Source organism: Lactuca serriola, chromosome 3, assembly GCF_051521515.1.
Source record: "Lactuca serriola cultivar US96UC23 chromosome 3, Lser_US96UC23_V15, whole genome shotgun sequence".
NCBI lineage: Eukaryota > Viridiplantae > Streptophyta > Magnoliopsida > Asterales > Asteraceae > Lactuca > Lactuca serriola.
The window spans coordinates 122,618,481-122,690,569 of NC_136410.1; positions in this window are offsets into that span (position 1 = coordinate 122,618,481).

Genomic DNA, 72,089 nt, shown 5'->3' on the forward strand with positions numbered 1-72,089 from the left:
TGTGATCTTCGATGAAATGGAGGAATTGAACTCAATATAGTCATTTTGAAGACCAGTGCGAACTACTTCAAGTTTTGCCTCTTCGGTTCTGACAGTTGAGCCCAGACTAGAAATAACCTCATTAGCCTTCGCGGTGTTGGACTCAAAGGAGCTCTAGAATTTCCCCATAAACAAATGCGCATCTACAACTAGCTTATCAAATCTTTCGGTCGTTTAGTTGCACACAGAAACAGATGTGTCAACCGCCTTGTTCGTCTTCTCAAGGTTCGCAAAATGCTCTTTCGTAAGGTTCTCAAGGAACGATTTGTTTGTCGCTTGCGAATAATATCCAGTAGATGAAGCCTTGGATAATTGAAGAAACGAATCGAGTTTTTCATTTATCTCCTTGAGTTGCTCTCTTGTGATAGGAGCTTCGTCATCACTTTCAACCCTAATGTTAAATGGACTGTAAGTGAATCCTACGAAGTCGTCGTCATCACCACCAAAGATTGTGTCTGGATCTGTGACTTCCCGAAATTTATTCCGTCACAGTATTCCATTTCCGTTAATAAAATTTATTTTTATTGAAATTTTCCGTTAACTTTTGGATTAAGTTAATTAAATTGGGACTTTTATTTTGACTTAATAAGTGTCAGAACACATTAGAAACACGTTAAAACACCCTAAATATTCATTTGGAAAAGCTTTAGTAACAACTAAGTTGGTTTACGGCTAATTAATCGGGTTAAATTTTAAATCCCGTTTAACGTCGGTATTGGGTGGATTCCCACTTAGCCACAAACTCAAGCCTTATATAAAGGATGAGTGACTCCATTTGAGCTTTTTCCCACCACCTTGAAACTTTCTCTCACTACCCTCTCTCTAAAACTTGATTTTTGATCCAAAAACGCCTCATTCAAGCTCTAAAATCATAAGTAATCATCCTTAGCTTGTTGTTTAACTTATTTAGCATGCAAATATGTGTTTTAATCATCTAAAACACTCAAGAACTTGTGTTTACAGTTTGGGAACATCTCCCAAAACCGTAAACTCCCTTAAAGGGGTTTTGAAGCCCCAAAACCCTTCCAAATCCTTCCTAGTGTTTAGATATGACTTAGGGACTTGCATGTACGAGCTTAGAACCTCAAAATCATGTCATTTGGGTAGTAAACATGAGTTTACGGCCCAAGAACATTCTTGGACCGTAAACACACCTTCATAGGCCATAAACACCTTTTAAGTTGTTAATTTTCCCTTTAAACACCTCCAAAAGCTTCCATGAGTACCTAGAACCTTGTATTCCTTCATATGATGCACAAAACCATGCACAAATGAGCAACACTTGAGTTTACGGTTTGGGAAGGTCTCCAAAAACCGTAAACACCTCCAAATGGTGTTTAAGTGCCCCATGAGTTTACGGTAGTAAACTCACCAAGAACACATTCATAAACCGTAAAATCAATCCAAGGGTCTTTCTAAGCTCCAAACACTTCCATAGCCCTTGAATCAACCCTAGGACCCTCATATGTGAAGCATAAGACCATTTAGCACCCCAAAACACCCCACCCATGAGTTTACGGCCGTAAACTCATGGGGATATGGTCTTTGGGCCGTAAACACCCCTAAGAGTTTACTATTGAAGAGTAAACTCCTTATCGAGGCCCTACACTCCTTAGATGCAACCCATATCACTTCCAACACTTGAAATAAAGTGTTTTCGCGCTTCAGAGTGTATTATCTTACTTATTTAGTGGTTTAAACTCTAATTAGATACAATTATGTATCTCCTTATATTACATAGGAACCTCACGCGTGTTCAAGCCTTAAACTGACACTTAGCATCCTAGTCGGCACATTTCTCGTCTGGTGAGTTCATACCCCTACACCCTTTTCCGTGTTTTTCATGTTTTCAGGGGGAATACAAGCAAAAGTACAAGGAAATCTTGTACTCAAACTTATTATTTCGTATGAAAGGTTTCATATTCCGTATGCTTTTAACACTGAAAACCGTATTAATCGACCATTTAACTTGCAAAGTTAGTTTTCAAACTAATTGTGAAACTCATTATGAAATGTTATATTTTATATTTCACAAATGATTGTTCACATCATTACTATTAAAATCATAGAACTTTTGATACGTCCTTGATAACACTCCCCCTAGATACGAGAGTGAAGGACCAATAACATTAATCTTATAACTTTAAATACGTCCTTGAGAACACTCCCCCTAGATACGAGAGTGAAGGACTGATAAATTATAATTTTCTGTATTATTACTCTTAAATTTATTAATCTTAAGATTAGAGACACGTCCTTTGTAACACTCCCCTAGATACGAGAGTGGAGGACTACCCCTGTAACCAGAATCTCCAGGAGGGAGAACGTGACTTGAGTGTACAGATCTATACGGGATTGACTACCCCGCACCTGGCTGCTAGCTACTGTGGGACTAACTGGTCCACAGGTGAAAAAAGTCATAAAATGATATTGGCCCCGTTACGAGCCTTATCTAGTTTATTGTATGGTTATGGAACTCGCAACTTAGATTATGGAAATTTACTTAGTAATTAATTTACTACCTACTTATTAGTTTTATATACGTGTTAAAACTTATGTACTTTTCAAGGATAACCAGGCTATCAGGAAACTTCACTTAAACGCTACAAGTATGGTAGATACTTGTACACTTCATTCTGGATCGATAACCAACTTTTAAGGAAAATAAAGGTTTTTCCTGGGATAACTGAACTTTTCTTAACCAGGCTGTTTAACAAATGGATAACTAAACTTCTCTTATAAGAAAATATGAGATTTTCTTGGATATCAACTTTTTCAGAAAATCAAAGGAAACTTGTTCTTTTACCAGAAACAAACCGCTTATGAACTCACCAGCTTTATGCTGATATTTTTAAAACTGCTTGTATTCTCAGGTTCTCGTTAGACAGGTATCCCGTGTTCTTTCGGAGAAGACGGAGCGTATATATAAACATGTATTACTTTGCTTTCAAACAAATGTAATTATTTCTATGTAATGCGATGGTTGTGTTACTGTGCTTGCTATGTACATTGGTGGTGATACTTTACATGACGTCCTCCGCCCCGGAACGTTTCCGCCATCGGTTTCGGGGTGTGACAGGATCATCCTTGCAGAAAGGAGAGATAGGTAGAGTGGTATGACCGACTATGAATCCCAAAGCAGTTGCTCCACATGAAATGCATTAACAGTTACTGGAGGATCAACAGTGAAGGTAGTGGTGGTGGTAATGGAATCGGTGAAGAGTGGAGGTTGGGATTGCGAAACACCCAACGAAACCGGTGGGCATGGGGCAATCATAATGGGTGTTAAAATAATGGCAGTAGAGAAGGGACAAAAAAACTCTGTAAAAATTCTTCATGAATGGGAGCTGAAGTTGGAATTGTAGTTGTTACCTCAGGAATCATAGTTGCAGGCTCTGAAACCTTTGGTTGAGAAGAAACATCTTCGTCGTTGCGAACCTCCATTTGTATAGGAACCTCAGAAACCATTTGAGATTGAAAATCCTCATGATCACTTGGAGTTGGAGTTTGTGGTCGATGAGCCATCTACTTGACTCTCTTTCTCTTAGGAGCTTTTGTTGGTGCTGAAGGTTCAGCCTCAAACTTTCGTCTTCCACTCTTCTTTGGAGATGGGGCAGATTCAGACGTACCAACCTTTGTGCCTTTCCTCTTCCCTCCCTTATTGGGTTTATCTGCCTCTTCAAGGACCTTTCACATTTCATCTGTCAAGGGGCGAAAGCCTGATAGGGGCAAACTGCAATAAGCTTATAGAGTATTGCTTCATGCCAGAATATCACGAAGAATTGCTTCAAGAATACAACCAATAAAGTTGAATTTGTAGTCTCCAGCGAGAGTATTGTTGGTTGTGTGGAAGATCTGGATAGAAGCCAAAGACGAACCTTCCAGATAAGGGATGTCAAACTTGTTTATTACCCTTTGAATAACTATGGACCAGAAGCAAGCACATGATATTTCACTATGTTGAGTGGTTGAGAGTGTGCTTTACACGAACTATACCCAGAGAAGATATCTGTAGTCCAAATGGATGCCATAATAGATGTTATACGTCAGGGTCATGAAGAGCTTCTCGAACAATCTGAGCCTATAACCGGTTCAGAGAAGCTCTTGAAGAGCAGTGTAAATAATTCGTTCCATATCGGTGGCAAGTTGGGCTTTTTAAACTTGGAAACAACACTGAAAAAAATTCCTTGTAGCCCATCTAGAAGAACATCTCCAGAATCGCTGAATTTGAGATGCTTATAAGGGAAATTAGGTCACTACCCAGAGGAAGTTTGAGGAGTTGACAAAATCTTGATTTTGTAATATGAGTTTTGTGGTCTCGGATTTCGAAAGTGACTAACTCTTCCCCTTTTTGATAGCTACCAGTGGAGAAGGATTTGAAAAGATGCATTAGAGGAACACTCTCAGATTTATTAAGAGCTATGACAAGAGGAGAATAGCTGAGGTACTCAACGATTGATTGGAGAAACCCATCGTATTTCATCAGATCAAGATCAAGAATTAGGTTTTGATTTGCCTTCAGGGTGAGGAGTGATGACTGGGCCACATTTTCTGCGAGTGAGGGTGTCTCTGATGAAGCTGCCATTAAAACTTGATTAAGAAGACGATGAATAGTAGAGTATAATCTCCGAAGGATTTTTTTGATTTTTTGAGAGTAGTAATTAAGGAATAAAGCGTCGAAATCCTTTTATACGAAGTACTAGGTGAGAGAAACCGATCGATTTTTTGCATTGGTTACTGAAAAGGCACCTAAAAAGGCGTGATTGACAACTATTGCGTCAGGCACGTGTGTCAGGCGGTGGAAAAGTAGCCGTTGTTTCAAATTTCACGCGCCCATCTAAATTATTATCCATGAGAAATTTCCATGATAGCTTCACCCTTTCGCAACTGATTCAGTTCCCCTCTTTCACAGTTAATCTTGATAAGCCCTTTCGCATTATTGTCATCAAATGTTCTGCGATCTTGAAAACAGTCATTAGTACCACGAACCAGACTTTGGAAAATCACAAGGATCTTCATGCGAGAGTGTGCCAAAGATAAAGAAATAAATCAAAATTTTGTGGGATATTTTGTGATGTCTTATAAAGACAAAAAGCAGTGGATCTCGGGCAAAGATCTCTTCCTTCAAAGTCAAGAGAGACTAAGAAGTGTCTGTGTTGTTTCCCGTAGAACTAAGATCAACTGTTTATTAAGAAACAGTGAGAGGCGTCTTTTATAAAGCTTGTAGGTTGGCTTTGCATTCAACCAAACTCCGAAACTTGATATAAGTACGAACGTTCAGATGAAGTACTATTTTGACCGGTGTAGTCAATTGAACAAGTGGCTTTAGAATTATTTGAAGTGACTCGGATAAATATAGAAATCTCAAGAAAAATAGAACTGGATCTATTGAGAAGAAATGTCTAAGGATAAGAACATTTCATTAAGATCTTGCAAATGAAAAAGAGATTTCTTGGTACATACCACAAAGGTGGACTTTCGTTGATTCCTTGGTGAAAAATCCAGAACGTTTTGGTGATAATGAATTTAAGATCATAAACATAGAAGATGTATAACCATAAACCTTAGTGGTAATTTCTGAGAGTCTCGAGGGTTACATTGTTGAATTTGAAAGTGATGTAGAAATAGTAGGAGGTAATTCCAAAGAAAATAGTGTACCTTTACTATGCAAAAGTGCAAAGCAGCAAACTCTTAACTCATAATCAGAAGAGTAAGGTAGCTTGTGACTTATATGAATTAACAGCCTAATTGGGAAGAGTCGATTGTTTAACATGAATAACAAATATTCATAAATGTAAATTTTTTGAATTAATGCCACTTGTACAAAAACAGGATTCCGTTACACGACAAATGACTGATTCTATGCGTACTGCCACATATTTGTTTTCCCTACATTTGTGACCGAAGGTCGAGAGACATAAAGTACATACGGTCACATTAACGATTTAATGGTTGTATCCATTTAAAAAGAGTGGCGAAAGCCATAAAATGAGAGACCAATTGGTTTAAAAGTTCATGAAAAAAGTATTTTGAGCAACCTTAGTCCATCTAATTGCCACATGAATATGATGTTTGTCTAGCCTCATGTATATTTGGTGTCACAACCATTGTTTTTTTTAGGAATTTTGACACTTAAAATTAAGCAATGAGTGGCCTAAGGTGTTAAAAAGAGTGGCGAAATGTTGTAATAATCTTGAAAATGTATATTTTGAGTGAGTTAGTCCATCTAATTTCCACATGAATATGATGTTTTTGTAGCCTTTTGTATATTTGGTGAAACAAATGGTCTTTTAGGGAACTTCGTCACTTACAATTAAGAAATGATTGGCCTCAAGTGTTAAAAAGACTAGCCAAATGTATTAATAATGTTGAAAATGTGTATTTTGAGTGACGTTAGTCCCTCTAATAGCCACATGTATTTGATGTATGTGTACCCTTATGTATATTTGGTGACACAACCATTATTTTTTTTGGGGATTTCACCACATAAAATTAAGCAATGAGTGGCTTTAGGTGTTAAAAATTGTGGCCAAATGTGTTATAATCTTGAAAAAGTGTATTTTTCAGTGAAGTTAGTCCATCCGATCGCCACATGAATAAGATGTTAGTGTAGCATTTTTTATTTTTGGTGAACAACCATTGGTTTTTTGAGGGATTTTATCACTTACTATTAAGTAATGAGTGGCCTCAAGTGTTAAAAAGAATGACTATATGTTGTTTAAAGTCAAGTAAATGTGCAACCTTTTGTATATTTGGTGATACAATGATTATGTGGCGTTTGGTATACATAGTTACTCTAAAAAATCCATTATTTGTGTGACAAATACGATTATATATATATATATATATATATATATATATATATATATATATATATATATATATATATATAATCATATTTGTCACACAAATAATGGCTTTTTTAGAGTAACTATATATATATATATATATATATATATATATATATATATATATATATATATATATATATATATATATATATATATCCTCAGAGTGGGCCAAGAACAAGAGAAACCGCAACAATGAATCTCCAGTGGAACCCCCAACTGCTAGGCGCCCTAGTAGGATGGCCGCATGGAAGGCCCATTCCCACCAAGGGTTGCCTTCCAATACAGTCTAAAAACAACGGCTCCATGCGACAAGAAGCACATCCATAGCATTATCATCTGGTGTGACAACACGAAATTTCTAACTTTTACATCCTACATCTTATGAAATTTAGCCTCGTTTTGCTATTTTACAATGTAGTTTTGGGTCTAGATAAGTGTATTAGTCTTAGTATAATCAAGATAGGAGTCTTTGGAAGGGTTAGAATGTGTGTAACATCGCAAAAACGGGCCGAACACACCATGAAAGCTGTGTGCGGCCGCACACCCGAGTGTGCGGCCAGCCAGCCGCACACAACCGACCGCACACCCCTCTAGCCACACACTCCTACCTATATAAGTCAGCTGTAGTCATATTTGAACCCTTTTCCCACTCCTTGAAAGCTGGAACATGTTTTCTCTCAAGTATCATCCACATCTTCATCTTGTTCTTCTTAAAAATTAAGTAATACTTCCTTTGATTTGTTGATACTTGAACTTAACTAGCTTTCTTTCCTACTTCGATCCATGAAATCACGTTTTTGGTGTTAAATCTTCAAGAACACCAAGAACATCAAGAACACACACTAAGTTTTGGACCCTAAATCACCCTTTTCTAGCCTCTATAACATGTATATACTTGTTATAACTAGTTATATTCTAAGAACACTTGAAATTATTCATGAAAAACATCATTTTGTATGATCTACAAGTGTGTGCGACCGCACACACCCTTTTTAGGTCCCAAAATGGCAACAAACTTCATTTAAGGCTAAGGCATGAATAATGAAACCTTCCTAGATGTCCCTTATAGCTTAAAATCACGTTTTGACACATTCCATAAGGAGTGTGCGGCTGCACACACCTCCTGGCCGCACACCTTGGCTGCAGACACACATTTGTTGTGCATTTTGACCATACACTCCCTTGTATAGTCATATACCACTCATATACAATCTTATATGGTTGTAACACTCCATAATAAGTGTTTACTAGCCCCTAAGGTGGTTCCAAATCAATAATTAGTTATTTCATACACTGATTGTATACATATATATGTCATTACATGGTTAATAGGATTCGTTTGTACTCAAGTCTTCAATTGACACTCAACTTCCTATATCGATCTTACATTCGACTTATTCACAGACAGGTGAGCTCATACCCCTTAATTAACCTTTGAAATGATTTGAAATGTTTTTAAATGCTTTATGGGGGGATACAAGTTGAATCTTGTTAGTTATTAGGTCAATCACATATGATTAATAACTAGCATACAAATGGATTTATCATACTTTAAACTGTTTTACCGAACAAATGACTTCAAACTGTTTATCAAACTATTTTACGTATCAAACTCTTTATCAAATTCACTTTTGTATACTAAACCTTTCTTTTACAGTTTTCGAACTTATGTATTGTTAAAACCATGTCTACTACATATATAGTTATATAAATAAGGTTTAAAGGACTTAGGAGAGATAACCCACTTTACTTCGTGTCCTTGTTTGGTTGTGGTCTTAAAGTACCCAGTTGTTTGTCCGAGTTTCGTTGAATCCTTAGTTATATATTATGTATATATGTATAGATATAAAGACTTTTGGCTCAGTTCAGCACATTCAGTCATACAAACAAGTCTCTTAATAAACTATAATAGGTGTAGTTTAGGGTTATACTACTTACTACTTCTATTCCAATGAAGCATACAAGAGTCAATTCATTCATGAGTCATTACTTATTACTATGAGAACATATACAACTATACTAGGATGAGAACATATACAACTATACTATGATGAGAACATATACAACGATACTATGATGAGAAACAACACATTACATATACAAGTATACTTTAACATAAATGTGATCCACTATATCGGAGCATGCCTTCATTATCATGGCCCGATTTGTAACCAGAATCTCCTGGAGGGAGAGCGTGAGTTTGCGTATAGATCTATACTGGATTGACTATCCTACACCTTGTTGCTAGCTACAACGGGACCTATAGGTCTTCGGGTGCCAAATGTCATACCTTTTGACAACTTACATTGTCGTGTTTTCCAGTCGATAGTATGGTACAATTAATCATAATACCTTGATATAAATCCAGTTTAAGGTAGTTAGTACAACAGTAGTTCCTATAATACAACACTACAATACTAAATTTTAACATACATGTTTTGAAATCGTGTTTTGTAATGAATAAAACTGTGAAATATTATGTGAAATTGAGTGTTGAGTTCTAACAAATAGTTTTTACTAGATATGAAGTAAAACTATGTTCAGAATCACTCAGAAAATGTTGGAAGTCTTATGAGATTCCAATTAAAAGTCAAATAGTAAAATTTTACGAAAATATAAAAATTTGAAATAATTAAAATTTTATTATTGAAAGTTGTAGATAATCTCGTCAGAAACATTTAGGAGATAACCTCATCGAAATCCGAGTTATAGACGAAGTTATGACCAATCGAAGATCCGCGATAAAACCGGCATGACGCCGAATGACGTAAAAAGTGAGTTTTTGATAAAATAATTTTAGCCTTATTAATCTAAATGAAAGTCGTAATATTCGTTAAACCGAGAAGTTCGATAAAAAGAACGCCAAAATCTGACTTCATATGAGGAAGTTATGATTTTTACAAGTTTCAGCTTAGCAATTGACAGCTAAAAACTCAAATTTTAGATCAAGTGGTTTTTAGCCGACACAACCTAAATGAGAATTGAAGATCTCGCCATTAGTAGTACAGCGGTAAAAAGTCTGACGAAAACAGATGTCGGATGAAGAAGTTATGAATTTTTAACGGATTTTCCTGTCCCAGTCTGTTAAAAATAATAATATTAAATTAAATTGAAAATTAGCCGACGAAGTCTAAACTAAAGTTGTAGAGCATAATTTTAGCTACGCATGCATATAAAGAACGTCAAAAAAGGAGCCCGTATGCGAAAGTTATGGATTTTAGAATATTTGGGCTCATTTTCCGAGGAATCTCGCAAGGATAAGGCTGATTTCGGTGAGTCAGCAGCCATGTGTCGCGTTCTTCCCGGGTCTGAGCTTCGTCCAATAGGCGTCCGACGCGTGTCGCGGTGACTCCTCGCTTCCGAATCCGTGGCGCGTCCGAGGAGCGACCTATGTGCAACCTCGTCCGAGCCTGGCTCTCCCTACCGCGTGTCCGACTTTCGCACCATCTGTCCTCCTTACCTCTCGCTTTGGATCCGAGGCTCGCTGCTATATAAGGCTGCGAGACCTCCCGTGTATTTGGAGAATTTTAGCACATTGTCACCCTTAATCAATATTTTTAGTATTTCCACTTTCCCCGAAGCCCCGGTATCAATTTTAGCACCTGAAACACGTCCCGAAGCTCCCGAGAAGCCCGAAAAATTTATCTTTCGGTTTTGAAGCCCTACCTTCGCAGATCCTAGTTTTCTATTAAGCTCCCGGTTTTCAACATAAAAAGTCATATTTAAATCCGAAGCACTGTCCAAATTACTATTTTGACCCCCGATTAATTCAAGGTGAGTTCAATATATAGGAACAATTATATTTTATATTTTATATGTGCTATGTGCTTTTCAGTGTTATTATACCGAGTTATTTTCCTGTGTTATTTTATTCGCTTTTTTATAGCATAAGTAATACCTTTGACCATGTGATCAGTGAAAGGACTTTGATTCACATTGGTACTGGTACGTAGCCTCTTGCCATGTAAAGCATGTCTCCATAAGAGAATGACTTCTATTCTATGGCATTGGCAAATGGTTAGACAGGGCTATAAGCTTGAAATCTACCAAGATGTTAATCATAAATCTTATGTCTTGTTTGCCATTTGGGCCGAAGCTTTATTGATGTATATCAAGTATGGAAATTGTTATGTCTCATTGATTGTAGACCTTTGAATCAAGTCATTGTTTGATATGGAAAGCTTAACACATGATTCACATATTCCTTTGTTGCTCCTTGATTCTCTTTGCTTCTGCCATATTGAAGTATATATATGTGACAACCCGAAATTTATTTCGTCGTTGTAACCCAGTTCCACTAATAAAATAACATTTATTGTTATTATTTCAGTTAATATTTGGGTTATAAATATAAATTAATGTTTTTATTTTATTGAAATGAAATAAAAACACACATAACACCTCGAATTTATTTGAGAAAATTTTTGTTTACGACTAAGCAGTGTTACGACCATTTAATCGGGTAGAACTTTAAACCCCGTTTAATGTTAGTATCGGGTAGATTCCCACCTGGCCACAAACCCAACCCCTATATAAGGGTGAGTAGACATCATTTGGACCTTGTTCCACCCTAGCCTCTCTCTCTCTCTACTCTCTCTCTACTCTCTCTCCTCAAGGCCCGATCCATCCAAAAACCACAAGTTTCCGCTTCGAAACTGTAAGTTCGCTCACCCTAGATTGTTCTAAAACTCATTACATGTTGATATAGCTTGAAAATCGTCCAAGAAGGCCAAGAATAAGGAGTTTACGAACCAACAACACACTTAGGCCGTAAACCCCTAAAACTGTGCCAAAATGCCCCAAATCTCTTCCTTAGGCTTAGAAACTAGCTTAGAACTTAACCTTGAAGTGTTCTAGACATTAATCACCAAGTTTGGAGGCTTGACAGAGGGTTTATGGCCCAAGAAGATTCTTAGGCCGTAAACTCCCTCAAACTATGCAAATCAAGCGCTAAAACCCCTATTTAGCCTTGGACCTTCACTGAGAAACTGTTAGGAGTGAAATAAGGACCATAAAATCAAAGATTATGGGGTGTTCAAGAGCTTACGGTCGTAAACCATGGGGTTCACCACCGTAAACTCCCAAGGAGTGGTCCTAGGACCGCAAACTCCAAGAGAGTGCCTCTTTTGAACCCTAAACACCCCTTAAGCCTTGGAAACCTTCCTAGTGATACAAGAGACTTGAAAGCACACAAATACACTCCTCCCATGAGTTTACCGCCATAAAATCATGGGGGAAGTGGTCCCTCAGCCGTAAACTCACCTAGGGTGAGTATTAGAAGAGTAAACTCCATGGAAAGGCCTTATACTCTTCCAATGCAACCTAATAGCCTCCTAGCACTTGACCAAAGGGTTTTTCTTCGCATTAGGATGTCTATATGTGTTTAATTAGTGTCTTAATCACTAATTACTTGTAAACATATGTCTTCATATGTTACTAGGGCCATATAGTGTGTTCAAGTCTTTACTTGACACCAAACGCTCATTCGACACTTCCACCTGATCTACTCGCTACAGGTGAGTTCATGCCCCTTAATTAACCTTTTTAAATGTTTTTACATGTTTTAGGGGGGCACAAGTTAAATGCAACAAGATTTAGTATCAAATCATATGTGATTTGTATCTTACAACCAAAAAGGATTTTCTATACTTTTAGCTACTTGTCAATAAAATTGTTTTAGATAACCATCAAACGCATTTTCTATGTTAAATTGTAATCAAATTATTTTCAAACTGCTTTTAAATTACTTTTCTTTTAAACTATATCTACACCAATATATTTATATAAGTAAGACTTCAGTGTTCTTGTTTGATTGTGGTCTTAGGGTATACGGTTATCCGTCCGACTGTCGTTGAATTCTTAGTTATATATCATATATATTTGTGTTAGATATGAAAGTCTTCATCTTATTCGATACCTTTGTGAATCAAAGGCTTGCAATCCTACACACTATTTAACTATAATAGGTATAGTTAAGACTACTGCTCGTTACCTATATTACTATGATACCCACTATAAATACTACTACTACAAGTTAATGCACGTTAAAGAGAACACTCTATACACTATACTAAAGTTACTATACTATAATAGCAAAGAATACACTAAATCAGAGCATAACACACTATTCCTCTATACGACACACTACTGCACGAATATCATGTAACCAGAGCTTCCCGGAAGGAAAGCAACACTACGTGTATAGATCTATACAGGACGGACGCTATTACATCCCGACTGTTAACTACAGTCCGAGCCGACTAGGCCCAGGGATGGCACTACATCGCTAAACTACGTATGACTAGGAAGGTCATCGGACCCTCTATTATCATTCAGTTGGGTTACATGAGAGATCACATCCATATCCAAATTAACACACTAAGACTTAACGTCTAAGCTAACCTCCCGAAGTAAATAAACATATATTAATAATTGAAGTCTGCAACACTACCACAGCCAACCGGCAATTATTTTCCTTATTTACGTTACTTGTATGAAATTTATTACCTTATTTTTATAACTGAAGGTTTCAATGGAAATACTTTTACACACTCGAAGGATTTAACTTACAAATGCTAAATTTTGGAAAATATAGGATTTTCTAGGGATTTCTACTATTTTTAAACATTAATTACAACTTTCATATTACATGATAGTAAACACTTTTATAGAAGAAACAACACTAAATTCTTATGAACTCACCAGCTTTATGCTGATACTCGTTTCCAAAATAACTTGTATCCTCAGGTCAAAGATAGATAGGTACTGGTGTCGCTTTTGAGAAGATGGAGCGTATACAAGAATCATCTTTTATTTTGTTATACTTTTGGTGTCTATCAAAACTATACAAAACACGCTTGTAATTAAATTTACTATATTAATACAATGGTTGTTGTCGCTTGTTTTTACTATTATGCAATTGTTATGATACTGTACATGATGTCCTCCACCCCAGAACGTATTCCGCCGTTCTCGATTTTGGGGTGTGACAGATTGGTATCAGAGCATTGTTTATAGTGAATCAAGTATATCAACCCATAAAAGATATACGAACTATAAACACTTCGGGACTAAAACACTCTGACCACAAATATATACTTTCAAATACTAAAATATTTAACAAATTATATATACACCTCTACAAAATACAAAGAGTCGGTACCGTACTAGAATAGAACAAAAGTATTAAGATTGTTGAACATCACAATTGGGCTTAGAGACATATAGTCAAATTTGGGTGAATGTAGCCTGATCAACTACATTTTTCCAGGAGTGACTAGCATGTGCGTAAGAGTGATTGTGGTGTTGCAACAAGTCTAAAACATACCAACACTACCACAAGAACATTAGAATAAGAATACTATAGGAGTATTCTGTATTCTACTAGCTACATATGAGATAACAAAAAGGGTCGTTACTAGTAGGGCAATAGTTGCTAAGTGGATACACCACGGTTACATGTGACTAGGGCGCTATAGACTTAGAATCTGTGACCTTTGCTTCATTTCCTATTCTTGTTTGATTGGGGATCTGGAGTTAGGGTCGCTTATTCGAAGGACTATCTTGCTTCGGTTACATGCGATTGGTATGCACTATGCAAGTATTGGGTCGACTAATAACGATCATCTTATAAGTATTTTAGATTAGTACGTCTATTAAACTCCCCTTCCCCATTCTCGCATAGATAGCATGGATGGCTTCCACCTTCCCGGCGATCCGTATTATCCGAACCAAGGCAATGGAGGATGGCTCGATGAGCAATCAGAAGATAATCACCCGATCCCATTGGATGATCACCGTGCGGAAGGGTTTTCGGATAGCTCCGACTCCGAGCCAGATGTCAACAACCTGCCCCCAGTTGCTCCAAACCCTATCCCCCGTCCGACATTTCAAGGTCCCACTCCCATGTGGGCAATAACCTTGAACCAATGGAGTGATGAGCAGGGTCAGCCTTTACATTTCAATAGAGACCGAAGCTTCTACAACATAAGCGAGGGAGGTTCAGCGGACCGAGTCTTGCCCATCATGGTCCGAAGGATTGCCAGGAACGTCGAGAAAGGTCAAGCAGCTATTGGCCAAGTTGTGGAAGTTGATGCTGTTGGATTAATGTCTAAGTCCATAACTATAATTGGTAAGACTTGACCCGACCCGGCATGGTCCATTTGGGTTGCATGGCATCATGCACTTGGATTGACTAAAATGAGAGAAATAACACTTAAGGTTTATTAATATATTATAAGTTCTAATATATTAATAGAGATTATTTAACTAGTATTGATCAAGAATTAATCTAGAATTAATTAAGTGATCAAAAGAAGACTAATTAAATATATGGGTTGATTGTGTAAATCATCCATAACTTATATAGTGGGCTAATGCTCCATGGATTATCAAGTTGGGCTAAAACCCATAGGATGCTCCATGGTGTATTTGAACCCATGGATCCAAGGAAATGGAAAGCCATGACAATTAGGGTTTACCCTAATTGTAACAACTATATAAGCATCTTATTGATGTGAGAAATCGGCCACTAGGTATGTGTGGAGGGCAAACTGATTCATGAAGTGTTCTACTTTCACTCATGGTTATTCCAAGTGCACTTTATGTTGTGTGAACCATTTGATGTGTCACATTTGGGGCATTAGGCTCTCGAGCTACATGGAATCAAGCACCAACATGGAGGTATGTAATTCGACTAGATTTTATATTATATGTACTTTTTATTATGCTAGTTAGAACAATACCTTGGAAATTGATATTTGCATGTATAATAGAGAAAACATAGATCCAAGGTATTTAGGGTTGCATGTACACCATAGGAGTGTTAGAATGCTCAAAACCCAACAGTGGTATCAGAGCCTAGGCTTGTTTTCACTTATACTTGATGCAAATTGCTTAAAATCGAAGTTTTTTGCTACTGGGACAGTGGACTCGCCGAGTGCACTGATGGACTCGATGAGTCCATGAAAAAATTCATCCAACTCGCCGAGTTGGTTGATGCACTCGACGAGTTGGAACCCCAAACAGCATATCTTCGAGTTTTGGTGCTGGAATTGGTCTAGAATCATTACCTTTGACTGTTTTGGTCTTATAAAACATGTTTTTAATGTGGTAATGATTATGTTAAACCAATTTCGATGCTATAATCAAAGTTTCAAGTTTATATGTGTTTATACAATTCTTGAAAAATGTTGATTATGAATGTTCATGCTTATGAGTTTTGGTAGATCATAGGAATTATGTGCAAATTTTTTGTTGTTATTCTTTGATCTCAATGGATGGACTCCATAATTTGTCCTCAAGTTATGGATTACCAAAAGTTTTTTATGTTTCCTTGATTTATGGTTTCGTTTAGATTGATGAAAAAATTATGTTTTGTTGATTTCAATCCATATTAATCTAAAAGAAGTTCATAAAATATTTTTTTGTAAATTGTCTTCAAGTTATGTGAAAAGTCATATTTATGAATCTTAAAAATCATAAAAGTGTTGTAGGTTACATAAAAATGAAGAGTTTTTCCATTAAATTGCTTAATGACTCCATAACTTGTCTTCAAGTTATGGATGTTGAAAAGTCACTTCATTAAAAATGTTATTAAAGAATAAGGGGTTACATTAAAATGAAGAGTCTTCTTTTTAATGAACCATTAAACTCATAAGTTATGAAATCAAAGGTTTTGAATAGTTTCAAAACTTGCCCTCAAGTTTTGGAATTTGTAAAGTCTTACACTCTAATACTTTAATTCCAAATTGAACCTTAGAATTTTAAAAGCTAGAATTCAAACTTTATGGACTTCATTAAATTAATTAAAGTGTTTAATTAAAAGAGTTAATAATTACATAAAGACATGGTTTAAGTTTAATTAAATTAAGAGTATAGTTTAATTAATGGATTAAACCACCAAGTATTTTAAATGTTTAAAATACACCCTTATACTATTATTATAATCTTAATTATATAGATATGTATAAGATAAAGTCAATCTTACCATTAGTGGGCCTCATTCACGAAGCCGGTCTATAAGGGGGGTATAAGGTTACTGCCTATAAAATGGCAGTTTAATGGGTGTCCACTCTCACCCGCCGCTTCCTTGACTGGTGGAGGGTCGTTAGCCGAACGGGTAGGAAAGGAATATAGTTCTCCTTTCATTAAAAGTATAATGAAAAATACTAAGTAACTAAACACTTATAAATTCCCAATATTAGTTACTTAGGAAAATGTGAAAAGGTGCTAGTCCATGAAATTACACTTTGTACCTTACCAAGTCGTTAGTATAGCTTGTGTGGTTAACCGGCATGCTAACAAGGACTAGTAAGGGTGGCAAAGGGTAACTTGACTTTATTATAGATCGGTGGAGCATGTGTGGTTAACCGGCACATCGATTAGGTGATAAAGTTAAGGGTACCAAGTCAATTTGCATGGTTATTCACACCTTGTTTGTGATCCTCGGCATTCCAGTCACAAACTTGAGAGGGCACAATCAAGATTCAAACATGCCATTGAAAGTTCAATGTATCTCAAAAGATCTAGCAGTTTCAAATCCAATTAAAACTTAATTATTTTTCGTTTTTCATGGTGGAAATTGGTAAATCGTCATTTACCTACCTTCAACTATTTTATAACTCGGATTACGACATCCCTCTTCCGGTTATAAATAGGTTCTTTGGTCCTAGCCGTAATATTTCATATTGGGTGTTATATTCAGGACTTTAAATCAACTAACTTGAATTTCTCCCTTATAGATGTCTAATTTAGACAGCTATGGTCTTCCCAAATCTTTAAGAAGAAGCTTCCTAATGAAGATGATATCCCAAATGGCAACCAAGGTGAAAGATCAATCCATTTGTTGTGCATTAGTGGGACTGGAAATCACACTTCAATTCCTCCACCTCCTCCAATAAATCTCCCTATCCCACAAGTTTCAAGACTTGATAAGTTCGAAGTCACTCAATCCCTATTGGCAAACAAAGTCTATATGTGCTTAGGTCTTGGAGATTAAGTAACATATTGACAAGCCGGGAGAGTTGGGTGTCGAAGTCTTGAGGTAGCTGGCTGTTGACTTGGTTCTTCAGTTACTCCCTGATGACGGATCACGACATGACCCTTAATGATCTTACCTATTTGCTTGATGATGTTGAATCAACAATGATTTAGAGCATTGGTAAAGCAAATTAGATTGGAAGATCTGCTTCCCAAACATATTTGGACATTGAAAATGGTAACGTTAGAAGTCCAGAAAAACTTTCTCTTCCCAATTGAAAGGGATCGTCCATGGTCAAGTCGATTGACCAAATGGTCAAGGGAAAGGCTAAGTCTGTGATAGTCCCGTGTACCGTTTCCAAAGATTCAATATGTTTGTTTTGCCAAAAGAAGGGCATTGGTTGCGAAGCTGCCGAATTTACCTGAAACCTCATGAAGATGGTAAAGTCAAAAGTTTGACTTTACTTCAGGTAAAGTCCATCATCTAACTCTATTAAGTCTCTTTTGTAGATTTTTAATACATGATGTAATGTAATTACATTTTGATGTTTTTGAAGAATCAAATGAAGCTTAAAAGGAAGTGTGTTGATTCTGATCGCATGGTTTGATGACCAGAATTTTGAGCCACTGCATAAGAGTTATGAGATATTGCTTAGGAATAGATAACAACAAAGTTTTCATATGAATTTGCATTGTAAGGATTAGTTTTTCCGCAAAGTTTTAAAATAAAAGAAAATTTTTTGATTTTATTTATTTTAAGCATCCTTACAAAGGCATTTGTGAAAAATTGTTGTTTGTATGTTTCCATTGATAAGCAATATTGGAGAAAGGAATTTGATTCTTTCATTTTTGGTAGTATCATAATTTATCAAATAAGGAAAGATTCTCATCACCCAAGTTTCAGTTAGATAGAAACTTGGAATCGTGCAAGTTGTATTGTGTGATGAATGAGAATTTTTATCTTTGGTGAATTAAAGACTAATTCCTTATTCACATTCGCATGTGAGTCAAGCAAAGGACTAAAGGATCGGGTACATTAGGTTGTGCACTAGTCAGGTCTACCACAAAAAGGTTAATAAGATTATTCGTTATGATTTACTAAAAGTTTAGTAGATATGATTATGCTTACAAGGTTAAGTGTAATTCTGAAACATTGGAAAAGTTTCAATGATTGGAAGAATGAATAAGAAGAATCAAATAAGGCAGAATAATAAAAGTTTCTCCAATCCGAAGAGATGGGAGAGTGCTTGTGTATCTTGTTTTATGACTATCTTAGTGATTATGGAACCATACCACAATTGATCCTCTAAGGACACTATAGTGCTTTTGTTGGCTAAGGAGAGGAATAATGAATTGTTGAAATGGTTAAATCAAAAGATAAATCATACTTCGTTCCAAAATCAAATCTTAGAGTCATAATCCAAGATTGAGCCTTGAGTGACATAATTTTAAGAAAGGTTTAAAACACTTGTCAAATGTAGAGTAAAATGTTTTCTTACTCTTGTACATTTGAATTGGTAAGTTGTGATGTTTTGGATAAAACAAAGACCAACTAAGGCCAATTGTGTGAAGTGTTTGTAAAAGAATCCGCACTATCTCTTGAATATTTGGCAAGAGAGTCTTATATGTCAAGAGGTTAGTGGGAGTCTAAAAGATCTTAAGATAGGTTCAAGAACTAATCAAGATGTTTGTTAATCACTAGCCCACGACTTGAGGTTTGTAACCTATCGTGTTGACATATTCTTATTTCTGTGTCTATTCCAGTTAAAATTTGACTATGCTTGTGAGTTCTATGAGTTCTCAATTGTTTGCATAACAACGTGGAAGCAATGGTAGGCCCTTGTGCTGTCGGGTGGCAAGAAATTAAGATCAAACAAGTTTAGTCCATATGTGTTTGGATTTGCCACTAACCTTGTCTTGTGATTATGGTTATGACAAATTCACATGGATAGGAACACTTACACCACAAAATCTAAGTTTCATAAGGTTTCTCTCTGATTCATGAAAATGATGGTGAGTAAACTCTTTCATTAAGTAGATTTTAAGAAGATAGCAATTGTGAGAATGACAAAAGGTCTAAACATTATGATTACGGCATCCCTCTTCATAATTGTTTAGACACACAAGTGAGCTATCTAAGGAAAGGTGTATGATTTTGATAAAGTCTTATCAAAGCATCTTGTATCAGAAATCTGAAATTTGGTAAGAAAGTCAATAAAGTATTGTTTTTCAAGAAGTCCAACTGATTTCTGAGTACATGTCAAACCTAGTGGGAGTATAACGGTTATGCTAGTAAGATGATAATCATTACGCTAGTGGGAGCATGATGATTATGTTGCAAGTTAGCAATGATAATTATAGAAAACAAAAGTTTCAATTCGCTTTGAAAAGTTGTTTCCCTATAATTAAGGGAGAGGATTTTATACTTCATTCCAATTCTACAAGCTTAGATTGAGATTTTAATCTACTTTAGTCAAGGATATATAAGAATGTTATGTTGGAATGGTTCAACATATGCAAATTCTATATATGTTGCGTTCTCAAATTTCGATTATGATTACAGCATACCTCTTCATAGTTCGAATTGTGAGAATATGGCAAATAAAAATTTTATAGCATGAATCGTGTCCTATATACTTTGGGTATAGGATCGATTACATGAGCTATAATAGTTATCCTTTCTAAATTATCCTAATGCTAAGGGCATTAAGAGAGGAAAAGGGATTAGAACTAGATATGACTAAAATGATTAAACAATTGTCGAGGACAATTTGAGGTTTACCAAAGATTGGTTACTCATGGAAAATTGGAAGTATAAAGTAAGGACCATATTGACATATTTTGAAAAGAGGAAACTTATGTTCAAAAGTGATGGTCAAAATGGGAATATGGAATTGTTTACATAGGTGGAAGTTATTCTTTGAATAAGTGTAAGATTAAAGAACTTAATGCAAGAAGGATATTCAAAGGAATGTACTTTGAATTTGAGACTTCATTTCCATGGAATTTCTTTCCATTGGAACACCTTGTAATTTCTGTTGCCAAGTCTTTGTGACTTGTGTGTATATTCATTACAATCGGATCATTGCATATAAGTTTAGAATCTAACAAGATTACGGTAAATGAAAAGAATTTGGTGTTCTTACATTTACAAAAGGGATTGGGATTGTGAAATTAGCATCACTGGAGTCATGTTCAATTGATCTATTTCACAAAAGAAAGGACCATAGGTAAACATAGTGTGCATGCTCGGAGCATGGCATGACTATTGTTTCAATTCAAGTATTAAGTTGATTAATCGAAACATGAATAATGAGTAATCAATATGGTGCTTAGATAAAAGATGTTTTATTTACACTCAAAGTGTTGGGGCCATAGAGGATTAGTATTATTTTGTGTTTCACTTTGCATGTTTTGACTTCCAGAATAACTAGGTTGTTCTTCCTGAATGACTAAGTTATTCAAACCATCCACGGTCAGTCATATGTTGGAAGTAGATATGAATCAAGACTGTCATGAATTTGGCTTGTATGATTTGTCTAATGTGCATTAGACATAGCAAGAGTTGCTACAACATTCATGAGTGCTCATAAGTTCTGAGTATTGGATTCAACCCACGCTCATTTGAACCACTTCATGGATTTTATCACGAGTGAATCATGAGACGATAATATCTTATATTCTTCAAACCTAGAGATATGAGTTGTTGACTATGAGTTGGTTATACATCGATTGCACATAAACGCATTGGTAACTCGATGTTATAAAATGTGCCTTTGTGTATGATTCAACAGGTAGTTAGTACAAGCATATGAGTCGAAGTTTATCCATTCCTTTCACATTCGGGATAAAAGCGATATCTGTGGGCCCCTCGATGATTTAGTGATGACAAAACGTAAGTGCTCGGCCGAGCCTGGACTGATTTCATTTGTTCAATTAGTCGGTCGTCATAAATCGGAAATTGGGAAACAACAAATTGACAGAGAGAATGATTGTAATCCATGTCTCAATCCATATGATATCTAGAATGGAGGAATATATGATGGCTTTTCTAATGGACGTGTCATTGATTTGTTCAGAGTTCGACAGCGGCTTTTGAGAGCTACGATTGTTAGTTGGGTTATGAAGTCATACTTGCAATAATAGTTTTAGACCTATCCAAGTGGGAGACTGTTGGATTAATGTCTAAGTCCATAACTATAATTGGTAAGACTTGGCCCGACCCGACATGGTCCATTTGGGTTGCATGGCATCATACACTTGGATATACTTAAATGAGAGAAATAACACTTAAGGTTTATTAATATATTATAAGTTCTAATATATTAATAGATATTATTTAATTAATATTGATCAAGAATTAATCTAGAATTAATTAAGTGATCAAAAGAAGTCTAACTAAATATATGGGTTGATTGTGTAAATCATCCATAACTTATATAGTGGGCTAATGCTCCATGGATTATCAAGTTATGCTAAAACCCATAGGATGCTCCATGGTGTATTTGAACCCATGGATCCAAGGAAATGGAAAGCCATGACAATTAGGGTTTACCCTAATTGTAACAACTATATAAGCATCTTATTGATGTGAGAAATCGGTCACTAGGTGTGTGTGGAGGGCAAACCGATTCATGAAGTGTTCTACTTTCTCTCATGGTTATTCCAAGTGCACTTCATGTTGTGTGAACCATTTGAGGTGTCACATTTAGGGCACTAGGCTCTCGAGCTACAAGGAATCAAGCACCAACATGGAGGTATGTAATTCTACTAGAATTTATATTATATGTACTTTTTATTATGCTAGTTAGAACAATACCTTGGAAATTGATATTTGCATGTATAATAGAGAAAACATAGATCCAAGGTATTTAGGGTTGCATGTACACCATAGGAGTGTTAGAATGCTCAAAACCTAACAGATGCCAACTCTAACCTCAACACTGTTCGCATTCACCAACTGGAAGAAGCTATGGATGGGACGAAGAGGACCAATGAGACTCTGCAGCAACAACTAGCTACATCCCGAGCCGAATTCAGGGAACTCCGGGCGCGTCAGAGAGCTCAAGAAAGTCATCTTCAAGAAGTTGTGCGCCAACTGGCTGATCTTAGGGTTCGCCCAAGGGATAGTCGTCGCCAGTAGAAGATGTCGACCTTTCTCCCTCTTTTGTTTAAGGATTAGCCTTTTTCCTCTCTATGCTTGGTCAAGCACTTGTCTGTAAACATTCCTAACTTTGAAAGTACTCTAATTTAGGCCTCTAGACTGCCAACATTTTCCCTTATGGTTTGATGTAAGACCTACTGTTAGGTCACTCTTCTTGAACTTATATTACATCATTAATAACAGTAAAATTGGCAGCTAACTACTATGTTACTATGGCACTCTCTGATTTTTGGGCTATGTTGATTTAGTCCATGAAACACTCTTATCATACTTACAATATACTCTTATTATTGTCACCATCTCTATAAACTTTCAATAAAAGAGGCCTCCCCGTAAGCGTCCGAGCAGAGGCAGACCTGCGGCTCAAACTCCACCCCCTCCACCTCATCCTCCGCCGTTCGATCCAGTGCTGATTCAAACAACTGTGACCGCAGCTGTGACAGTAGCCATGGCCCAAATGAATTCTGGCGATGCTAGTGGAGCCGGAATGGGCACTAACTCCAGACATGGTGAAATCCATCCACGTGCACAGGGGTGTACTTATAAGGACTTCATGAACTATAAAACCAATTTCTTCAATGGGACCGGAGGAATACTTGCAATGTCTCAGTGGTTTGAAAGAATGGAGGCAGTCTTTGAAATGTTCTCATGCCCCGAGGAGAGCAAAATAAAGTTCGCTGCTGCCACCTTCACCGAAAGGGCTCTGACATGGTGGAACGGCCATGTCAATTCACTCACTTTAGTAACAGCCAACACCATGGGATGGGACACACTTAAGGACCTACTGAGAAGGGAGTACTGCCCTTGGGGTGAAATTCAGAAGCTTGAGGAGGAACTCTGGAACCTCAAGATGAAAGGGACCGACATAACAGCTTATACATCCAGGTTCTGCGACTTGGCAGCTATGTGTCCTAACATGAACCCTTCTGAGAGCAAGAAGATTAAACGATACATCTGGGGTTTAATGCCCCTGTATCGAGGAAAAGTTTTAGCATCATGCCCTATGACCTTTCACAGCACCAAGGAATTGGCCCAAAGGTTGACTGATCATGAAGTTCCTTCCACCCCATCAGCAACCACGACGACTACCACTGCACCACCCAAATCAATTGACAAATAGAGGAAGCGTTGGGATCAGAAGAAGGGCAAGAAAACTCAAACCTCCTCCAAAGACCAACAAATCGTGGCTGTCCATGCTGCCACCACTCCTGCTACCCCGACACCAGCAAAAACCTATGTTGGAACCCTGCCCAAGTGTCCCAAGTGCACCTTCCATCACAACGGCCCTTGCCGTGAATTGCATTACGCCAACTACGACCGGAAGGGCCATACCGTTCGGTTTTGCAGATCCCAACCCAAATCTATCTCCCAAGTCCCTAGCTCGGGAGTGAGCTAGGCCTATTATGGCTGTGGAGAGGTAGGTCATTTCAAGAAAAACTGTCCAAAGGCCGGGAATACGGGAGGAACAGGAAGACTACTCGCTGTTGGCCACAATGAAGCGGTGGCGGACCCGTGGTAGTCACGGGTACGTTCCTTCTCAACAACTCTTATGCTTGTGTCTTATTCGATAGTGGTGCAGAAAGAAGCTACATAAACCAAAACTTTAAACACTTACTTAAGCAATCCCCACAACCACTAAAATAAACATTCGTCATAGAAATGGCTAACGCAAAAACAGAAACTCTAACGAAATTTACATAGGTTGTACCCTCATGTTAGATGATCAATCATTCCCAATCGACATCATACCAGTTTCGATCAAGAGTTTCGATGCCATTGTTGGCATGGACTGGTTGAGTCTCCATCGCGTTGATATCCTATGCTTCGACAGAGCCATCGGCCTAAATCTACCAAATAGTGAAACCCTGTTAATCTACGAAGACAAACCCAATACGAGCCTTCGTATCATCTAAAGTATTCAAGCCCAAAAGTACTTACGTAAGGAATATCGCGCGTTCCTTGCATACGTCGTTGACACAAGCCAAAAAACAAAAGATCTAAAAGACTTCCCCGTCGTATGCGATTTCCCCAACGTCTTTCCAGAGGAGCTCCGAGGTTTACCTTCCAAACATCAGGTTGAGTTCAGAATTGACCTAATCCCAGGGGCTACCCCCGTAGCTAAATCGCTCTATCGTCTACCGCCTGCTGAGATGCAAGAACTGTCCGGTCAACTTAATGAATTGCTCAACAAGGGCTTTATAAGACCAAGCTTCTCACCCTGGGGAGCTCCGGTCTTGTTCGTGAAGAAAAAGGACGGATCGTTCCGTATGTGCATCGATTATAGGGAGCTCAACAAACTCACGGTCAAAAATCGCTACCCTCATCCCCGTATAGACGACCTATTCGACCAACTACAAGGGGAAGTTAATTTTCCAAGATTGATCTTAGGTTCGGGTATCACCAGTTGTGAGTGCTTGAGGAGGATGTTCCGAAAACATCTTTTCGAACTCGTTATGGACACTACGAGTTTGTAGTGGCACCCTTCGGACTGGCTAACGCACCCGCAGTATTCATGGACTTGATGAATAGGGTGTGTCATCCTTACTTAGATCAATTCGTCATCGTCTTTATTTATGACATACTCATCTACTCTCGAAGCAAGGAGGAGCATAGCGATCACTTACGGCAAGTCCTAGAAACCCTACGATCGGAGAAGTTATACGCAAATTTTGGATCCGAAGAGTCGAATTCTTAGGACACGTGGTTAGTGAGGAAGGAATCCACGTGGAACCATCCAAGATTAATGCTATCGAGAACTTGTCAGCACCGAAGACGCCTACGGAAATTCGTCAATTTCTAGGCCTCACTGGCTACTATCGCAGATTCATTCAGAACTTCCCTCGGATTGCGAAACCTCTCACCACATTGACTCAGAAAGGCGTGACATTTGATTGGAGAGAGAAACAGGAGAAGACATTCCAAACCCTGAGGTGAGCCCTATGCACCGCACCGGTATTATCCCTTCCCGAAGGGACAGAAGATTTTGTGGTGTGTTGCGATGTGTCCAATCAAGGGCTCGGTTGTGTCCTGATGCAACGAGGAAAGGTCATCGCCTATGCCTCGAGACAGTTGAAGACACATGAGATTAACTACACCACGCACGACCTCAAGTTAGGAGCGGTTGTATTCGCTCTAAAGCTCTGGAGACATTACCTGTATGGTACGAAGAGCACAATATACACTGACCGCAAAAGCGTCCAACACATACTGAACCCGAAGGAGCTCAATATGAGACAACGACGGTGGGTCGAGCTACTCAATGATTACGACTGCGAGATTCGTTATCATCCGTGTAAAGCCAATGTAGTATCAGACGCCCTAAGCCGGAAAGAACATTCTGGTCGAAGAGTCAAGTCATTAACAATGACTATCCATTCACATCTCCCTGTGCAGATCAAGGAAGCTCAGCTCGAAGCGTTGAAGCCTAAAAATGTAGAGGGAGAATACCTGCAAGGAATGGATAAGAACTTGGAAGTCAAGGGTGATAGAGCCTTATATCTTATGCACCGAAACTGGACACCGCGTCACGGTGGCTTTAGAAACTTGGTCATGAAGGAAGCCCACAACACTCGATACTCCGTCCACCCAGGATCAGATAAAATGTATCTAGATCTTAAAAAGTCATACTGGTGGCCTATCATGAAAGCAGAGATTGCTACCTTCGTAAGTAAATGCCTTACTTGCGCAAAGGTCAAGTTCGAATACCAGAAGCCATCAGGTCTTCTCCAACAACCTGAGATACCTCAATGGAAGTGGGAGCGAATTACTATGGATTTCATAACCAAGCTACCCGAGACAACAAGTGAGCTTGATACCATATGGGTCATCGTCGACTGATTGACCAAGTCCGCACACTTCCTACCCATCAAAGAGACATACAAGATGGAGAAACTCACAAGAACATACATTAAGGAGATTGTACGGCTGCACGGTGTCCCTATATCTATTATCTCCGATAGGGATAGTAGGTTCACTTCGAGATTTTGGCAATCACTGAAAAACGCCTTCGGGACGAGGCTGGACATGAGTACAGCCTACCATCCGCAGACCGACAGACAAAGTGAGAGGACTATCCAAACTCAGGAGGATATGTTGCGAGCCTGCGTGATCGAATTTGGTAAGGCTTGGGATGCCCACTTACCCCTTGTCGAGTTTTCCTACAACAACATCTATCACATGAGCATCAAGGCAACCCCATTCGAAGCCCTCTATGGCCGAAAGTGCAGATCCCCTCTGTGTTGGGCTGAGGTGGGTGACAGTCAGTTAGCTAAAGGACGAGTTCCTGACAGCACTCTCACGGGTCCGGAGATCATTCGAGAAACAACTGAGAAGATCGTACAGATTCGTGAACGATTAAAAGCCGCTAGAGATCGCCAGAAAAGCTACGCAGACAAACGAAGAAAACCTTTGAAATTCTAGGTAGGAGACCGAGTCCTTTTGAAAGTCTCACCCTAGAAAGGCACGATACGCTTTGGAAAGCGTGGGAAGCTGAATCCAAGATACATAGGGCCCTTCAAGATTCTCGCCAGAATCGGCCCCAAAGCTTACAAACTCAACCTAACCCGCGAGCTCAGTAACATACATCCTACCTTCCATGTCTCAAACCTGAAAAAGTGCTTATCCGACGAGACTCTCGTAATCCCACTCGACGAGATCGAAGTCAACGAGAGCCTCAACTTTGTGGAAGAGCCTGCGGAGATCCTGGACCGGGAGGTCAAACGAACGAAAGTAAGCCGCATCCCAATTGTGAAAGTTCGATGGAACGACAAGCGAGGGCCAGAGTTCACTTGGGAGCGCGAGGATCCAATGAAACTTAAATATCCTCATCTCTTCGCTTAGTTGTGTTGTAATAACTTAGCTGCTAAAATTCTAAATTTCGGGACGGAATTTCCCTTAACGGGGGGATGATGTGACAACCCGAAATTTATTTTGTCGTTGTAACCCAGTTCCACTAATAAAATAACATTTATTATTATTATTTCAGTTAATATTTGGGTTAGAAATATAAATTAGTGTTTTTATTTTATTGAAACGAAATAAAAACACACGTAACACCTCAAATTTATTTGAGAAAATTTTAGTTTACGACTAAGCCGTGTTACGACCATTTAATCGGGTGGATCTTTAAACCCCGCTTAATGTCAGTATCGGCTAGATTCCCACCTGGCCACAAACCCAACCCCTATATAAGGGTGAGTGGACATCATTTGGACCTTTTTCCACCCTAGTCACTCTCTCTCTATTCTCTCTCCTCAAGGCCCGATCCATCCAAAACCCACAAGTTTCCGCTTCCAAACTGTAAGTTCTCTCACCCTAGATTGTTCTAAAACTCATTACACGTTGATATAACTTGAAAATCGTCCAAGAAGACCAAGAATAAGGAGTTTATGGCCCAAGAACACTCTTAGGCCGTACACCCCTAAAAGTGTGCCAAAATGCCCCAAATCTATTCCTTAGGCTTAGAAACTAGCTTAGAACTTAACCTTGAAGTGTTCTAAACATTAATCACCAAGTTTGGAGGCTTGAAAGAGGATTTATAGCCCAAGAACATTCTTAGGTTGTAAACTCCCTCAAACTATGCAAATCAAGCCCTAAAACCCCTATTTAGCCTTGGACCTTCACTGAGAAACTGTTAGGAGTGAAATAAGGACCACAAAATCGAAGAATATGGGGTGTTCAAGAGCTTACGACCATAAACCATGGGGTTCACGACCGTAAACTCCCAAGGAGTGGTCCTAGGACCGCAAATTCCAAGGGAGTGCCTCTTTTGAACCCTAAACACCCCTTAAGCCTTGGAAATTACCTTGGAACCCTTCCTAGTGATACAAGAGACTTGAAAGCACACAAATACACTCCTCCCATGAGTTTACGGCCGTAAACTCATGGGGGAAGTGGTCCCTCAGCCGTAAGCTCACCTAGGGTGAGTATTAGAAGAGTAAACTCCATGGTAAGGCGTTATACTCTTCCAATGCAACATAATAGTCTCCTCGCACTTGACCAAAGGGTTTTTCTTCGCATTAGGATGTCTATATGTGTTTAATTAGTGTCTTAATCAGTAATTACTTGTAAACATGTGTCTTTATATGTTACTAGGGTTTAGAGTGTGTTAAAGTCTTTACTTGACACCAAACGCTCATCCGACACTTCCACCCGATCTACTCGCTACAGGTGAGTTCATACCCCCTAATTAACCTTTTTAAATGTTTTTACATGTTTTAGGGGGGGACACAAGTTAAATGCAACAAGCTTTAGTATCAAATCATATGTGATTTGTATCTTGCAACCAAAAAGGATTTTCTATACTTTTAGCTACTTGTCAATAAAATTGTTTTAGATAACCATCAAACGCATTTTCTATGTTAAATTGTAATCAAATTATTTTCAAACTGCTTTTAAATTACTTTTCTTTTAAACTATATCTACACCAATATATTTATATAAGTAAGACTTGAAGGACTTAAGATCGATAAATCGCCTTATTGCTTGTTCTTGTTTGATTGTGGTCTTAGGGTATACGGTTATCCGTCCGACTGTCGTTGAATTCTTAGTTATATATCATATATATTTGTGTTAGATATGAAAGTCTTCATCTTATTCGATACCTTTGTGTATCAAAGGCTTGCAATCCTATACACTATTTAACTATAATAGGTATAGTTAAGACTACTGCTCGTTACCTATATTACTATGATACCCACTATAAATACTACTACTACAAGTTAATGCACGTTAAAGAGAACACTCTATACACTATACTAAAGTTACTATACTATAATAGTAGAGAATACACTAAATCAGAGCATAACACACTATTCCTCTATACGACACACTACTGCACGAATATCATGTAACCAGAGCTTCCCGGAAGGAAAGCAACACTACGTGTATAGATCTATACACGACGCACGCTATTACATCCCGACTGTTAACTACAATCCGAGCCGACTAGGCCCAGGGATGGCACTACATCGCTACACTACGTATGACTGGGAAGGTCATCGGACCCTCTATTATCATTCAGTTGGGTTACATGAGAGATCACATCCATATCCAAATTAACACACTAAGACTTAACGTCTAAGCTAACCTCCCGAAGTAAATAAACATATATTAATAATTGAAGTCTGCAACACTACCACAGCCAACCGACAATTATTTTCCTTACTTACGTTACTTTTATGAAATTTATTACCTTATTTTTATAACTGAAGGTTTCAATGGAAATACTTTTACACACTCGAAGGATTTAACTTACAAATGCTCAATTTTGGAAAATATAGGATTTTCTAGGGATTTCTACTATTCTTAAACAGTAATTACAACTTTCATATTACATGATTGTAAACACTTTATACAAGCAATGACACTAAATTCTTATGAACTCACCAGCTTTACGCTGATACTCGTTTTCAAAATAACTTGTATCCTCAGGTCAAAGATAGACAGGTACTGGTGCCGCTTTTGAGAAGATGGAGCGTATACAAGACTCATCTTTTATTTTGTTATACTTTTGGTGTCTATCAAAACTATACAGAACACGCTTGTAATTAAATTTACTATATTAATACAATGGTTGTTGTCGCTTGTTTTTACTATTATACAATTGTTATGATACTGTACATGATGTCCTCCACCCCAGAACGTATTCCGCCGTTCTCGATTTTGGGGTGTGACAATATATGACATAACATTATATTGTATCTATTATTGAACTCACTAAGCGTCACCTCTTACCGTATCAATGTTTAACGATTGCAGGTGATAAGTAATCGGTATAATCACATATTGTTGAAAGAATTAGAATAGTTTGTAATAATACTTTCATAGTTCAGTTTATGTTTGTATAAATTACAATATCCTGGGTAGTTATGTAATATATAACACTTTGTAATAGTCAGTTTGTATCCAATAGGTTGTAAACTCTTTATCAATGTAAAATATTGCTTTTATGACTATGCAAGTAGCATGTTTTGGAGTAATAATATTGTGAAGTATGAAAGTTTGGGTCTTTCAGAAATACGAAAGTTGGGGCCTTTCAATCATGGTATCAGAGCAGTAGTTTAAGCGAACTAAATGCCACGGATTGGTATTTAGACTTAAACTATTGGAAGTTCAATATATGAACTGAATAATTATAAGTATATGAATACAAACCATAGGAAAGACTTAAGTGAGGTATTAGGTTATAATAAATCCTAATATTCTAAAAATACAATGTTACTCCGTATTGCTGAGCGATGGCTGAACAAATAAGTAGCCATACCCCTGAGGTTGGTGGAGGTCCTCAACTCGAGGAAGTGAATACTCCAGTATCTCCTCGTGAGGAACGACTCTTGGGTAAACTTACTGGTGTTATTCGACAAACTCTCCAAGAACACAAAAAGAATGGTGATAAAGGAAAAGAGAAAGCCAATGGAGAATCTTCAAGCGGAAAGGTGAAGCGTCCCTCGTTCATAGAATTCAAGAGTAGTGGTGCTACATAGTTTTATGGTGTCCTTAATGCCATAGTTGTTCTAACTTGGATTCAGAACACCGAGAAAGTATTTTGTGTCTCCCATGTTGATAATGAAGACAAGGCAATCTATGCTTCTACAATGCTCATCGGAGAAGCCTTGGTCTGGTGGGAAGCAACATATGAAGCTCTCAACGGATATGACCAGAAGAATTTATCCTGGGAGTTGTTCAAAACTCGTGTGCTAGAGAAGTATTGTCCTCTAGATATGAGGAGAAGATTGGAGAAGGAATTCCTCGAGCTTAAACAAGGAGGAATGACTGTGAATGAGTATGAAACTCAGATCAATCAAAAAGCACGGTTTGCTGCAAAGTATATTCCAACTGAAGACGAGAAAATTAGGTTATTCTTAGAAGGACTACGACATGAAATCCATGATTTTGTAGGCAATCGGGATGTTCCATCATTTGATAAAGCTGTTGAGTATGCTCGAAGGCATGAGCACGACTTAGAGATACGTGGAGCCACTCTTACTGCTCTGAAGCATCCACGTACTGAAAGAACTATTCCTGTTTACACTATTCCACCAGCTCAATCTGTTCGAACTGATCCTAGCAAGCAAGCACAATCTCAGAGTGCTTTTCGTGGCCTCAGCAGGTCACAATCTTTTTCTGTTCAATCGGTAACGCTCTAAAAATTCCAACCAATTTAAACTTTTCAAAACCAACCCAGTTTCGTTAAGTTATTACAAAAAGGTTTTCAATACAATTATTATCAGAGTCTTCCCAGAACCATATCATAAAAACATAAACATGAGGAGTGGTAAGCTCGATAGCTTAGTGAGATACCCCCAAAATACCAACCATATATACCATACACATGACATGTCATATCATCACATAACACACAACATCCATGCACTTTGGGTCTACTGTGTGACTAGTCCACCGTACCGGGCCTTCAGTCCACCTGGTCCACCCTCCGAGTCTAGCCATATACATCGAGTCTACAGTGTGATTGGTCCGCCCGCACCGGGCCTTCAATCCACCTGGTCCATTCTCTGAGACTATAGTATGACTGGTCCGCCCGCACCGGGCCTTCAGTCGGCCTGGTCCACTCTCCGAGCCTCGGCATGTCTGGTCCTCCCTCTTGGGGCCTACAACCTATCCGGACCGCTCGCTGGGCCTTTCGGATAACCGGTCTACCATGGGTATGTTGGCCTACAGCACAAAGCAAGACCCGCCTAAACCTAACCCCAGTCCAACAACCATGTGCACATAAACATTCAATCATATAACAATTCACATCCAATCAAACCGATCTAGCAGATCACAGAACATAACATCATCCTAACCAGGATACCGACCTAACCGGTTACTAGCATAACATCATCCTATATACCAGGATACCGACCTTAACCAGGTCTCTAACATATACCATCCTAACTACCATGATGCAAACATAGCAAAGCAATAACATAACAATGATACCCGGATTACACTTCGATAAAGGGTCGGCTTTGGTGACGTAGACCCTGTCGATATAGTGAGGATAACTCACCTGCAACTGCCGACTGAAAAGATAAGACCAAGCTGCTCCGACCACTGACACGATCTCCACCACTAGCCAACACAAAAACACTGAACTCAAAACAAATGCCAACAATTACCAAAATACCCCTGGAATTCAACTAGTCAACTCTTGGTGATAGTCAAAGTTCACAGTCAAAGTCAACCTTCCCGACTGACTCTACTCGCCGAGTCAACCCGCTGACTTGTCGAGTCCCTAAACTCAAAACTCCAAATCCACGACTCAAATCGTCGAGTCGCCCCAAGACTCGCCGAGTCCAACAAACTCTGAGTCCTTTCTCACTCAGCTCAGCGAGTCGTCCCTTGACTCACTAATTCACAGCTCAACCCAAAAAGGTTAGGACTCCACGACCAAACTCACCGAGTCCAAGAACAAACTTGCCGAGTCCAAGGAAACATTCAACATACTCGTCGAGTTGTTCTTCCAACTCGTTGAGTTCCTGTCCATCTTCATCCAACTCGCCGAGTTCACCCATGTGACTCGCCGAGTACCTCTATTTCTTAATCCATACAGTGGCTTTCCAAGCCATGCAGGGGCTTCAAACCATAGATCCACTCCCCTACAACCGATCCATCACGTAAAGTGGCAAGTTTTACGTGAATCCAAAGAGATCTAAGCATAAAACACTCTTGGGCTAAGGTTTGGTACAAAAGAACTTCACCTACATCTCTTGAACATAGACTTTATGGCTCCTTGGGTCATTGCAAGTCTAGATCTGAGGTAGCAACCTCAGATCTCACACCAAACTCGAGATGGGCCTCATTCATGCCCCCAAAAACCCCACAATTGAAAGATCTAAATGCACAAAAGCTCAAGAACAGATCTATTACCTCCAATGCAAGCTCCCATTGCAGAAGACCTCGAATCTATATCACTCCCTTGCTGAAATTCCTTAGGCTTCAAGTTCCCTTTTCAAGATTTCCATTCCCAAAGCTCCAAATTCACTATCAATGGAGTTCCACTTGATTTCTAGGGTTTGCAGGCTCTCAAGGGTGGTAAGGAGGATGAAGAAGGGATGATATGTTCTTTATATACGGCACAACCCCCGGGATTAGGGCTTTCTCCATACAGCACCAACTCGCCGAGTCCACCCATGTGACTCGCTGAGCTGGTCACTTAACACGCGACCTGTAACGCGACTCGACTCGCCGAGTTTACCCATCGACTCACCGAGTCGACCTTCTTATTTACACTTTAGCCCTTCAACTATACTTCTGAATTTCCAGGATGTTACGATTCTTCCCCACTTAAATGAGGTTTCGTCGTCGAAGCCTACTGCTGCATACACTTCAGAACAAAACCACACACTACGGACTCCGACTTCTCAATCAACTCACTTTCTTCAAAACACTGCTATCAAACCCCTATAAAGACCAACTCTTTCTCACAGAGTCACGACAACTGCTTTAAGCCGGCCACCGGCTTCTTTCTCTACTAACAACCCTCCTTAACCAATGATCACCCGAGGATACATTCACCACCCCAGATCACAACCATCACTTGCCCTTCACAAAGCTAGGCACCACCTTGAACCACCGGGTCCTGACCCAGTACCAAACTGCCATCCCTTTCCTTGACTAGCATAGCCTTTATCGAATTCACTTCTGGGACTCATCCCGCTTCCATTCCTGAATCCAACTCTTTTCTTTTCGCACTAACAGGATGACACTGTTGGGTTATGGTATACTACAACATCCTATGGTGCACATACAACCCTAAATACCTTGGATCTATGTTTTCACTAATTATACATGCAAATGGTTTCCAAGGTATTAATCTTACAACTAACATGGATTTAACATAATAATATTCTAGTTAGCATGACATACCTTTTGATGGAGCTTGAATTCTTGGTGTATTTGGCCTTAAAGAGCTTAGCCCCAATAGTGTGGAAGCCTCAAATGGAATCACAACACACCATGGACAAAGGATGAACTTGAGAGAGAATTCCATGCACACAAAAGACACCATGAACTCTAAAAAGATACAATTAGCGATTTTGGGCAATGAAGTATCTATTTATATGTGGGATTTCTAGGTTCATGTATATAACCCGAATCCATACCCATGGGTTTTATGATCCATGCATCATGTGGCCCAACTCTTTATGTATCCATACATAAACTTGGTCCAACATGGATCATAAGCCCATCACATATAAATATAACTAATTAGCATAATTAGTCCCCATAGATTTAATTAGTCTCTTTCGACCACTAAATTAATACCAAATTAATTCTTGATCAATACTAATTAAAACATATGATTTCATATTAATATATTGTTAGTTATAATATATTAATAAACCATAAATAACCTTCTCTCAAAAGTCCATCCTAATAAATTGTCCTGATGATATGCAACCCAAATGGACCATGCTACTCTCGGGTCGAATACATAGCAACAATAGTTATGGGCTTAGACACCTAATCCAACAGTCTCCCACTTGGATAAGTCTAAAACTATTATTCAAGTATGACTCCAAGATCCCGACTAGCAATCGTATCTCTTAAAGTCACTGTCAAACTCTAAACAAATCAAATGACATGTCCATTAGATAAGTGATCATATATTTCTCCATTCTAGATATCATATGGACTGAGACATGGATTATAATCATTCTCTCTGTCCATTTGTTGCTTCCAGATTTCCGATTTATGACGACTGAGTAATTGAACAAATCAAATCAGTCCAGGCCCGACCGAGCACTTACATTTGTCATCACCAAATCATCGAGGGGCCCACAGATATCACTTTTATCCCGAAGGTAAAAGGAATAGATAAAATTCGACTCATACGGCTTGTTCTACTACTTGTTGACTCATACACAAAGGCACATTTTATAACATCGGGTTACCAATGCGTTTTTGTGCAATCAATGTATAACCAGCTCATAGTAACAAATCATATCTCTAGGTTTGAAGAATATAAGATATTATCGCCTCATGATCACTCGTGATAAAATCCATGAAGTGATTCCAATGAGCGTGGGTTGAATCCAATACTCAGAACTTATGAGCACTCATGAGTGTTGTAGCCCTTTGTCCAACATCTTAGACCTCTACAAGCTAACCCATGACAGTCTTAATTCATATCTACTTCCAACATATGACCGACTGTGGATGGTTTGAATAACTTAGTCATCCAGAACAATGACCTAGTTTATTCTGGAAGTCAAAACATGCAAAATGAAACACAAGAATAATTGAATCGAATATGGAATCAAAACCTTTGAACATAAAAAAACACATTTTATTTATCACCATATGATTACACATTATTCATTGTATACTGTTTCAGCTATCAACTTTATTCTTGAATTTAAAACAATAGTTGTCCCATGCTCCAAGCATGTACACTATGTTTTCTAAACACTAGTCATGCCATAGACCAAGTATGCATACTATGTTTGTCTATGATCTTTACTATGTGAAATAGATCCATTAAACATAACTCCAATGATCCTCTTTTCATAGTCCCATATCCTTACTGCAAATGCAAGAATTCCAAATTCATGCCATTTACTGAAATTTGTTAGATTCTAAACTTATATACGTTGATCCTCTTGGAATGATTATGCACAAAGTCAGAAAGACTTGACAACAAACATTACAGAGCATTCCAAAGGAGATCAACTCCTTGGAAACATCCTTCTTGCATTAAGTTTCCTAATCTTACACATATTGAATAATTTCTAACTTTGAACCATTTCCATATTCCATTTTGACTATCACTTATGAACCATAGTTTCCTCCTAACAGATTATGTCAATATGGTCCTTCCAGAATTATCACTATACTTCCAACTGTCCTTGAGCAACCAATCTTTGGTAGACCTTAGATTGTCCTCAAAAATTGTTTAATCCTTTTATTCATATCAAATTCTAGACCTTTTCCCTTCTTAATGCCCCAGGCATTTGGGAAATTTTAGAAAGGATGAATATAGCACATGCAATCGATCCTATATCCGAAGCATATGGGACACGATTCATGATGTCTCACATAAAGACTAAACCAGTCTTTTGCTATAATATTTCCATTTCAGTTTGCCAAGTTCTCATAATTCAGATTATGAAAAAGGATTTCGTAATCATAATCGAATTTTAGAACGCAAATAATGGACCCATATATTAGAATATTCTTATGTTGACCCATTCCAGCATAACATTCATATATATATATATATATATATATATATATATATATATATATATATATATATATATATATATATATATATATAAATATATATATAAATATATATATATATATATATATATATATATACTTGACTAAATACGATTAAAACCTTAATCTAAGCTTTTAGATTTGAGATGAAGTATAATTTCCTCTCCCTTAATTATAGCAAAACAACTTTTTCCCAATTGAAAGCTTTTGTTTTCTATAATTAACATTGCTAACTTGCAACCTTTATCAAAATTATCATGTTCCTACTAACATGATGATTATTAGCATAACACTTATGCTCCCACAAGCTTTGACATGTACTCAGAAATCTTCTGATACTAGATTGCTTTGATAAAACTTTATCAATATAATACACCTTATCATAGATAGCTCACAGGTGTGTCTAAACAATTTCAGAACTATGAAAAGGGATGTCGTAATCATAGTCTCAATTGTTTAGACCTTTGCGACTTCCCACAAGTCCATGTTAGTGTGCCGGTTAACCACACAACTCCACTAACGACTTTGAGAATGCAAATATCACAATTGCTATCCACTTCAAATCTACTTGGTGGAAGTGTTTCCTCACCATCATTTTCATGAATCGGAGAGAAACCTTATGACCCTTAGATTTAAGGGTGTATGTGTTTTTATCCATGTGAATTGTCAAAACCATAGTCACAAGACAAGGATAATGACAAATCCAAACTCATATGGACTGAACTCAATCTTAATTTCTTGCCACCTAGCATCTCAAGGGCCTACCATTGCTTCCAAGTTGTTGTGCAACTAATTGAGAACTCTAAGAACTCATATGGAAATCCAAATTTAACTGGAATGGGCACAGAATATGTCAACACAATAGGTTATAAACCTCAAGTCGTGTGCTAGTGAAGAACTTCAGGTTTTATTCTTGATTAGTTCTTGAGAATTTCAAGACCTTTAAGACTCCCATTGTCCTCTTGACATATAAGACTTTCTTTTCAGATATGCAAGAGATAGTGTGGATTCTAATCAAGACAAACACGTCACACAATTGGCCTTAGTTGGTCTTTGTTTTATCCAAAACATCACAACTTACCAATTTCAAATGTACAAGAGTAGAAAACTTTTACTCTTACATTTGATAAGTGTTTTAAACCTTCTTTAAGACATGTCACTCAAGTTACAATCTTAGAGTATAACTCTAAGAATTGCTTTTGGAACAAAGTATGAATCATCTTCTTGATTTAACCACTTCAACAATTCATAACTCCTCTTCTTAACTATCAGAATGCACTTAGAGGATGAATTGTGATAAGGTCTCAAAATCATTAAGATGGTCTAAAACATGATACTAAAGTACTCTCCCATCTTTTCATATTTGAGAAACTTTTATCTTTCTGCCTAAATTGATTCTTCTTACTCGCTCTGCCATACATTGGAACCTTTTCCAATGTCTCAGAATTACACTTAAGCTTGTAAGTATAACCATATTTACTAAGCTATAGTAAATTATGACAAATAGTCTTATTGATCTTTTGTGGTGGACTCTGACCAGTGCACAAGAATGTGTATCAGATCCCTTAGTCCTTCACTTGACTCACACATCCATGTGAACAAGTAGTTAGTCTTAATTTTTCCAATACTCGAAAGTTCTCATTCATCATGCTATACAACTTGCATGACTCCAAGTTTCTATCCAGATGAAACTTGGGTGATGAGAATCTTTCCTTATTTGGTAAATTTAGACACTAACACAAATGAAAGAATCAAATTCCTATTTCAACTCTTTCTCTTAATGGAATCTTATAAGCAACACAGATTTTCACAAATGCCATTGTAAGGATATTTTAAAATAAATAAAATCAAAAGATTTACCTTTTATTTTAAAACTTTGCGGAAAAACTTATCCTTACAATCCATATGAAAACTTGTTGTTATCTATTCCTAAGAAAAATATCATAACTCCTAAGAAGTAGCTTAAGAATCCGATCTTCAAACTATGCGATAGAAATCCATCCACGCGATCAGATTTAGCATATTCTTTCTTTAAGTTTCTTCACTTTTATTTGATTCTTAAAACATCAACATGTGACACAGTCACATCATGTATCAAGAATCTCAGAATAGAAACTTAGCAGAGTTAGATAGTGGACTTTACCTGAAGTAGAGTCGAACTTATTGACATTAACATACTTAGGTAAATTTGGCAGCTTCGCAACCAATGCCCCTTTCTTTGGCAATATGGACCCTTTGGTAATGGGACTATCTCAAACTTAGCTTTTGTCTTTACCATTTGGTCAGCCGAGTTGACTATGGCTAATCCCTTTCCATTGGGAAGAGAATGATTTTTTTGGATTTCCAGTGTCATCATTGTAAATGTCCATAAAGTTTTTAGGAAGTTGATCTTAGCAAATAGATAAGATAATTAAGGGTCTTGTCATAGTCTATTTCATAGGTGTTCCAAAAGAAATCACTATGTGACTTAGAAAGTAGTTGAGCCACCAAATTTCTCAAGACTTTGACACCCAACTCTCCCGGCTTGTCAATATGTGACTACATCTCCAAGATGTGATCACACATAGACCTTTTCTTTCCAAGAGGGCTTGAGTGACCTTAAACTTTTCAGGAACTTGGGGGTTAAGGAGAATAATTGGAGGAGGTGAACGAAGTATGATTTCCATAGGACATCATCTTCGTTTAGGAAAGCTTGTTTCAAGAGATTTGGGAAGATCATAAATGTCTAAAGCAGCCATCTTTTGGGAGATATTCAAGATAGTTGATTTAAAGTCCTTAATATAACACCCAATATGAAATATTAAGGCTAGGACCCAACACAATACTTTTATAACTTGGAAGAGGGATGCCGTAATCCAAGCTATAAAATATTTGAAGGTAGGCGAATGACGATTCACTAATTTCCACCATGAAAACGAAATATATATTATGAGGTTTTAATTGGTTTTTGAAACTCCTAGATCTTTGAGATTCATTGAACTGTTCAATGGCATGTTTCAATCTCGAGTGTGCCCTTCAGGTTTTGTGATTGGGATGCCGAGGATCACAAAACAAGGTGTGAAGTAATCATGCAAATTACTTGGTACCCTTAAGTGTTTACCCCTCAATCGATGTGTCGGTTAACCACACACGCTACATACATATTATGATAAACATTAAGTTACCCTTTGCCTACCTTGTTAAATACGAGTTAGTTTGCCGGATAACCACACACGCTCCACTAACCGACTTAAACAAAGTGCAAAGTGTAATTTCATGGATTAGCACCTCATTCACTTTTTCCTAAGTTACTTAGATTGGGTATTTATAAAAGGTTTAGTTACTTAGTATTTATCATTAATACTTTTAATGAAGGAAGAATTATAGTCCTTGTCCTACCCATTCGGCTAAAGACCCTTCACCGGTCAAGGAAGCGTTGGGTGAGAGTGGACACCCATTAAACTGCCATTTTATAGGCAGTAACCTTATACCCCCCTTATAGACCGGCTTCGTGAATGAGGCCTACTAATGGTAAGACTGACTTTGTTCTTATACACCCACACACACACACACACACACCCACACACACACACACATATATATATATATAAGTATTAACTATTAATATTATAATAGTATAAGGGTGAATTTTAAACATTTAAAATACTTGGTCGTTTGATCTATTAATTAAACTATACTCTTAATTTAATTAAACTTAAACCATGTCTTTATGGAATTATTAACTCTTTAAATTAGACAGTTTAATTAATTTAATGAGGTCCATAAAGTTTAAACTTTAACTTTTAAAATTCTTGGGTTTGGAATTAAAGTGTATATGGGGTTTGACTTTACAAATTCCAAAATTTGAGGACAAGTTTTGAATAATTCAAAAAACTTATGGTTTCCATAACTTATGAATTTTAAAGTGGTTTAATTGAAAAAACCCTTCAAGTTCCATAACTTGTAGACAAGTTATGGAAGACTTTAAAAGCATTAAAAATGTGACTCTTCATTTTTTCATAACTTATGGAAATTTTATGAGTTTTAAAATTCATAAATGTGACTTTTCATGTAACTTGAGGACAAGTTATAAAAACACATATTATGAACAACTTCAAGATTAATTTGGATTGAAAACAACTATCTCATAATTTTTCCTATTAATCTAAACAAACTCATAAACATGAACATTCATAATCAACATTTTTCAAGCATCATATAAACATGTATAAAACTTGAAAATTTGATTACTATCCTTTATTTGGATGAGAATAAACGTTACCATAGTATCAAAAAACTAATTTTATGAACAAAAACACTTTGCGGTAATAATTCTAATCCAAAACAGGCCAAAAAAAACTCGAAGATAAGCTGTCAGGGGGTCCAACTCGTCGAGTGCATGAACCAACTCGACGAGTTGGATGAATTTGTTCAAGGACTCGTCGAGTCCATCAATGGACTCGTGGAATCTGCTGTCCCGACAGCAAAAAATTCGATTTTTTTCAGCAACTTGCATCAAGTATAATTGAAAACAACCCATGGCTTTGATACCACTGTTGGGTTATGGTATACTACGACATCCTATGGTGCACATACAACCCTAAATACCTTGGATCTATGTTTTCACTAATTATACATGCTAATGGTTTCCAAGGTATTAATCTTACAACTAGCATGCATTTAACATAATAATATACTTGTAAGCATGACATACCTTTTGATAGAGCTTGAATTCTTGGTGTATTTGGCCTTAAAGAGCTTAGCCCCAATAGTGTGGAAGCCTCAAATTGAATCACAACACACCATGGACAAAGGATGAACTTGAGAGAGAATTCCATGCACACAAAAGACACCTTGAACTCTAAAAAGATACAAGCAGCGATTTTGGGAAATGAAGTATCTATTTATATGTGGGATTTCTAGGGTCATGGATATAACCCAAATCCATACCCATGGGTTTTATTATCCATGCTTCATGTGGCCCAACTCTTTATGTATCCATACATAAACATGGTCCAACATGGATCATAAGCCCAACACATATAAATATAACTAATTCCCATAATTAGTCCCCATAGATTTAATTAGTCTCTTTCGACCACTAAATTAGTTCCAAATTAATTCTTGATCAATACTAATTAAAACATATGATTTCATATTAATATATTATTACTTATAATATATTAATAAACCATAAATAACCTTCTCTCAAAAGTCCATCCTAACAAATTGTCCTAATGATATGCAACCCAAATGGACCTTGCTACTCTGGGGTCGAATACATACCAATAATAGTTATGGGCTTAGACACCTAATCCAACAGACACATCCTTCAGCTCTTGATCAACTCCCATGAGCTCTGCTCTGCAATCACATACACATGCTGAACCGCTCTAACATCCTCGGGCTGGAAACCCAACACACTGACGATACCTCAAAACATCCCCGGGATGAATTACCGCTACATACATAACCTCCTGATCACAACCATACTGAAAATACAAGGCTACATCCTTGTCTCCCTTCTGAACTCCTTTGATTCTATGCCACCGGGAATTCATCCGCAACCTCAATAGACACCCAATCCGGATGTGCTTACATGCCACTGGTATCATCATAGTGCTCAACAACCATAATTAAAATACTCTCAATTACCCATTCTCACTATGACTTTCACTTCCGTGAACTAACACTCCCTCCCGGAGTTACATATCTTTCCCTTTCCTTATCCAAGGAAATCTACTTGCCAACCTTGCCACTTCAGAGAAGTGCCACGGGGTACACACCCCACTCTACACTATCCCTTGTAGAGTAACCGCTACTCCGTGTATTGCACATGCTCTGAATATGCTCGCAAGGACTCTCGAGTCCATGCACTGCTTTCCACTAACTTGATCAACACTTGGGGCCAGAACATATCAATCATCATTCCCTGGTGACGCATTTCCTCTTTCTCCTCATACCAATTCACTAACACGTACAGAGTCTTCAGCATGGCTGGACCACCCCTCCAGGCCGTCAGCCTATCTGGACCACTCTCGGAACCTTCAGCATGTCTGGACCGCCCTCCTGGGCCTTCAGCCTGTCTGGACCGTTCTCAGAACCTTCAGCATGTCTGGACCGCCTCTATGGGCCTTCAGCCTTTCTAGACCGTTCTCCCGAGCCTTCGACCTGACTGGTACGCCTTCCGGCCTTCAGTCTTCCCGGTCTGCTCAACTATCATACATCATTCCAACTACCCTTCCAGGGAGTCCTTCCCGTTCATCATATTCTAGCCCCTTAGGGGTTCCAAACTCTCGTTCCGATCCCGGAATCCTTTCCATGGCCTAAACCCAGGCCTAACATCAAACACTATCTATCCTAAATCCATGGTCTGCTCCCTGACCCCATTAGTCTGCCACTTACTCATACCAGCCCACACTCTTGGCTGACAGAAACACCGCTGACTCCCAAACAACTAATTAACCTCAAGTACTTGTCGATCCTCCTGAGAATTTTCCAATTCTCTCCACTTAGAACAATAACTACCGACCACCGGTGACCACACCGACATTGCACATCTCGAACTCTAAGGGAGTTCTACTCCCCGCTGAACACTTCTGAAAACACAATTGCTACACCCGACAACAAGACCAATCAACCAAAATCTAACCATCAATCCCCTTGGAGGCTAACTGAATTCAACCTCTAGCTACCGACCCCTTAATAATACCATAAACCCGAAAGATCGAACGAATACAATACCATAAAGTGTGCGAACAAGACTAACAGATATAATACTCCATAACAACCATAAGATAACAAGATATCAAGAAGGAAACATACCCGCAGCTGCATCCGGCTCTGCCCTGACCTCCTCTGCTATACGCTGAAAAGCACGCTCCTGAGCCCTCGGGGGCTCTGCCCCATCGTGACCTCCACCCATAATCCTCAAAGTGGCCGGTGCTGGAGCCTGCACCGGTCCTACAGTAAGCTGTGGACAGTTGGCCCTCATGTAACCAACCTGATGACACAGATAACAATCCTCATATTCTGAACTGGGGCTGACTGACGGAAATCCCTCGCATAATGCCCCTCTCTCCCTCACTTGCGGCACGCACCACCGGACCTACGAATTCCAGTTTGACCCTTCCAGCACTTCCCACAAGTGCGGCCGCTTTGATCTCCCAACCTAGAATCAACGGTCTTGGATCATTTCGGTGCCGGCTGCGACTGTGCTGGGGCCTGCCTTTGCTCTCTCAACTGTAACTTAATCTCTAACTCACGCCGCCGATCAGCCTCCTGCAACTCCAGCAAGGTCTCGCACCTCTGCATAGACACAAACTGCCTGATATCCCTCTTGAGCATACTCATCTATCAGGACATCTGAGCCTGCTCCAAAGCAAACTCTGGGCAAAACATTGCCCTCTCAGTGAACATCCTGGTGATCTCCATCACCGACTCTGAATCCTGCTTAAGCTCCAGTAGCTCCTGAGCCAACCTCTCCCTCTCAACCCATGGAACATAATGGGTACTGAACATCTCCTGGAACTGATCCCATGAAACCGCAACCCTTTGCACATCCGAATATGACCACGTGGTCAATCTCCACCAATCCTTCGCCCCGAGCCTCAATAGGTTTAGAGCACACCTCACTCTCTGATCCGCAAGGCATGAACACGTGAAGAAACACCCCTCACGTCTGATAGCCATCTCATAGCAACAATCGGGTCCTAAACTCCATCGAAGGTAGGGGGATTCGTATTATCGAATTCCCAATACTGAATACCTCTACCGGCTCCTCCCCCTGCCGCTGCTACAGCCGCTGTAGCCGCCGCGGCAGCCATCTTTGTAAGAGCTGCATAGCGCTCATCAAAATACTCAACCATGGGAGTCTTGATCGACCCAAACAATTCCGGCAACTCGACCCGGAACAGCGCAACAACCTCATCATGCAGGATCTCACGAATCCTAGCATCCAGCTCGTCTGTGCTCATCTGACCAATAACCTCGGGCGGTACTGACCCACCCTGATTGCCCTCTCCTGCTCCCGATCCTGATCCGGATCCGCTCCCAGCATGCCTCGTAACCACCATATTGAAAATAGCGCAAAACATCAGACGCTCTCCCAGAACCCCAGGAACCAACTCCCAACCCAACCCTAGAGGTTGTGGCTTCCTTGATACGCGTATGGGTCTTGTGCTTTCAGTAGTACGGGCCGATACTACGTTCCACACCTACCCATATTTATATCAAGTATCACCACAACACCCTAGTGATGAACATACATAACAAGCAATCAACCCTCACTCCTAGAGGAACACTGGAAATCTCATACAGAAAGAAACCCTAGGCTAGGAAGCATCATAAATTAGGCAACTCTATCACGAAATTCCTAAAAATCCCTAGCCTAGTACTAGCATGCTGTTCTATCATATCTCAAAAACAAATATCTTGTATGGTATTTTGGGGTTACTTACTGGCTCTAGCTGATCGTACCTCTACGTCCTCTTTTACTCATTTTGAAAACCATTTTAAATTCTCTTTTGAAAACTCTCCTTGATTTGAGACTGGATTCACATGAATGTTCCTCCAATTCACTCAAACTAAGGCTCTGATACCAACTTGTAATGCTCTAAAAATTCCAACGAATTTTAAACATTGAAAAACAACCCAGTTTTGTTAAGTTATTACAAAAAGGTTTTCAGTACAATTATTATCAGAGTCTTCCCAGAACCATATCATAAAAACATAAACATGAGGAGCGGTACGATCACGCCTTCGCCTTGCCACGGTCTCCTGAAGTACCTAAAACATTTAAACCACAACTGTAAGCCTGCAAGCCTAGTGAGATACCCCCAAAATACCAACCATATATACCATACACATAACATGTCATATCATAACAGAACACAGAACAACCATGCACTTCAGGTCTACTGTGTGACTGGTTCGCCGTACTGGGCCGTCAGTCCACCTGGTCCACCCTCCGAGTCTAGCCATATACATCGAGTCTACAGTGTGATTGGTCCGCCCACACCGGGCCTTCAATCCACCTGGTCCACTCTCTGAGTCTACAGTATGACTGGTCCGCCCGTACCGGGCCTTCAGTCGGCCTGGTCCACTCTCCGAGCCTCGGCACGTCTGCTCCGCGCTCTTGGGGCCTACAGCCTATCCGGACCGCTCGTTGGGCCTTTGGGATAACCGGTCCGCCCTGGGTACGTTGGCCTACAGCACAAAGCAGAACCCACCTCAACCCAACCCCAGTCCAACAACCATGTGCACATAAACATTGAATCATATAACAATTCACATCCAATCAAACCGATCTAGCAAATCACATAACATAACATCATCCTAACCAGGATACCAACCTAACCTGTCACTAGCATAGCATCGTCCTATATACCAGGATATCGACCTTAACCAGGTCTCTAACATATACCATGCTAAATACCAGGATGCAAACACAGCAAAGCAATAACATAACAACGATACCCAGATTATACTTCGATAAAGGGCCGACCTTGGTGTCGTAGACCCTGTCGATATAGTGAGGATAACTCACTTCCAACTGCCGACTGAAAAGAGAAGACCAAGTTGCTCCGACCACTGACACGATCTCCACCACTAGCCAACACCAAAACACTGAACTCAAAATAAATGCCAACAATTACCAAAATACCCCTGGAAGTCAACTGGTCAACTCTTGGTCAAAGTCAAAGTCCTCAGTCAAAGTCAACCTTCCTGACTGACTCTACTCGCCGAGTCAACCCGCTGACTCGTTGAGTCCATATATTCAGAACTCCCAATCCACGACTCAACTCGCCGAGTCGCCCCAAGACTCGCCGAGTCCAACAAACTCGGAGTCCTTTCTCACTCAACTCACCGAGTCGTCCCTCGACTCACCGATTCACAGCTTAACCCAAAAAGGTTAGGACTCCACGACCAAACTCGCCGAGTCCAAGGCAACATTCAACATACTCGTCGAGTTGTTCTTCCAACTCGTCGAGTTCCTGCCCATCTTCATCCAACTCGCCGAGTTCACCCATGTGACTCACCGAGTACCTCTAGTTCTTAATCCATACAGTGGCTTTCCAAGCCATGCAGGGGCTCCAAACCATAGATCCACTCCCCTACAACCCATCCATCACGTAAAGTGGCAAGCTTTATGTGAATCCAAAGAGATCTAAGCATAAAATACTCTTGGGCTAAGGTTTGGGACAAAAGAACTTCACCTACATCTCTTGAACATAGACTTTATGGCTCCTTGGGTCATTTCAAGTCTAGATCTGAGGTAGCAACCTTAGATCTCACACCAAACTCGATATGGACCTCATTCATGCCCCAAAAAACCCCACAATTGATAGATCTAAATGCACAAAAGCTCAAGAACAGATCTACTACCTCCAATGCAAGCTCCCACTGCAGAAGACCTCGAATCTATACCACTCCCTTGCTGAAATTCCTTAGTCTTCCAGTTCCCTTTTCAAGATTTCCTTTCCCAAAGCTCCAATTTCATTATCAATGGAGTTTCACTCGATTTCTAGGGTTTGCAGGCTCTCAAGGGTGGTAAGGAGGCTGAAGAAGGGATGATATGTTCTTTATATAGGGCACAACCCCCGCGATTAGGGTTTTCTCCATACAACACCAACTCGACAAGTCCACCCATGTGACTCGCCGAGTTGGTCACTTAACACGTGACCCGTAACGCGACTCGACTCACCGAGTCTATCTATCGACTCGCCGAGTCGACCTTCTTATTTACACTTTAGCCCTTCAACTATACTTCTGAATTTCTGCGATGTTACACAATCGCCTTCATGTCGTGTTTGTGGAAGGAATCATCCGGGTCAATTCAAAATAGACAAGGAATCCATTATTTGTTATGGGTGTGGAGAAATTGGTCATATAAAGCCAGCTTGCCCAAGGAAGGATGTGACTTGCTATGCATGTGGTATTACTGGGCACAAGAAGCATTTTTTTCCCTACTCTTACCAGCCAAGTGACGGGAAGTCAAGCTTCTGTTCAACAACCGGTGAGAAGTCAACTCCTTGTCCAACAACCAAAGAATACTCCAGCTAAAAAGGAGGAGGTGCCAAAAGCTAAGGGTTGTGGATTCCATATTACCACTGAGGAAGCACGCAAGGACCCGAATGTTGTGACGGGTACATTTCTTGTCAACTCTATACCTGCTCACATCTTATTTGATTGTGGTGCCTCAGATTCTTTTGTATCTGATGAATTTGCGTATTCTTTTCAAACTACTTGCTATGCACTCGCTCAACCATTTCATGTAGATACTGTGGGAAGTATATCATTACTTGCTGTTAGAATCTATAGTGATTGTGTCATAGAAATTGAAGGCTATAATTTTCTTCCTAACCTAATCCTTATCTCCTTGCCCAACTTCGATATTATTCTCAGCATGGATTGGTTGTCAAAGAACCACACAGAGCTCTTGTGATACGAAAAGATAGTACGCATTCCTATTGAAGGGGAAGACCCTATTCATGTCTACGGTGAACAAAGGATCTTAAAAATAATTTCTTTCCTCAAAACTCGTAAATTTATATCGAAGGGTTTCCCTATCTATCTAGCCTATACAGTTGACATCTCAAGAAAGGAGAATAAAACTGTAAATAATGGTCCCATTGTCAACGAATATCCTGATGTTTTCCCCGATGATCTTCCTAGACTTCCTCCGGACAAGCAAGTAGAATCCCGAATTGACCTTGTGCCTGGTGTTGCTCCGATTGCAAAGACTCCTTATCGTCTTGCGCCAATGGAGATGAAATAAATCATGATCCAACTGCAGGAATTACTTGACAAAGGCTTTATTCGACCAAGTACCTCTCCCTGGGGTGCTCCAGTATTGTTTGTCAAGAAAAAGGACGGATCGATGCGAATGTGCATTGATTATCGTGGGCTGAATAAGGTGACTATCAAGAACAAGTACCCGCTACCTCGCATCGACGATTTGTTCGATCAACATCAGGGTGTTAGCTATTTCTTAAAGATTGATTTGAGATCTAGCTATCATCAGTTGAAAGTACAAGAGCAAGATGTACCGAAGACTGCTTTCCGTACTCGTTATGGGCATTTCGAATTCCTTGTCATGCCATTCAGTTTGCCAAATGCTCCTGCTGTATTCATGGATATGATGAATCAAGTATGCCGCCCAATGCTCGATAAGTCTTTCATCGTATTCATTGATGATATTCTAATCTATTCCAAGGTTGAAGCTGATCATGCCGTTCATATTCGTGAAATCTTAGAACTTCTTCGAAAGGAGAAACTTTATGCTAAATTCTCGAAATGTGGATTTTGGCTTCGCCAAGTTCAATTTCCCGGCCATGTTATTTCTGGTGACGGTGTATTGGTAGCTCCTACCAAAATCAAAGCCAATCAAAATTGGGAAGTGCCCCGTAATGCTTCCGAAATTCATAGTTTCATGGTTCTTGCGGGTTATTACCGAAGATTCATTAAAGTCTTTTCTCATATAGCTGTACCTCTCACTAGTCTTACTCGAAAGGAAGCAAAGTTCGAATGGGGTGAAGCCCAAGAAAAAGCTTTCTCGACTTTAAAAGATCTTTTGACTCATGCTCCCATCTTATCACTTCCAGAAGGTGATGATGATTTCTCCATATATAGCGATGCTTCAAGATTGGGACTTGGTTGTGTGTTGATGCAACGTGGTAAAGTGATAGCCTATGCCTCAAGACAACTGAAAGATTTTGAAAAGAATTATCTCACCCATGATCTCGAACTCGCTGCAGTGGTATTTGCAAACTTTGGAGACATTATCTTTTTGGTACGAAATGCCAATTTTTTACCGACCACAAGACTCTCAAGTATATATTCAGTCAACAAACTTTAAATATGAGACAACAACGAGCCATGGAGCTGATCAAAGGGTATGACTGCGAAATCTTGTACCATCCTGGAAAGGCTAATGTGGTTGAAGATGCACTTAGCAGGAAGTTTTATCGTAATAGCACATGTTATACTATTACTCATACTACAGTGAAGTTCATTATTCTTGATTAACTAGAGAAGTGGCAAGTTGAGACCTTAAAGCCAGAAAATGTGAAGAAGGAAAGGATACTACATTATGCTGATGCTTTACTTGATGATCAACGAGGATTAAAAGTATTTAAGAATCGGCTATGGATTCCAAAGATTGGTGGATTAAGACAGAAGATTTTAGATGAAGCTCATAAGTCTAAACTGTCAATACATCCTGGTACAAGTAAAATGTACTATGATGTAAGAGCTGATTATTGGTGGCCTGGATTAAAGAGAGACATTGGATGATATGTGAAGGAATGCTTAGTATGCTTACAAGTTAAAACAGAGCACCAAAAACCATATAGAACCCCAGAAAGTCTTAGTGTTCCTGTATGGAAATGGGAAGAGCTATCCATGGATTTTATTACCAAATAGCCAAAGACTGCTCGACAGCATGATAGCATTTGGGTAATCGTCAACTGCCTGACTAAGAGTGCACATTTTCTCGCCATGCGTGAAACGGCTCCAATGGAGAAATACACACAAGTATACTTAGATGAAATTGTTGCAAGACATGGTGTGCCACTAAAGATCATTTCCGATCACGATACTCGTTTCACTTCTCATTTTTGGGCGAGTATGCAACGTGAATTGGGATCTCAAGTTGCCCTCAGCACAGCTTATCATCCCCAGATAGACGGTTAGACAGAGAGAACAATCCAAACAGTAGAAGATATGCTTCGTGCATGTGTCTTGGAGTTCGGTGGTAACTGGGATAAATACTTGCCTCTTGTCGAATTTTCATATAATAACAGTTACCACACTTCAATCAAAATGCCACCATATGAAGAATTATATGGTCGCAAATGATGTACACCATTATGTTGCCGTGATGTAGGACAAAAGATCCTTGGAGGCCCTGAAATGATTCAAGACACCACCGACAAAATTCTAATCGTACGAGAAAGAATGAAAGCGGCCTAGGATCGATAGAAGCCCTATACAGAAAAGAGAAGATGACCCATAGAATTCCAAGTGGGTGATATCGTGATGCTGAAGGTATCCCCATGGAAAGGCCTTATGAGATTTGGGAAGAAAGGAAAGTTAAGTCCTAGATTTGTTGGACCTTTCAATATCATCCAGAGAATTGGAAAGCAAGCATACCGCTTAGAATTTTCAGAAGATTTGGCAGGTATTCATGATGTGTTTCATGTGAGTTATCTGCGCAAATGCTTGAGCATCTACGATGAGATGGTTCCGTTGTCGAAGGTGAAATTGGATAATAAGTTAAGATATGTCGAAGAGCCTGAAGAGATCGTGAATGAAAGAACAACTAAGCTACGTAATAAAGAAGTAGAATTGGTGCTTGTCAAGTGGAAACACCATCAAGGCCCAAATTATACTTGGGAAAATAAGAATGAGATAAGAGCAAAATATCCTCATTTATTTAAAATCGATGTAATTTCGGGGACGAAATCCTCAAAAGGAGGAGGTATTTGTAACATACATGTTTTGAAATCGTGTTTTGTAATGAATAAAATTGTGAAATATTATGTGAAATTGAGTGTTGAGTTCTAACGGATAGTTTTAACTAGAAATGAAGTAAAACTATGTTTAGAATCATTCATAAAATGTTGGAAGTCTTATGAGATTCCAATTAAAAGTCAAATGGTGAAATTTAGCGAAAATATAAACTTTGAAATAATTAAAATTTTATTATTGAAAGTTGTAGATAATCTCGTTAGAAACATTTAGGCGAAAACCTCGTCGAAATCCGAGTTATAACGAAGAATTTATGACCAATCGAAGATTCGCGACAAACCGGCACGGCGCCGAATGACATATTTTGATAAACTACTTTCTAGCCTTGGTAATCTAAATGAAATTCGTAATATTCGTTAAACCGAGAAGCTCGATAAAAAGAACGCCAAAATCTGACTTCGTATGAGGAAGTTATTTTTTATATGTGCTATGTGCTTTTCAGTGTTATTATTCCGAGTTATTTTCCCGTGTTATTTTATTTGCTATTTTTATAGCAAAAGTAATACCTTTGAACATGTGATTTGTGAAAGGACTTAGATTCACATTGGTACTGGTACGTAACCTCTGGCCATGTAGATCATGTCTCCGTAAGAGAATGACTTCTATTCTATGGAATTGGAAAATGGTTAGACATGGCTATAAGCTTGAAATCTACCAAGATGTTAATCATAAATCATATGTATTCTGTGCCATTTGGGCAAAAGCTTTATTGATGTATATCAAGTATGGAAATTGATATGTCTCATTGATTGTATACCTTTGAATCAAGTCATTGTTTGATATCGAAAGATTAACACATGATTCACATATGCCTTTGTTGCTCCTTGATTCTCTATGCTTCTGCCATATTGAAGTATATATATGACATAACATTATATTTTATCTATTAATGAACTCACTAAGCGTCACCGCTTACCCTACTAATGTTTAACAATTGCAGGTGATAAGTAACCAGTATAATCACATATTGTTGAAGGAATTAGAATAGTTCGTAATAATACTTTCATACTTCAGTTTATGTTTGTATAAATTACAATATCCTAGGTAGTTATGTAATATATAACACTTTGTAATAGTCGGTTTGTATCTAATAGGTTGTAACCTCTTTATCAATGTAAAATATTGCTTTTATGAATATGCAAGTAGCATGTTTTGGAGTAATAATATTGTGAAGTATGAAAGTTTGGGTCTTTCAGAAATACGAAAGTTGGGGTCTTTCATAAATTTATTTACCCGTTACATATATTTGGTGATCACTTCACCTAAACATTAATGTACAAATTATATTTTGATAATGATAATTACACTTGGGGAAATTACACACTTTGACAAGAAATAAACATACAAAACACTGTTTCAAACATTTTGATACAAACATAGACACTAAATACTTATGAACTAACCAGCTTTAATGCTGATACTCGCTTTCAAAATAACTTGTATTCTTAGGTCATCAGCAGGCAGGTACCGATGCCAGCTTTTGAGAAGATGGAGCGCATTCAAGACTCATCTTATATTTTGATTCATGTTTTGGTGTCTTATATACTACAAAACACTCTTGTATTTAAGTTATATATTTAATGCAATGGATGATGTTGTTTATTTGTTTACTATTATACTGTGTTGTGATACTGTACATGACGTCCTCTGCCCCAGAACGTTTCTGTCATTCTTGGCTTTGGGGTGTGACAGATTGGTATCAGAGCATTGTTTATAGTGAATTGAATATATCAACCCATATAAGATATACTAGCTATAAACACAATGGGATTAAAACACTTTGACCAAGAGTCTATACTTTTAAATAATAAAATATTTAACCAAGTATCCTAGTCTGTATTCATACTAAAATCATTGTCACAATGACAAATACAAAAGTATTACGATTGTTGAATATCACAAGTAAGCTCGGGGATGTAAGGTCAGTCCTAGGAGTGGCATAGCCTGATCGACTATGCTGGTCCCAGGAGTGAGTAGCATATGCCCTAGAATGGTTGTGATATGGCAACAAGTCTAAAAACTTACCAACACTACTACAAAGAAAACACTAGAACATAATATAAGTTTAAAATACTATGGGAGTATTTTATGTTACTATAATTACATATCTGAGAACTAAAAAGGTCTCTATCAAGTAGGTCAATAGTCGTTAAGTGCATACGCTATGGTTATATGAAATTTAGGTGTTATAGACTCAGAATCTGTGATCTTTGCTTTACTTCCTGTCCTTGTTTCGTTGTGGATTTGGAGTTTGGACCACTTATTCGAATGTCTATCCTACTTCGATTTCATATACCTGGTATACACCACACAAGTATCTACATAACTGATAAAGATCATCTTATAATTATCTTAGGTAGTACGTCTATTTATATAAGATTCTTATACCCCTTTTCTCGCGTAGATATCATGGTTGGATTCCATCATCATGGCGACCCGTACTTTCCACCCCACGGCAATGTTGGATGGCTTGAACCAGAGTCTGATGAGCATCAAATCCCTTTGGATGATCATCACGCAAAAGGCTTCTGGGATGGATCTGACTCCGAGCCCGAAGTCAACAACCTACCCCCAGTAGGTCAAGCCCCAATTAACAACCCCCAACTAGCGTTGCATGGTCGCACACCCTTGTGGGCAACAAACTTGAATCGCTAGAGCGACGAGCAAGGACAACCCTTACCCTACAACGGGGACAGAAGTTTCTACAACATAAGCGAGGGTGGCTCGGCTGACGGAGCCCTACCCATCATGGTCCGTAGAATTGCTCTGAATGTGGAGCAAGGTCGAGCAGCCATCAGACGAGTAGTGGAGATTGATGCCAACACTGGTGTCAACACGGTCTGCATTCGCCATCTCGAAGAGGCAATGGAAAGAACCAGAAGGACTAATGAGACTCTACAACAACAACTAGCTACCTCGCGAGCTGAAGTCATAGAACTTCGACTTCGCCAGAGGGCTCATGAACGACACCTCCAATAAGTGGTTCTTCAGATGGAAGACCTTCGGGTTCGCCCGAGGAATTCCCATCGCCGTTAAAAGATGTCTAGCACATCTTTTCTTTTGATTAAGGAATAGCCTTTCGTATCTGTGCTCTAGGAAGCACTTGTCTTTAAAATATTCTTATCTTTCAGTACACTATCTAGTCTACTAAGCTATCAAAAATTTTCCCTCATATGGGTTGATGTAAGACCTACTATTAGGTCGTTTTTCCCGAACTCATTTACATCAGTAATACAAGTAATATTGGCAGTTATCTAATCTGTTAGAAAAATCTATACTCTTGTGTTTTTCCTACTCTTCTGCCATACTGCTATTTCAAAACATACACTCATTCAACTATTGGACTATGGCGATTTAGCCCATGGAACACCCTCATTATGCTTACAATTGATTCTAACCACCATGTACATATGTCCTTTAAACTTATAGTCAAAGGATGCCTCTTCGCAAATCAATAAGGCGTAATCCTCTGAGTACTCCAACTCCAATACCAACTCCTCCACAATTCGATGCGGCAACTCTGAATGCTGCAGTGGCTGCGGCTGTGGCTATGGCCATGGCTCAATATCACTCCACTGATGCCAACAGAGCTTGAACCCATGTTAACTCTACTCAAGGTGAACTCCTTGTGCGCTCGAGAGAGTGCTAGTACAAGGACTTCACTAACTGCAAGCCAAAGCCCTTCAAGGGGACTGGCGGAGTCAATGCCCTCTCGCAATGTGTAACATTGTGAAAATTTACAACCAATCTAAACTTTTAAAAAATGACCCATATTAATTTATTACAAAAACGTTTTCAGTTCATTTGTTATCATAGTATCCCAGAAACATCAACATAAAACTGAGGAGCGGTACGATCACGCCTTCGCCTTGCTACGATCTCCTGAAGTACATGAAACAATACACTGAAACTGTAAGCCCGAAAGCTAAGTGAGTCACCCCCAAAATACCAACCACAATACCATACACATATCATTTCATAAACAGAACAACCATGCATATCGAGTCTACATGTGACTGGTCCGCCTGCACCAGGCCTTCAGTCCACCCGGTCCACTCTCTCTCTGAGTCTACAATGTGACTGGTCCGCCCGCACCGACCTTCAGTCCACCTGGTCCACTCTCCCTCCGTGTCTATAGTGTGATTGGTCCGCCCGCACCGGGCCTTCAGTCTATCTGGTCCACTCTCCGAGCCTTGGCATGTTTGGTCCACCCTCTTAGGGCCTTCAACCTACGCGGACCGCTTGCCGGGCCTTCGCGCTAAGCGGTCCGCCCTGGGTAAGTTGGCCTACAGCACAAATTAGGACCCGCCTCAACCCAAACCCAGTCCAAACAGCCATGTGCATATAAACATATAATCATATAACAATTCACATCTAATCAAACCTGTGACAACCTGAAACTTATCCCGTTTCCATTAATAAAATTTCAAATTTGTTAACTTTTCCGTCAAACTCTTTAGTTTATTAAAATAATCTAGTTATATTTAACTATTTATGAGTCGGAACCAAAAAATCGCGCGGAAACCCGAAAGTCTCAAAAAATCAAACATTTTTGGTCGAAATGGGATTACGACCGTAAACTAGTTTACGACCGTAAACTAGTTTATGACCGTAAACCCTGTTTACGGTCAGTGACAAGTGCACCCCATTTTTCACCCTATAAATACGATACCCCCACTCTCCTTAGAACATTTTTGGCCACATTCTCTCCTCTTCTCTCTCTAAGTTCTTCAACAGTAAACTCACAAAAACGCTTATAGACTCCAAGAATCGTCGAAGAACACCTTTTGGAGCACTTTGGAGTGTCTGGAATCACTTCTCGCATCGAAATATGCTTTCAAAACCTCATTTTCTGAGTTTACGGTCCGAGCTTCAAAGACCGTAAACTCAGTTCTTGAGTTTACGTCCATAAACTCAGCCACCTTCTGAAACAGTAAACTCATTTCAGAAACTGTAAACCCATCTTCAGAGACCGTAAACTCGAGTTCTAAGGCTTTAAACTCATTCCTTCGAGTCAAACAAGTCTCGGTAACATTCCTCAACCAAATTCAAGTGTTTTTCGATACTTTATTCATCGAAACGCTAATTCAGATTCATATACGTATTTATTTGATAATACGATTTCGTTAAGTATCACGTGCAACAACTCGGGAACCTTCTTTTCAGTCAACAACTCCACGCAACAACTGTGAGTTCATACCTGTATATTTTTTTCGTATTTTAAGGTTTTCAGGGGGGGGGGGGAATACAAGCTAAATATAAATGTTTTCTTATAAGCTAAACCTAAATGTTTTCTTACAAGCTAAAGATAAACGTTTTCAGGAATATACATAAAACTTATGCAAACTTCATGCTTTATTCCCTTTTGTACTATGTTGAGCATAAGTGGCGTTTACACTAAAAATTTCCATAGTTTTTACGGATCCGTTATTCATTACATTATACATGCAAACTATAATCGGTATAGTTTGGGATTTCTCTAAAAACTTATCAAGCATAGGAACTTCTCTACTAAACATATGCACTGGAATAGAAACTATATACAGTTTATATCACTAGTTTATCATGATTTTCATAACTGTAACTTATCACTGTACGTGGTATACCTTCAGATTTTCAATACGATAGAACGCTACTGCATTACATGTAAACTAGATTGTACGATACTGTGAGGCGCTACTTCATTACTGTACCCTTAGGTGTACAGGGATAAATCCTACCACTGTATAACCAAAGTCTCCTAGAGGGAGAGCGTGAGGTTTGTGAATAGATCTATTCGGGACTGACAATCCCACATCTGGACTGTTAGCTACAGTTTGGCAGGCACGCTCGAGATGTACAGATGTCATTTAACATCAACGCTTGAAGAACGTTGGAAAGGTCACTAGTCATATCAAGCATGGTTATATGACTCACATTATGTATAAATCACCGATAGTTTACCAACCTGGTTTTCTTCAATAGTTTTATTTATACCACCGAGCCAGGGCTTTCAAAACTGAATCATTTACGTTACAGTGTTACATTTAAATACATATACTTCATGATTAGCCTTAGCTAGTCGCACGAAGTAGTATTTTGCATAACTCTACTATTTTCAGAAACGAACATTCATGGTTGCATACGAAATCGATAACACTACGTTTTTCACTAAAGAAAATATCAGATGTTCTTGAAACTACATAACCATTCAACTTGCTCATCAACAAGCTTTTCATTACAAATTACTGCTTATGAAGTCACCAGCTTTATGCATATATTTTCAAACTGCTTGTATTCTCAGGAAATCAGTAGACAGGTACTTGCTGGATTTTCGAGGAACCGAAGCATTTAGAGTTTTTATTTTGCAAAACTATTGGATGTATTTCAAATTGAGTTTCAAACCGATGTAAACATTTTTATTCAAATATTCACTGTAATGGTTGTGTTGGTATGATTTCTGTTATTCATTGGTTGTGATGCTATACATGACGTCCTCCGCCCCAGAATGTTTCCGCCAATGGTTTCTGGGTGTGACAGATTGGTATTAGAGCCCATGTTTATAGCGAACTAGTATACCAAACCTTACGTGGTATACAACTATAAATACTAAGGGGCCTAAGTGCTCTATGCTAAATGTAAACTTTCAAAACTTAAGTATTTTTATAAGAAGTATACGAGCATGCATACATAACATGATTCGTGTCGCTAGTAGAACTGAACAAAAGTATTTTGGATGCTGGAACACTACGGTTAAACCTGGGCAGTTATGTAATCATGTCTAGGGTGAATATAGTCTGATCAACTATATTCAGCTAAGACATGACCAACATGTGTTTGGGAGTGACTGTGGTGCTACAACAAGCCTAAAACTTACCAAAATCATCTCACATAAAATCCTATAGGAGTATTTTCGCTCGAGCCAAACTTAGTACGCAGATTCACTCTAAGTATTGCTACCACTCCTTCCTTAAGCGATAACTTATTGTATTAGTAACCTTTCTATGATTATCGCTCGATAGAATACTTTAGTTATCAGGATGAGATATATTTTGTTCTTTTATATATATATCTCGAGGACTTACCATCCTCTTCTTCCTGATTGTTTCTAGAACAAGATGCCTCCCCGACCAAGACCCATTAGAAGGAACAACGACACTCCGCCACCACCACCACCACCACTTCCTCAGCTCGACCCTATCATGTTCCAGACAGTATTTACCGCCGCCGTGACTACAGCAATGGCACAAGTAAACGCTGGAGGAGCTGGAGGTGGAACTGACCCACATAGACAAGATGGAAGTCAGGGACACCAGAAAGAGTGTTCCTACAAGGACTTCATGACTGCGAAACCCAAGTCCTTCGATAGAAATGGAGCAGTCATCGCCCTTACTCGATGGTTCGAGAAGATCGAATCCATCTTCGAAATTTGCGTCTGTTCTGAAACCAACAAGGTGAAGTTTGCCGCCTGCACCTTCATTGACAGAGCCTTCACCTGGTGGAATGGTCGAGTCAAAACCCTAACCCTACCAGTGGCAAATGCCATGGGTTGGGAAAGGCTTAAGGAGCTCATGCTAGCGGTGTAATGTCCGAGGGGAGAAGTGCAAAAGTTGGAGCACGAACTCTGGAACTTGAAGATGAAGGGTTCCGACATCGCTGCTTTACACTGCTAGATTCTGTGATCTGGCGCTTCTCTGTACAGGAATGGTCACCCCGGAAAGAAAGAAAATCAAGAGGTACATATGGGGTCTAACGCAACCCACCAAAGGAAATGTCTTGGCTGCAAGGCCAACTACGTTCGAAAGCGCCAAGGATCTGGCACAGACTCTGATCGATCATGGAATTGATCTGGATGAAGTGACAACTGTCCCTGGACCCCAAAAGGATAGAGGTGGGAAGCAGAAGTTTGGCAATAAGCGAAAGGGTCAATCTTCGCAGGAGCCCTCCAAGAAACAACAAATAGTAGCAGTTCATGCTGCTATTGCTCCTGCTGCTGCGCCCACTGCTGTTCCAGCCACCCAATCCCCTACATGTGGTTATGCTGGAAAACTGCCTTTATGCACCAAGTGTAACTTCCATCATCACGGGCCCTGCTGTGAGTTGATCTGCAACAGTTGTGGGAAGAAGGGGCACACAACTCGATACTGCCAGACACCGACTCAACCAACCAACCAGGCCCCGAGAGCGGGCACTGGTCAGACTTGTTATGGATGTGGAGAGACTGGGCAATATAGGAGAAACTACCCCAAGGCAAGAATTGGTGGCAATACAGGGAGAGTTTTGGTTATGGGCCAGAATGAAGCAGTTGCTGATCCTACTGTTGTTATGGGTATGTTCCTCCTTGACAACTCTTATGCATACATTCTCTTCAATTCTGGTGCGGAGAGGAGTTTTGTTAGTCATTCATTTAAACACCTAATCAAATGTAAATCCCAACCTCTAACCAAAACATTTACCGTCGAGATGGCTAACGGAAAGAAGGAGAGCACTAACGACATATTCATAGGTTGCACCCTTACTCTAGACAATTATTCTTTTCCGATCGATCTTATGCATGTGTCCATCAAGAGCTTCGACGTCACTATCTGCATGGACTGGTTAAGCTCCAATCATGCTGATATTCTTTGCTTCGAGAAGGTTGTCCGTCTCAATCTTCCTTCTGGCGAAAACCTTATGTTTTATGGTGATAAGCTCAGTTCGAACCTCCGTATCATTTCGTGCATCAAAGCTCAGAAATATCTGCGGAAGGAATTTCATGCATTCCTAGCTCATGTTGTCGATTAAACGCTAAAAGTTAGAGACCTCGAGAGCATCCCCGAAGTTTGTAACTTTCCTGATGTCTTCCCTAAAGATCTCCCAGGAATCCCTTCCGAATGCCAAGTTGAGTTTCGTATCGACTTGATCCCCAGAGCTACTCATGTAGCTAAGTCTCCCTACCGTTTAGTGCCAGCATAAATGCAAGAATTAAAGAGTCAGCTCAATGAGCTGAGCAACAAAGGATTCATAAGGCCAAGTTCCTCACCCTGGGGAGCTCCGATCTTATTTGTGAAAAAGAAGGATGGATCTTTTTCGATGTGCATTGACTACCGAGAGCTGAATAAGCTGACCATCAAGAACCGATATCCTTTACCCACAATCAACGATCTTTTCGACCAACTTCAGGGAGCCAGTTATTTCTCCAAGATCGATTTAAGATCAGGGTACCATCAGTTGCGATTTCACAAGAATGCCTTTTGGTCTGACTAACGCATCGGCAGCATTCATGGACCTAATGAATCGGGTGTGCCTCCCTTTCTTAGACAAGTTCGTGATTGTGTTCATCGACGATATACTTGTCTATTCGCGGAGTGAAGATGATCATAAACAACACTTGAGGTAGGTGTTGGAAACATTAAGGGCGGAAAACCTATACGCAAAATTTTCGAAATGTGAGTTCTGGATCAGGAGGGTGAATTTCCTTGGTCATGTGATTAGCAAAGAAGGCATACACGTGGACCCTTCCAAGATCAAAGCAATTGAGAACTTGTCTGCACCAAAGACACCCACAGAAATCCGGCAATTCTTGGGTCTTGCGGGCTATTATCGCAGGTTCATCCAAAACTTCTCCAAAATCGCTAAGCCTTTAACTACCCTGACACAAAAGGGTGTAGCCTTCAGTTGGGGAGTCAAGCAAGACACTGCGTTTCAAACATTGAAGCAGGCCCTGTGCAGCGCACCTATCTTGTTCCTGCCCGAAGGGATGGAAGACTTCGTGGTCTACTGCGATGCATCCAATCAGGGCCTAGGCTGTGTGCTCATGCAACGAGGAAAGGTTATCACCTATGCCTCGAGGCAGTTAAAAACACATGAGGACAATTACACAACTCATTATTTGGATTTGGGAGCAGTGATCTTTGTGTTAAAGATCTGGAGACACTATCTCTATGGAACCAAGTGCACTATCTTCACCGACCATAAGAGCTTACAGCACATCTTTAATCAGAAGGAGTTAAACATGAGACAACGACGATGGGTCGAGCTACTCAGTGACTACGAGTGTGAAATTCGCTACCATCCCGGCAAGGCCAATGTGGTAGCAGATGCCCTCGGCCGAAAGGAGTATTCAGGGCGTAAGGTGAAGGCACTAACAATGACCATCCATTCCCACTTGTCCGCACAAATCAGAGAGGCTCAGCTGGAAGCCTTAAAACCCGAGAACGTGATAGGGGAAGCCTTGTGGGGAATGGACAAGAGCTTGGAGGTCAAAGAAGACGGAGTGTACTATTTCATGAATCGAATCTGGACCCCAAAGTCCGGCGGTTACAGAGAGGTTGTCATGAATGAGGCGCACAAGACTAAATACTTCATTCACCCCGGTTCGGATAAGATGTACCTGTATCTCAAACAACTCTATTGGTGGCCAAACATGAAAGAAGAGATTGCTACCTTCGTAGGCACATGCCCGACTTGCGCCAAGGTGAAGGTTGAATATCAAAAACCCTCAGGTTTACTTCAACAACCAGAAATACCTGAGTGGAAGTGGGAAAGGATAACCATGGATTTTATCACCAAGTTACCCAGGTCTCCGAGTGGGCACAATGCCATCTGGGTAATTATCGATCGGTTGACGAAGTCCGCCCACTTCCTACCAATCAAAGAAAGCTTCAAGATGGAGAGACTCACATGGATATACCTTTAAGAAATAGTTCGCCTTCATGGTGTACCTGCATCCATTATCTCCGATCGATACAACAGGTTTACATTGAGGTTCTGGCAGTCTTTGTAGAAGGCTCTTGGAACTAAATTGGATATGAGCACGGCTTATCATCCGCAAACTGATGGACAGAGTGAGAGAACAGTTCAAACCTTGGAAGATATGTTGAGAGCCTGCGTCATTGATTTCGGCGCATCATGGGACACTCATCTTCCTCTGGTTGAATTTTCCTACAACAACTACCATACCAGCATCAAGGTTGCGCCGTTTGAAGCCTTCTATGGCCGTAAGTGCAGATCCCCTCAGTGTTGGGCTGAGGTGGGCGACACGCAGCTAGCCAGGGGTCAAATACTTGACAGTACTCTCACCGGTCCTGAAATCATCCGAGAGACAACTGAGAGGATTGAACAAATCCGGGAACAACTGAAAGCTTCACGAGATAGACAAAAGAGCTACGCAGATAAGAGACGTAAAACCTTAGAGTTCCAGGTTGGCGACCGCGTCCTTCTGAAGATCTCACCCAGGAAAGGCATGATACGCTTCGGAAAGCGCGGAAAGTTAAGCCCAAGGTACATAGGACCATTCGAAATCCTTGCTAGGATCGGCCCCGTAGCATACAAACTTCAATTACCGCGAGAGGTTATCAAAATTCATCCTGTTTTCCATGTATCGAACCTAAAGAAGTGTCTGTCCGATGAGACACTTGTGATTCCTCTCGACGAGATTGAAATCAACGAGAACCTCAGCTTCGTGGAAGAACCGGTCGAAATCATGGACAGAGAGATCAAGCGAACGAAGCAAAGTCGCATCCTGATAGTGAAGGTTCGCTGGAATGCCAAGCGAGGACCTGAACTCACTTGGGAGCGCGAATATCAGATGAAACAGAAGTAGCCGCATCTCTTTCCTAGTCCATGATTTGTATTCTAGGTTCGAATTTCGGGACGAAATTCTCTCTAACGAGGGGATGATGTGACAACCCGAAACTTATCTCGTTTCCGTTACGCGATTTCGTTAATAAAAATTCAAATTTGTTAACTTTTTCGTCAAACTCTTTAGTTTATTAAAATAATCTAGTTATATTTAATTATTTATGAGTCGGAACCAAAAAATCGCGCGGAAACCCGAAAGTCTCAAAAAATCAAACATTTTTGGTATAAATGGGATTACGACCGTAAACGTGTTTACGACCGTAAACTCGTTTACGACCGTAAACCCTGTTTACGGTCAGTGAGGAGTGGACCCCATTTTTCACCCTATAAATACGATACCCCCACTCTCCTTAGAACATTTATGGCCATATTCTCTTCTCTTCTCTCTCTAGGTTCTTCAACCGTAAACTCACAAAAACGCCTTTAGACTCCGAGCAACGTCGAAGAACACCTTTTGGAGCACTTTGGAGTGTCTGGAATCATAGCTCGCATCGAAATATGCATTCAAAACCTTGTTTTACGAGTTTACGGTCCGATCTTCAAAGAACGTAAACTCAGTTCTTGAGTTTACGGCCGTAAACTCAGCCACCTGCTGAAACCGTAAACTCATTTCAGAAACCGTAAACCCATCTTCAGAGACCGTAAACTCGAGTTCTAAGACTGTAAACTCATTCCTTCGATTCAAACAAGTCTCGGTAACATTCCTCAACCAAATTCAAGTGTTTTCCGACACTTTATTCATCGAAATCGCTAATTCAGATGCATATATGTATTTCTTTGATAATAGGATTTCGTTAAGTATCACGTGCAACAACACGGGAACCTTCTTTTCAGTCAACAACTCCACGCAACAATGGTGAGTTCATACACCTATATTTTTCTGTATTTTAAGGTTTTCAGGGGGGGAGGGGGGGAATACAAGCTAAATATAAATGTTTTCTTATAAGCTAAACCTAAATGTTGTCTTACAAGCTAAACATAAAAGTTTTCAGGAATATACATAAAACTTATGCAAACTTCATGCTGTATTCCCTTTTGTACTATGTTGAGCATAAGGGGCGTTTCGACTAAAAAATTGCATAGTTTTTACGGATCCGTTATTCATTACGTTATACATGCAAACTATAATCGGTATAGTTTGGGATTTCTCTAAAAACTTATCAAGCATAGGAACTTCTCTACTAAACATATGCACTGGAACAGAAACCGTATACAGTTTATATCACTATTTTATCATGATTTTCATAACTATAACTTATCACTATACGTGGTATACCATCGGATTTTCAATACGGTAGAACGTTACTGCATTACATGTAAACTAGATTGTACGATACTGTGGGGCGCTACTTCATTACTGTACCCTTAGGTGTACAGGGATAAATCCTACCACTGTATAACCAGAGTCTCCTGGAGGGAGAGCGTGAGGTTTGTGAATATATCTATTCGGGACTGTTAATCCCACATCTGGACTGTTAGCTACAGTTTGGCGGGCACGCCTGAGATGTACAAATGTCATTTAACATCAACGCCTGAAGAACGTTGGAAAGGTCACTAGTCATATCAAGCATGGTTATACGACTCACATTATGTATAAATCACCGATAATTTACCAACCTGGTTTTCTTCAATAGTTTTATTTATACCAAATAGAACTAAACACACTATGCATACTGGCCGAGCCAGGGTTTTCAAAACCGAATCATTTACGTTATAGTGTTACATTTAAATACATATACTTCTTGATTAGCCTTAGCTAGTCGCACGAAGTAGTATTTTGAATAACTCTACTATTTTTCAGAAACGAACATTCATGGTTGCATACAAAATCGATAACACTACATTTTTCACTAAAGAAAATATCGGATTTTCTTGAAACTACATAACCTTTCAACTCGCTCATCAACAAGTTTTTCATTACAAATTACTGCTTATGAACTCACCAGCTTTATGCTGATATTTTCAAACTGCTTGTATTCTCAGGAAATTAGTAGACATGTACTTGCTGGATTTTTGAGGAACCGAAGCATTTAGAGTTTTTATTTTGCAAAACTATTGAATGTATTTCAAACCGAGTTTCAAACCGATGTAAACATTTTTATTCAAATATTCACTGTAATGGTTGTGTTGCTATGATTGCTGTTATTCATTGGTTGTGATGCTATACATGATGTCCTTCGCCCCGGAATGTTTCCGCCAACGGTTTCGGGGTGTGACATAACCGATTTAGCAGATCACATATCATAACAACATCCTAACCAGAATATCGACCTAACCGGTCACCAACATAGCACCATCCTATATACCAGGATACCGACCTTAACCAGGTCTCTAACATACACCATCCTAATAACCAGGATACAGACAATGGAAGCAATAACATATCAAACAGATACCCGGATTTCAATCCGATAAAGGGTCGGCCTTGGCGCCTTAGACCCTGTTGATATAGTGAGGATAACTCACCTGCCACAACCGAATGAAGAATAAGATCACTCTGCTCCGACCACCGACACGAACTCCACCACTGAACATTACCAAATAACCAAATCCAATAATTACCAATAAATACCAATAATTACCAAAATACCCCTGGAAGTCAACTGGTCAACCCTTGGCCAAAGTCAAAGTCCTCAGTCAAAGTCAACCTTCCTGGTTGACCCTACTCGCCAAGTCAACGCATTGACTCATCGAGTCCCTATACTTAGAAACTCCTAATCATGACTCAACTCGCCGAGTCTCCCCAAGACTCGTCGAGTTCAACAAGCTCTGAGTCCCTTCTTGTGCAACTCACCGAGTCATCTCTCGACTCATCGATTCTTAGCTCAACCAGAAAAGGCTATGGTTCCACGACCAGACTCGCCGAGTCCAAGCATAGACTTGCCGAGTCCCAGACAATCTTCAACAGACTCGCCGAGTTGTTCGTCCAACTCGCCGAGTCCATGCACATATTCATACAACTCGTCAAGTGCACCCAGGTGACTCGCCGAGTCTCTTCAGTTCTCATTCCAAACAGAAGCTTTTCAAGCCATGCAGGGACTCCAATCCATAGATCCATTCCTCTACAGCCTAACGCTCACATAAAGTTGCAAACTTTACGTGAAAGCAAGGAGATATAAGACCAAAACACTTCTAGGGCTAGGGTTCAAGACAAAGGGCTTCACCAATGGCTCTTAGACAAGAACTTTAGGACCTTTGCGGCCATCACAAGTGTAGATATGAAGTAGCAACTTCAGATCTAAGCTTCAAACTCGAGATAGCTCCCAAACAAGCTAATGAATCCCAAATCAACCACCATTCATGAATCAATAATGAAATAGCTTAAGGAGGAGGTTCCTTATCCCTAAAATGTGCCCAAGCAGAAGTAGATTCCAGATCTACCCAATCCCCTTGATGATGGTCTCCAAATCCCCAAGCTTCTTACACCAATTTTCTCTTCCAAACTCTAATTCTTCATCAATGGAGTCACACACACACGAGATGAGGGTTTCTGGATCTCAAATGAGTAGCCAAGAGGCTGAAGGTGGCTATAATGGCCTTTATATAGGGCACAATCCCCATATTAGGGTTTTCTCCTTTCAGCACCAACTTGTTGAGTCCAACTGCTGACTCGCTGAGTTGGTCGCTTAAAACTTGACCAGAACCGCGACTCGACTCGCCGAGTCTATCCATCGACTCGCCGAGTCTATCCATCGACTCGCCGAGTCGACCTTCCTTAATTACACTAAGAACCCTGAACTTGCACCTCTGAACTCGGGGTGTTACACAATGGTTCGAGAAGACGGAGTCGGTCTTCGAGATTTGCTCCTGCCTTGCCGCGAGTAAGGTCAAGTTTGCCGCTTGCACCTTTGAGGAGAAAGCCCTGACATGGTGGAACAGCAATGTCAAGTCAGTCACTCTTGTAGTGGCAAACGACATGGGCTGGGAAACTATGAAAAACCTCATGATTGAGGAGTATTGACCAAGGGGCGAGATCCAGAAGTTGGAACAGGAGCTGTGGAGCCTAACCGTGAGGGGCTCCAACATAGTCGTATATACCGCCAGGTTCAGTGAACTGGTGGCCCTCTGTGCCAACATGGTTCCCACTGAGGGTAAATAGATCGAAAGGTACATCTGGGGGCTGGTGCCTCCGTATCAGGGAAATGTCTTAGCTTCACACCCTGCTACCTTCGATAGTGCCAAACGATTAGCACAACGACTCATCGATCATGGAGTCCAATCCCCATCATCAACAAACAACCCTGGCCATCTCAGAACCCTGCAAACCCGCTGACAATAAGCGGAAGTTCTGGGATGATAAGAAGAAACAAAGAGCTTCTAAAAAGCAAAGAATTGTGGTGGTTCATGGTGCGATCGAACCTACTGCTGCTACTCCAATAAGGCAGTATGCTGGAAGCTTGCTAAAGTGCAACAAATGTAACTTCCACCACATCGGACCCTACCGTGAAATGCAGTGCTCCAACTGCAACAGGAAAGGACACACTGTTCGTTTCTGCAAATCTCCAACAAGGCTGATCACCCAAGTCCCGGGCGCTGGTGTAGGCCAGGCTTACTATGGATGTGGCAAAGTGGCCCACTACAAAACGAATTACCCCAAAGCAAGAAATGCTGGTGGAGCGGGAAGAGTTCTGGTTATAGGCCACAGGGAAGCAGTTGCTGACCCTACGGTGGTGACCAGTACGTTTCTCCTTGAAAACTCTTATGAATGCATATTGTTTGATAGTGGAGCAGAGAGAAGCTTCGTAAACCAGAAATTTGCACACTTACTTAAACGACAACCACGCACACTTAAGGAACCATTCACTGTAGAAATGACTAATGGGAAAACTGAGAGCACAAATAGCATATACATAGGATGTACCCTAAATCTAGATAGCCATTCATTTTCTATTAACCATATGCCAGTGTCGATTAAAAGCTTCGACGTCATCATAGGCATGGATTGGTTAAATCTTCACAATGCCGACATTATGTATTACGAAAAGGCTGTACGCCTTAATCTTCCGTCTAACAAAACTCTCATCATCTACGTTGACAAACCCAGAACGAGTCTTCGTATCATCTCAAGTATTCAAGCACAGAAGTATCTACGTAAGGAATATTGTGCATTCCTTGCTCACGTTCTCGATACAAGCCTAGAAACGAAAGAACTAAAGAACATCCCGGTAGTGAGCGACTTTCCAGAAGAACTACCTTGGTTACCTCCGCAACGACAAGTCGAGTTCAGAATCGAATTAGTTCCCGGAGCTACCCAGTAGCCAAATCACCCTACCGATTAGCACCAGCCGAGATGCAGGAACTATCTGGTCAACTTAACGAACTACTCAGCAAGGGTTTTATTAGACCAAGCTTCTCACCCTGGGGAGCACCGGTCTTGTTCATTAAGAAGAAAGACGGATCATTTCGTATGTGTATCGACTACAGAGAACTCAACAAACTGACGGTCGAAAAACGTTACCCTCTGCCTTGCATAGACGATTTATTTGACCAACTGCAAGGGGCGAGTTACTTTTACAAAATTGATCTAAAATCCAGATATCACCAGTTACGAGTGCTAGAGGAGGATGTTCCAAAAACAGCCTTCCGAACTCGTTACAGACACTACGAGTTCGTGGTGATGTCATTCGGATTGACCAATGCGCCCACAGTATTCATGGACCTAATGAATAGAGTATGTCGACCTTACTTGGACCAGTTCGTCATCGTCTTCATTGATGACATCCTGATCTAGTCTCGAAGTAAGGAAGAGCAAGGCGATCACCTGCGACAAGTTCTAGGAACTTTACGAACGGAGAAGCTCTATGCGAAGTTCTCTAAATGTGAATTTTGGATCTGAAAGTCGAATTCTTAGGACACGTGGTTAGCGAAGAGGGAATCCACGTGGACCCATCCAAAATTAAGGCCATTGAGAACTGGTCAGCAACGAAGATGCCTACAGAAATTCGTCAATTTCTAGGTCTCGCTGGCTACTACCGCAGATTCATACATAACTTCTCTCGGATTGGGAAACCTCTTACTACACCGACCCAGAAAGGTGTGGCCTTTGACTGGGAAGAGAAACAAGAAAAATCGTTTCCTAACTTGACCGTTGGAGTGTTTTCCAAGGACCTCCTCCTGGAGAACAGCTGACAACTTTCTCTCTTTGTGACCTCTCAGGTTTACCTCCGTCGAACACAGTTTTCACCCTCTAGGTGGTCGGAGCCCAGGTCGCATCATTTGGTTGCATCCGCTTGTGTGACAACAGATACGCAAGCCTATTTTTTCCTTTTTAACCCAGCGACAAATGACAGACGAGGCCACCGGTGAACCATCGGAAACACAGCATAGCTCGATACGCCCAATGGTCTCACTAGAGACGACCAACACCTCAATAAGACCACCACCTCAGATGAACGGCACGACTTCTGAGGCACCACCATTCGCTGGCCTGCCACCCTCCCTTGTAACGGTTGTGCCTTCTGTCACAACCGACATACCAATACCCACACTGAATAGCGTAATACCGTCGTTGTTCCTCAACGATGGCAAACCCAATCCACCCATTTCACCTGCTATACCGATGTTTTTCCCAACACCGACATATTAAACAACACCGGTTACAACTTCTTAGCACGACCCATACACACCACAAACGAGCCACGACAAACGACACTCACAAAACCACCGTGAAATGGGATATCATCGCTCACGCAAACAACATTGGTGAATAACACCGCTAATGGACCAAGCGTCATTTTCTAAGTGCAAAACCATCCACCACTAGTGATAGTAGCCATGTCGGAACCACCATTCACGCCCTACCACCAAACCCCCATGACCCACACATTTCCCACCCCATTCTAGCCATAGAACTTCTATGGCCCAACACCACCAAACCTTTCAGCCTAACATAACATGCTGGTACAACCATTCCTGGCAATTTAACAACTAGGATACCACTTTCCTCAGCGGACACCAAACCAAGACTGCCTTTCACGCTGTGTACCATCACCATTTATGAAAGAATTGCAGGAATATGAGATCCCCAACACCGCTAAACTACCTCAGTTCAAAAAATACAACGACACCAAAGACTCGAACAACCACATCGACACATACCAATGGACGATGATGTCCCTCAAGCTAGACGGACACTTCTGGTACACGTATTTCCCTACCACTCTAGACGGCAACGCAGGAAATGGTTCAAAACTTTATGCCATGGTAGCATCTACAACTTTAGCCAGATGAAATGCCTCTTTTTAACCAACTTTATGCAACTCCAAAAATACAAAGGCAATTGTCACTCCATTATCGGATGCAAGCAAAGGGAGGGGGAAACAGTTAATGTCACACCCCTAAACCAGAACGGTGGAAACGTTCAGGGTGGAGGATATCATGTATAGTATCACAACAATTGCATCATAGTAATCAAAGTAAACACAACCATTACAATAAGATATGAATATCTACATCTATTTGATACATAGTTTGTATACCTCAAAAGTAAGACAAAATAGTAAGAGACGTGTCTCTATACGCTCCGTCTTCTCAAAATGCTACAAGAGTACCTATCTACTGAATCCCTGAGAATAAAAGCGATTTTGAAAGAGTATCAGCATTTAGATGGTAAGTTCATAAGAATGTTTTCCGTAATGAAAAATCCAGTCAATGAATTTGAAAAATATATGCATGTTTCCCAAGAAAATCCAATATTTTCTAACATGTAAGTTCTGTTTGAAAACCGTGGAATCCTCCAATGTAACGTATGGTAGTTCTATTAATTAAAATAAAACTAATGAAGAATGAAATCCCATAAACAAAGGTTAGTTTATACTATTGTGAGTTCGTATAACCATGCTTGATATGACTGATGACATCAGGGACGTTCTTTAGGCATCGTACGGTATGGTATTTCTCACCCCAAGCATGCCTGCCTAACTATAGCTAGCAGTTTAGGTGTGGGATTGTCAGTCCTGAATAGATCTATTCATTAATCTCACGCTCTCCCTCCAGGAGACTCTAGTTACACTAAATGTTGAGGATTTTACCAGTACCCGGAAGGGTACAATTGAACAGATGTCTCACAATCCTGTATTAACTAGTTTACGTGTAGTTCTATATCATTTTCTCATAACTGAAAATGTTTATACACTTGGTAGAGTATTAATAATTATACATAAATAATTATTGAGTGTTATAATCTTGTTATCTGAATGTAGTAGTGAATATCATAAACTAAAGTTGTCATAGTTTATTTGTTTGCCCATGTATATAGTCTGAATTGGTAAAAACTGTGTAATGAATTCCCCAAACTATACTCATTATAGTTTGCCTGAAATGTTATGTACTTGGTTTGTGAATTGTTTTGAAAACTATGCAATTATGTTTTCAAGTTGAAAGTGTCCCTTATGCTCCACATATTAGAAAAGGGATAAAATGTTTATATATTTTATAAAAATGTTGAAATCATTGGACTGTATCAATTGCATAAGTTTTAAACTTGTTGAAATCCTTTTGTTTTAGTTCACAAAATCGTTTGTGTTTAGCTTGTATTCCTACTGAAAACGTTAAAAATCATAAAAACATAGGGGTACGAACTCATAATTGGTTGCTTAGAATGTCGAACATTGAAACTGGAAATGAAGACCCTCGAGTTCATGTACGCGGCACTCAACGGGATCCTAACCGACAATTAATTACATAATTGTATTTTATTAGCGAAACCATTTATT